The sequence below is a fragment of the Puma concolor genome, chromosome C2 (genome assembly GCF_028749965.1).
Source record: "Puma concolor isolate L17-30 chromosome C2, mPumCon1.1.hap2, whole genome shotgun sequence".
In the NCBI taxonomy this organism is placed as follows: Eukaryota; Metazoa; Chordata; class Mammalia; order Carnivora; family Felidae; genus Puma; species Puma concolor.
Genome location: NC_141675.1, coordinates 41519865 through 41591953, shown reverse-complemented (window position 1 = coordinate 41591953; position 72089 = coordinate 41519865). Strand labels below are relative to the sequence as shown.

Below are 72089 nucleotides of genomic sequence, written 5' to 3'. Positions count from 1 at the left end.
CACAATGGTATAAATTTACAAATCAATTACAAGCAGAAAACTGAAAAAATTATCAATATGTGGAGATCAAAAAAGCTACTGAAAACCAATGGGTCCAAAAAGAAATTAAAAAATATCATGAGACAAATGGAACATACCAAAGTGTATGGGATGCAGCAAACCAGTACAAGGAGCAAAGTGTATAGCAAGAAAAGCCTATCTCAAGAAACAAGAAAAATCTCACACAACCTAAGTTTACGCCTGAAGGAACCAGAGTAAGAATAAAAAACAAAGTCCCAAGTGAGTAGAAGGAAATAACAAAGATTAGAGCAGAAATAAATGAAATACTTTAGGAAGACAATAGACAAGATCAATGAGACTAAGACTGGTTATTTGAAAAGACAGACAAAATTGGTAAAACTTTAGCCAGACTTACGAAGAAAAAAGGAGAAAGGACCCAAGGAAATAAAATCAGAAATGAAAACTGAGAAGCTAGAACTGATGCCATAGAAATACAAAGAATCATAACAGACAGCTATGAACAATTATATGCCAACTAATTAGACAATCCGGAAGAAATGGTTAAATTCCTATGAACATCCAACTTACCAACACTGAATCATAAAGAAATAGAAGATCTAAACAAACCAATAAAGAATAAAGAGGTTGAATCAGTAATGAAACCCTTCCAATACAGAAAAGCCTAGGACCAAATAGTTTTCCTGGTAAATTCAACCAAACGTTTAAGAAAAATTAATGCCTATCTTTTTCAACTCTTGCAAAAAATTGAAGATAGAGGAACACTCCCAAACTCATTTTCTGAGGTCAGCATTAACTCGATACCCAAACCAATTAAGGACAGTACAAGAAAAGAAAAAAGAAAGAAAGAAAATTACAGGCTGGTATCCTTGATGAACACAGATACAGAACTCTTCAAGAAAATACTAGCAAACCAAATTCAACAATACATTTAATGTATTATACATCATGATCAAGTGGGATTTATTCCAGGGATGCTTGGATGGTTCAACATCTGCAAATCAATCAGTGTAACACATTGCATTAACAAAATGAAGGATAAAAATCATATGATCATCTCAATGGATATACAAAAAGCATTGGACGAAATCTGACATCCATTTATGATCTCAACAAAGTGAGTATGTATGGAATGTACCCCAACATAATAAAGGCCACATATGACAAGCCCACAGCTAACATCATACTTCTTGGCAAAAACCTAAAAGCTTTTCCCTTAAGATCAGGAACAAGACGAGGATGCCCACTCTCGTCACTTTTATTTAACAGAGTAGTGGAAGTCCTTGACAGAGCAATTATACAAGAACAAAAATAAATGTCATCCATATTAGAAAGAAGAAGCAAACTATCACTATTTGTGGATGAATGATCATATATAAAGGGAACCCTAAAAACTCCACCAAAAAAAAAACCCTGAGCTAAAAAAACAAATTCAGAAAAATTGCAGGGTATAAAATCAATAAACAAAAATCTATCGCATTTTTTAAAAAAATTTTAACGTTTATTTATTATTGAGAGACAGAGCATGAGCATGGGAGGAGAAGAGAGAGACACACACACACACAGAATCCGCCCCAGGGTCCAGGCTCCAGCCGTCACCACAGAGAGCCAGACGTGGGGCTTGAACTCGCAAACTGCGAGATCACGATGTGAGCTGAAGTCGGATGCTCAACCGACTGAGCCACCCAGGTGCCCCCAAATCTATTGCATTTTTATACACTAACAACAAACTATCGGAAAGAGAAATTAAGGAAACAATCCCACTTATAGTTGCATCAAAAGGAATAGAATATCTTGTTATAAATTTAACCAAGAAGGTGAAAGATCTATAATCTGAAAACTATAAGATATTGATGAAAGAAATTGAAGACTCAAATCAATGAAAACATATACAGTACTCATGGACTGGAAGAATTAATACTGCTAAAATGTCCATACAACTATAAGCAGTATACAGGTTCAGTGCAATCCCTATCAAAATTCCAGTGTCATTTTTCATAGAAATAGAACAAACAATAGTAAAATGTGTTTGGAACCAAAAAAAATTCCAAATAGCCAAAGCAATTTTGAGAAAGAAGACCACAGCTGGAGGCATCACATTTGCTGATGTAAATTATATTACAAAGCTATCTGTATTGACACAGACCAATACACCAGAAGAGAAAGTCCAGAAATCAACCCAAGTATAAATGGTCAATTAATTTAAAACAAAGAGGCAAGAATATACAATGGGAGAAGAGACAGTCTCTTCAAAAAATGATGTACAGAAAGCTGGGCATCCACATGCAAAAGAATGAAACTGGATCACTATCTTACACCATACACAAAAATTAACTCAAAATGGATTAAAGGATATAAAACCAGAAACCATGAAACTCCTGGAAGAAAATATCTCTTGACATCTCTCTTGGTGATTTATATATTTTGGCTCTGACATCAAAAGCAATGACAACAAAAGCAAAATAAACAAATGGGACTACATCAAACTCAAAAGCTTCTGCATAGCAAAGGAAACCATTGACAAATTTAAAAGGCAACTTACTAAATAGGAGAAGATATTTACAAATCATATAACTGTTAAGGTATTAATATCCAAAATATATAAAGAGCTTATACAACGCAGTAATAACAAAAACTCCAGTTAAAAAAAATGGGCAGAGGATGTAAACAGACATTTTCCCACCAAAGAGGCACATGAAAAGATGCTCATCACTAATTATCATGAAAATAGCAAATCAACACCACAATGTAATATCACCTCACACCTGTCCGAATGGTGGTTATCAAAAAACAAAAAATGACAAATGTTGACAAGGATATAGAGAAAAGGGAACCCTTGAGCACTGCTGGTGGGAATGTAAATTGGTGCAGCCACTATGAAAAATAGTAACGAGGTTCCTCAAAAAATTAAAAATAGAACTACCATACAACCCAGCGATTCCACTTCTAGGCATCAATCTGATGAAAGTGAAAACACTAATTTGAAAAGATATATGCACCCCATGTTCACTGCAGCATTACTTACAACCTAAGCATCCACTGATAGATGAACGGATAAAGATGTGGTCTATGTACACAATGGATTATTCAGTCACATAAAAAATGAATTTTTGCCATTTGTGACAACACGGATAGACCTTATGAGTATCATGCTAAATGAAATAGGTCAGAGAAAGACAAATACCACATGATTTCACTTATATGTGGAGTCTAAAGGCAGAAAACAAATGAACAAACAAAGCAAAGCAAAACATAGATACAAAAAAAATAGGCTGGTGTTTGCCAGAGGGGAAGGGGTTGAGGGGTAGGCCAAATGGTGGGAAGTGATCAAGAGGTATAAACTTCTAGTTATAAAATAAATGAGTCCTGCAGGTGTAATGTAAAGCATGGCAACTACAGTCAATCAAACCGTATTACAAATTTGGGGGAGAAAATGACCAAATAGAAATACCAGAACTAAAAAATATAACATCTGAAATGGAAAAACCATGGGACAGGCTTAATAGTAGATTGATTTAAAGGTCAATAACTTGAAGACAGAACCATAGAAATTATCCAATTCTAACAAAAGAATAAAAGAATGAAAACATAAGCAAACCTCAGCGATCTGTTGGGCAATACCGAGAGTTCTAGCATACATACAGTTGGATTCCTTAGAAAGAAGGGAAAAAATGGAGAAGAAATTTAAAAGAAAAACGGTTGAAATATAAACAAATCCATGAATCTCAGAGAACCCCAGGCTAGAAAAATACAAAGAAAACCAAATAATATAGACTAACTGCACAAAACCAAACAGAAAAAGATATCTTAAGGCAGTGATATCCTACTGCCATCAGATAAAAATGGAGATAAAACGTATGATGTCTTTAACGTGGTAGGAATTAAAACAAAATATTGCCAATCTACAGTTCTATATTCAGTAAAGATGACCTTTAAAAATGAAGGCAAGGGGCACCTGGGTGGCTCGGTCAGTTAAGCTCTGATTTTTGGCTTCGGCCCAAGGAATTGATCTCATGGCTCCTGGGATTGAGCCCTAGTTCCTGCTCTGTGCTGGCAGCAAGGAGCCTGCTCAGGATTCTCTTTCTGGCCCTTCCCTGCTCATACTCACCCTCTCTCTCAAAATAAATAAATAAACATGTAAAAAAAAAAAAAAGAAAAGAAAAATGAAGGCAAAATAAATATATTTTCAGATTAATAAAAGCTGAATCTATTGCCAGCAGACCTGCACTTTAAGATCTCCAAAAGGAAATTCTTCACCCCAAAGGGAGAGGACACTATATAAAACTCAAATGTCCAAGAAAGAATGAAGCGCACATGGAATTGTGCACATAGGGGTAAATATATTTTATTATTTTTATTTTTTAATTTTAATTTATATCCAAATTGGTTAGCATATAGTACAACAATGATTTCAGGAATAGATTCCTTAATGCCCCTTACCCATTTAGCCTATACCCCCTCCCACAACCCTGTTTGTTCTCTATTTTTTTTTAATTTTAAAAATCATTTTATTTATTTTTGAGAGAGCGTGTGAGCAGGGAAGGAGCAGAGAGAGACATACACAGAATGCGAAGCAGGCTCCAGGCTGTCAGCACAGAATCCTACTGGGGGTTCGAACCCACGAACTATGAGATCATGACCTGAGCCAAAGTAGGATACCCAACCCACTAAGCCACCCAGGTGCCCCTGTTTGTTCCCCATATTTAAGAGTCCCTTATGTTTTGTCCCCCTCCCTGTTTTTATATTATTTTTGTTTCCCTTCACCTAGGGGTAAATATAAAAGCTATCCTTTTTTCCCCTTCCCTTAATATCTGTAAAAGACTACTCACTCTGAAAGCCAAATTTTAACAATGTACGTGGAGTTTATATCTTACGTATAAATAAAATATGTGAACAGTGACACAAAGGATTGAAGAAATGAAATGCACTGTTGCAAATCTATTTTTTTTACTAAGTGATATTAACTTTACGTGGATTGTGGCAACATAAAAGCAACCAGTTAAAAATAACAAATATGAAAAGATGTACCTAAAAAGCATCAAGTAAAATAAAATAGTTTTTAAAAAGTAATGCAGTTGTTATCACCTGACTTATTCAAGTAGGAACATCATCGTATCATGTCCTTAAGACTTGACGTTGGCTCGCCAAAGCTTTGGTGCTTATTTTTTAGTTTTATACATTAACATGCCATCTCTACATTTGAGAAATGTCCTGTGCTAACGACATATACAACAGGATTTTAAAAATTTATTCTCACACGCATACTAACAAATAGCATACATACAAAGGAAAATTCCAGAACTCCACTCCCATATATGCCTTCCCCTTTCCAAATTTCTCCCGTAGTGGAGCACCGCCAAGTACGCCTCAGTGCCTAATCTAATTTACTTCTGTCCAGTTGATTTTTTGTATAATGTCAGGGGCCGTTAGACTCCTCTAGCTCCAATCGGTGGATTGTGCTCCTCCCCAATGACCACCACAGACCTGAAACCCAGGAGTTAGAAAAAAGCATTTGTGCTGAACGGTGGTAATTAACCAATGGCATTCCCCAATCCCCCCTCCACCCCAGTGTCAGGAAACACTGGCAACCCTACTTCTTCCTTTTTCACCCACGGAGTCCCTCCCTTCCTGCCTCTCAAATCAAGTTGGCCTCCTCCAACCCTTTGGGGGAAGAAAACAAAATGCCTGGGCCCGCGCCAAGGGTCTGGTGGTGGGAACAGAGGCAAATTAACAGGGCTCGGGCAAAGTGGGTTTTTTTTGTTTTTTTTTTCTTTTCCTTTCCGTGCTCTGTAATCTCGGTCAGCAAAACTCTTCCTCACAGGCTGTGGAACCTGCGTCTCTGATTAGATGCAACCGTCGACTTGCCCTTACCTTTCTCTTCCCCTCACTCTAGAGCTGCGACAACCTTTCTCCCCGGGTCCCCCTCCCGCTCCTTTCTCATTCGGAAGCCCACGCCTCCCGGGACCACCGACCCGAGGCGCCTGAGCGCGGAGCGCCGGGCGCGGGGGGCGGGGGGCGGGGTCGGAGGCCCGCGCGGCCGCGCGCCCCGGGGGAGGGTCCGGGCGAACCGGGACCACGCCCCCGAGGCCCGCACCGCCCCCTCCCCTCCAGGCTTTAGTTTGTTTTTAATTTGGAAAGCCCTCCTCTTCCTGCCCCCTTCCTCCGCTGCTCCTCTTTTCTCGGCTCCGCTAGGAAAGTTAGACCCCGGCCCGGCGTCGCGGGTGCCAAGCGGACGGCGGGCCCGGCGGTGAGTGGGCCTGCAGGGCGGGCGAAGAGCGGGGTCCCGGCGGTGGGCGCCGAGCTGCGTGGGGAGGGAGGCGGGGGCCTCGGCGGCCAGCTGCGCGGCGCGCTGCTCCTGCAGGTGGCGCGGGATTGCAAAGCGCGTCTTCCCCGAGAGGAGGCGGGACCGGCGGGGAGGTGTGCGCCCTGGGAGAACCGGTTGCGCTTCCCAGTGCTTTCGGCCCGGCTTTCTTGCGCCCCCAGTCGGAAGAAGTCGCGTGGCCAGGCTACTCTCGCCACCCCTGCCTCTCTGTCCCCTGGCAGGTTTCCACCTGACCGACTCCTCTTGCATGCAGTAATGAAAACTTAGCTCGATAGTTCTCATTCTTCAGGATGAGGGAACACGTGATAAGAACAAAAATACCTAAAATGTGACTGCATAAAATAAAAAAATGCATGGCAGATTCCAATAATAAAGGCCAATGAGACATTTCAAAAATATTTCAACATATAAAGTTCTCATAATCTTTCTATAAAGAACTCAAATCGAAAACAAGAAAAACTAAGATAAAAATGGACAAATGGCAGCTTGTAAAAAAGGAGATACAGATGACTTTCAAACAACAAAAATTAGTCAACCTCATTATTGTAAGAAACCGATCCAGCTATTCTGCTCCCAGGTATATGCCCAACAGAAATAAATACACATATATTGCACACTTTTTGAAATAGCAGAAATTTTGAAAGAACTTAAATTTCCATTAAGTAGCCAGTTAATTGCAGTCATTAAGAACAAGGTTTGTATGAATTGAAATGTGATCAATATGAAGACTTTAGTAAGTTTAAAAACAAATAAACACACAAGACTGTCATGTGTATTATAAGGTACTATAAATATTTGTGCCCCTTCAGAATTGGTATATTGAGTCCTAATACCCAGTGTGATAGTGTAGAACCTTTGGGAAATGCTGAGTTTACAAGGATGCCACCCTCATGAATGGCCTCTTATAAAAATATGAGGCAAGGAAAGATCTCTCTCCCTTCCACTTTGTGTGGTTACAGTAAGTCTGCATCTGGGAAGAGGGACTTCACCAAATCAGGCTGGCCCCCTGATCTTGGACTTCCAGCCTCCAGAACTGTGAAAAATAAACATTTGTGGTTTATAAGCCTCCCAGTTTATGGTATTTTTGTTATAGTAGCACAGATGGACTAAGACACAAGGTGTACATATTAGTTTGGTTCTTAGAATATCTCCCAAAAGACAAAGTATCTGGTATCTCTAAAGAGTAGCTTTAAAGATAAGAAATGGGGATTGGGGCAGAATGAATTTGTATTTTTCATGATATAAGTACTCCATGACTGCTTGAATTTCATGTTGTGTTTGTCTACAGATAACACCTATTCCAAAGAGTCTATTTTTAAATATTTATTTAGGGGCGCCTGGGTGGCGCAGTCGGTTAAGCGTCCGGCTTCAGCCAGGTCACGATCTCGCGGTCCGTGAGTTCGAGCCCCGCGTCAGGCTCTGGGCTGATGGCTCAGAGCCTGGAGCCTGTTTCCGATTCTATGTCTCCCTCTCTCTGCCCCTCCCCTGTTCATGCTCTGTCTCTCTCTGTCCCAAAAATAAATAAACGTTGAAATCTATAAAAAAAAAAAAATAATAAATAAATAAATAAATAAATAAATATTTATTTAAATTTATTTATTTAAATTCAAGTTAGTTGACATACTGGTTTCAGGAGTAGAGCCCAGTGATTCATCATTTGCATATAACACCCGGTGCTCATGCCAACAAGTGCCCTCCTTCATGCCCATCACCCCCCCACCCACCTCCCCTCCAGCAACCCTCAATTTTCTCTCTGTCTTTAAGAGTCTCTTATGGTTTGCCTCCGTTTTTATTTTTCCTTCCCTTCCCCTAAATTCATCTTTTGAGTTTCTCAAATGAGTTTCCACATATGAGTGAAATCATTTCTCTTTCTCAGACTGATTTTTCTTAATACACTCTAGTTCCATCCACATTGTTGCAGATGGCAAGATTTCATTCTTTTGATCGCCAAGTAATATTCCATTGTGTATGTGTGTGTATGTATATAAATAATACACACACATGCACACACACACACATATCTTTATCCATTCATTAGTTGATGGACTTTTGGGCTCTTTCTACAATTTGGCCAGAAGGAATCCTTATTTTTCATGATATGAGTACTCCATGACCGCTTGAATTTTTTGTTATTGTTTGTCTGCAGATAACACCTATTCAAAACGAGTCCATTTTTATAAATGTAAGATTTCTTGTCAAAGTGATTCAATCTCATAGGCCGCATGATCTCCTGCTTTGTTACAATTTTCGATACTAGAAGACTAGATGGGTAATAATACAATAAGATATTATCTGTTAATCCAGATATAATTAACATGGTAAGTCTATTATACATCTTATATAAACCTTGTGAGAACATTGTTCTTCCAATATTTTTATACTTCATAATGGCAAAAACTATTCCTTGAAAGCTAAGATTGAGAGAGACCTAATCGTCTCTAAAGCATTTAAACTACTTTAATATACTTAATAAAATTTATCCAGGAACTGTAGTTATAGGCTTGCTTCCATTCAGTCTCATGCTTTTATTTTAAAATAAAGCCACAAGCTGACCTTTACAATCCTTAACATTCACCAAAAAGAAAAGAAGGAAATATTCTATCATATACCGTTTGTTTGGACAGTCATAGCATGAATAAAATAAGGAATATATTCATGTAGATTACAAAAATGGTAATATAAAATTGATTAGATTTTGCCAAATGTCATTTAGTCATAGTGAAAAGCATTCACTTCTCAAGTTTTTTTTAATGATCGATTCCATGATAATACATAATTAAATGAATACATTACATTTACAGTTCTAATAATAAAAGATACTGTGAAATTACGGATATCTGTATATTTATGTTATCTCATAGTAATAGATGTTTATTTATCTTATTAGTGCAAAGCCTGTATAGTGACTTTTAGGTTAGTTTTTCTATTCCTAGCATATGTGACAGGAAACTAGTAAGGTGCCAACACCAACGTGCTGAATAGGAGTAACTGAATTCTTGATAGTCGTTGGATTTGACTTCTTATTGAGCCCACACAGCTATCTAGATCTTTCTCTTTTTTAATTTTTTTTTAACATTTATTTATTTTTTTTTGAGAGAGTATGAGCGGTAGAGGGGCAGAGAGAGAGGGCATCACAGATTTGGAAGCAAGCTCCAGGCTCTGAGCTGTCAGCACAGAGCCCGATGCAGGGCTCCAACTCAGGAACGTGAGATCATGACCTGAGCCAAAGTTGGATGCTTAACCAACTGAACCACCCAGGCGCCCCCCCCCTTTTTTTTTAATGTTTGATTTTTAATTTTTGTTTTTTTAACAACAGTTATCTAGATCTTAAGTAACCAAGAAACTGATGAAACTCATCAACACAGTATACTTCAAGAGCCAAGATTAAAAACCTATTAAGAGAATTGAACTTGAAAGAGTGTTCATAAACTATGCCTCTGGTGAACTCAGAAGGTCTTTTTACTTACAGATTCACTACAAGAGACTAGTTTGTCAGTTCTGGGGTTTTCAATAGATTAACTTTTATTTAATTTTTCAAGGTCATCACAACAAATACATGTTACTTTTATATTTTTAATTTAGTGGTATTGGGCGTTCTAAATGTAAATAGGCGTTTTTGCTGCTACTATAGATGACTTCAAATTACAGTGATTCTTGCCTTTTTTTCTTTGCTATAAAATATACATATAAAATTTGTTATAAAATATAAATACATATATAAAATGGACCATTTTAACCATTTTTAAGTGTATGGTGCAGTGGCAGTTCTATTTTTATTATTTTTTCCACTTATTCAGATTATTACAATCTATTATACATTGCTTACATTTTATTTCCTCTAGGTTTTTCAGACTTTTTAAAAACAAAATTATCCACATTATAATTACTCATATTATAAACATTTTATGATTTTTGCAAAAGGAACATACCTTTTATAGTTGGCAATAAGATTGTATCGGGGTTTCACTATAATTTATTTACTTAACCATTATGAAATATGTGCATTATTTTTCTTGAGTTTCAACATGATGAAAAATATGCAGTGTTTACACTGTCCAGAACAAATTAAAGTATAACTGTTTAAAAATATATTTGGGGTGCCTGGGTGGCTCAGTCAGTTAAGCATCCGACTTTGGCTTAGGTCATGATCTCATGGTTTGTGAGTTCAAGCCCTGCGTCAGGCTCTGTGGTGACAGCTCGGAGCCTGGAGCCTGCTTCGGATTCTCTGTCTCCATCTCTCTCTGCCCCTCCCCCACTTGTGCTGTCTCTCTCTATCAAAAATAAATAAAATATTAAAAAAATATATATTTAGCCATTTTCTTTTTCTGAAGCATTTTGGATAATATTTAAATGCTTGAGAAGGTAGGAAGATGACTAAACGTTTTGGAGATATTTTCATTAAATTGACAAAAAGTTTGGGAGATAAGCCAATTGTTTGTAGGAACAGTATATATCCTATTAATCATCCATTTTTAAAATATTTACTATTTTAGATACTCCAGAATAGTATTTTAACTGGTTTAATAAATGATTAATGTTACAATATAAGAATATATATTTACTTAAAAAAATCTTCAGCAACTTGACCTAATACAAAAATCACAACAAAATGCCTCTTTTAAAGTTTGCTATAGAAGGTTTCAATTTGTATTTCAATTTTATTCTCAATTATTTTTGTATTATTTTAATATCAAAGGTTTATATAGTTGCAAGTTTTTCAGAAAGTATCCAAGAGAAAAGAAATAATCTGTAAATTTGATCATGTCTTAGGTTCTTGGGATCATTCCCCTAGGTCACAATTACTTACCTTTAGTAATTCTATAATTCTGTAATTGAATAAGTACATGCATACAATAAAAAAGACACTAATTCCTTTTTTAAAAAGCAGAAGTTATTTTTCTTTTTTTTATCTTGGATTGGATTTTGGTAGCAGAGACAGACCGCTGTCCCAGGAATGAATAGTAATAGGTATGTTTGAACAAATGATGACTTGAGAGATGACAGAAGTGAAATCTGGGGTGCCCGCCATGGTTCATGACACAGTTTGTCATACCTGTGCACAGTCCTTCATTAAGACCCATCTATGTAGCGTTTTTTTTGCAGCGAATTTCATCATCTTGAGATTGGATGCCAATATGACCTAATAGATGATCATTGCCCATGGCTAAATTTTATCCCAGCTAGCTATTCAGTCTTGAATTCGATAAATTTACAGCGGTGTAATCACATTTTTAAGAAGAAAAGGAAAGCTTCTGTTTATATTTTAAGGGTTCTCTAAACGTACATGAGAAATGTAAATCAGTCAGGTTGCAGGTAGAGAATAGAGTGTTATCAGTAAATATTTCAGTGGTACCAGGAAGTTATGCTTATTTGTAGACAATCCCAAGTTGTATTTGGGAGTAAACCCAGTATAATATGAGGTCAGTTTCAGGGATACTGCTGCATGATCGCCTTTGAGTTGAGCAGATCCTTGAAAAATAAACAGTCCCAGAGAGTTCACCATAGTTAAGACCTATTATTTTTATTAATTTAAAAACATTTTCTAATTTCCCATGGATTATTGAGAAATATTTCATTTCTAAGTTTTGGAGGTTTTTCTCTTATCCATGAGTTAGTGGTCCCTAGTTTAATTCCATTATGGTCAGAGAACAAACTTCATGTAATATAACATATATATTTAGTAATTAATATTCAAAAATTAAAACCCCATAAACTGATATTTCTGATCATTGGGGTCTTCAATTATCGGTATATAAATGCCGCATCTTTATACATCTAACCACTCCTTATAAACATACTTTAAACTTCTGAAAAAAAAAATTTCAATCTTTCTCTTTAAAAAATTCTAATTTCTTTGTTCTTGTCATTGAAGTTAGTTTTAACTTTACATTTAACAAGAGTTATCTGTTGAGGAATTTTGAAATATGGCTATTTAACCTATCTTTTCCAGCCTTGTGGTTTGATATTGTAAATAGTTTAACATAATAATCCTAGAAGAAAACAAAGGTAGTAAGCTTTTTGACATTAGTCTTAGTGATACTTTTGCATCTGTCTCATCAAACAAGTACAGCAAAAGCTAAAATAAGCAAGTGGGACTAAATCAAACTGAAAAACTTTTGCATAGTTGCGGAAACCATCATCAAAATGAAAAGGCAAACTACTGAATGGGAGAAGATATTTATAATGATATATCTGATAAGGGATGAATGTCCAAAACATATAAAGAGCTCCTATAACTCAATATGAAAAAAAAAAAGTTCAGCTAAAAATGGGCAGAGAATATGAACAGTCATTTTTCTAAAGAAGACATACAGACTTCCAACCGGCCCACGAAAAGATGTACCGCCTCATTAACCATCAGGAAAATGCAAATCAAAACCACAATGAGATATCACACTGTCAGAATGGCTGTTACCAAAAGACAAGAAATAACAAGTGTTGGTGAGGATGTGACAAAAAGGGAACCCTTGTGCACTGTTGGAAATATAAATTATTTCAGTCACTATTAAGATAGTATGGAGTTCTCAAAAAATTAAAAAATTACCATACAATCCAGCAATCCCACTTCTAGGTAGGAGAATGGACTACATAGGTGAAGAGGATTAAGAAATACAGTTTTCCAGTTATAAAAAATAAATAAATATGATGGGGCTATAATGTACAACAAAGGGAACATAGTCAATGTTACAACTTTGTATGGTGACAAATGGGAACTAGACTTAATGTGACCTTTTAGCAATGTATGTAAATATTGAATAATTGTGCTATACACCTGAAACCAATACAATATTATATGCCAAATATTCTTCAAGAAAAAAGAAATTAACCAAATACCATCACTTCAAAATAGCTCAAAGACCAGGCCTACCTGATTATGAAATGAACTTCAAATTCAAAGAAACGTATGTTTGAACGGGTCATTTCCACTTTTGATTCTACCAAATCTGTCACCAGAACTGCTAGGTTTTGTAGAGACACTAAAAAGTGGCTCATTAAAATATATTTACTTTTCTAGTCGGTTTTCCCTCCCCGCCCTACCTCCGAGGCAAGTACCAAAGGGATCTGGTGTGGCTGAAAGGCAAGCATCTGCAGCCGTTGAGGCACATGCAGAGCTGTGGCTTTGAGGGAGCTAGGTTGCCTGTGCTTGGGTCCTGGAGAGATGCCTTTGAGCTTCTCTGTGCTACTGTTTCCCTCTCTGTTATGCTACCTGTTCTCTAGAACTTTTTACAAAATGAAATGGATTGATATTTCTAAACTGTCTTCGAAGGTGCGGGGGAAGTGACAGTTTAAAGATAGAGATGGTCAATAATGATGGGATCAAATTCTGATTCAATAGATTGGCCATAAAAATAATAATCAGTTTTGGATATCTCAGGTATCTTAGCCTTCCCCATACGCTGATGTAAGCTTAAGAAGTTTCAGAAATGTTCAGAAAAGAAGGTAAGCAAAAGAATGCTTATTAAGTTTAGGGAATTCACCACAAGAATCTAGTTACACCCTCAATGTGTAAGCTTGGGAAGGAGCAGAGTCCATATTTCTGGGTCTCCCTGCCAAATCTGTTTTGAATCATTCCTTATTAACAATTTCACTGTGCCTGTACTGGAAAATATGTGTTAATTTTGGTTTATTCACTTATAGAATGCTAGCAACTCAACTATGTTGATGTTCAATACAGAATCCACAGGCAAGCTAAATGGAGATACGTTGCATTTGTTATTTTATTTTATTATTATTATTATTATTATTTTGCATTTGTTATTTTAAACTTCCTGTTGGGGAGGCTGCTTGCCTAAGTACCCATTACATTTGTATTTGTCCTTATCTTGCTTCATTTGAAGAAATTAATAAATTATATAGTTTTGAACTAGCAATAGATGATTTGAAGTGTCTCTTACAAAAGGAGGAATCAGATCCTTTTGAATGTGAGGTTAAAACTGCATAACAGTACTGTATCTGCTATTCTGCACTATGTCTTGCATTTTTTAAAAATCTATTAAGCCAGTATAAGTTAAATTTTGTTTTGAGCAGTGCATTACTAGTATTTTCAAGTACTAGAAGGAATTAATTCTATTTAATGGTATTGTAAAACAATAGCCATAATTTTCATGTAGTAATTTGACAACGATTAAAGGAAATGAATATTCAGTGCCAAGATGTTCATTCATATCTGATATGGGCTTAAACAGAAGGACCCTTACTAGAAAGAAAATATCTGGGCATAATGTTCCCAAATTCACCTATAGACCCAAAATCTTAACATAAATTATTTTATACCAAGGCAATAGACAATAACCATATGTACATAAAAACATTTATGTGAAAGGCTATTTTATAGTATTAATCATAATACCAAGAAAAATTAAAGCAATAACAAAATAGTTTGAATGAGTTAAGGTAAAGCCATTAATAGATTGCTTTGTAGTTACTAAAGTTGTGGTTTGAGAAATATTTGTTACATCCAAAATATATTCATTAATGTATGACTATAATTATAGCCTAATTTTATTGTAAGATGTAACGCACTCTGCATGCATACACACAGAAATTCACATACACACAAATGGATTATGCCAACATTTTAGGGATGATTACTTTGGGAAGGTGAGAACAATGATGTAGCTCATTTCTTCTTTGACTTTTTGCGTTTCTTGATTTTCTGTAGATACTTGTTACTTTGATAATAAAAACAATGTTTTATTGTATGTGTATGTTATTGTAATAATTTTCTAAAATTTCCAGCATGCAGGGGTGCCTGGGTAGCTCAGTCCATTAAGCACCCGACTTTGGCTCAGGTCATGGTCTCACAGTTAGTGAGTTCAAGCCCCGCAACAGGCTCTGTGGTGACAGCTCGGAGCCTGGAGCCTGCTTTGGATTCTGTGTCTCCCTCACTCCCTGCCCCTCCCTCACTCACACTCTGTCTCTCTCAAAAATAAAAAAATAAATAAACATTAAAAAAAATTGAAATTTTCAGCATGCTAATGCTGGAGGAGGTCATCGAGAGGATGTGACCACCAATTGACCTGTGAGCTGGACCTGGACATTTGTGACTCATCCCCTCTCCTGTCCTTGGAATGTGTACTCTACGTGCTTTCACCAGCTGCCTCAGGACACAGCGTTGAGATAGTAATGTGGTGTTGAGACCTCGTGGATGGTGTACATGACAACCCAGGTGAGTCCTCCATATGAACTTATAAGATTCTGGTGGTGGGTGTAAAGATCTACTCACAGCCTGCAGCCACCCAAGACCAGCCTTGTGTGTAAGGTCCCTTGTTTATTAAACTTGCTACCTGCCAATCTGGAGTGGTCTGCCTTTTTGTCCCCCCCCTCCCCTCCCCAGCTGCCTGTGGAGACTGGTTTCAGTTTACATGCCAGAAGCTACCAAGGTTGTGAACTAAGCTTTAATCTACCTGTAACAATTAAATTGGAACAGCCGTCTATGGATATAGAAAAATAAATAATGTATTAACCTTTTACTGCAAAGACTACTAAATGATTCATTTTTAAGCACAGCATACTTACTTAGGATTATTGGCACATTAACATATATGAACCCAGCCTATATCCCTACTGTGAAATATGAGTTATGAAATTTGAACACTTTAAAAGTATTGTTCCTATTTACTAAGAGCTTTATCAAGGCTCTCACATAAACAAGCATAATTGTATAAATAGTCTCTCATTTTATATCGTAAAGCCTACTATAGTAACATAGAGTAAAAATACTCTATTTTTCATATTGCAGGGTTGCAAAAAAAGACCTCTGTGTTAAAGATTTAATGGATATTATATTTTCCTAATTTTCAGGTGTTTTTAACACTTTGTATCACCTGCTCTTTTAAGTCTATTGCTGTTGCTATCTAAATCCATTCATCTGAATGATACGACATGACGAAGCTATACTCAACTAACAGCAAACCCTGCAGACACTTAAGATGCACTCTCTTTTGTCTTCCAGTTAGCTAGGAATAGAAAAGACCCCTTCCATAATGTCTCCATTTTATTTTAGTCCATTCCAGTATTAATGCTTCGTGTAAAACAATGCTCCTGAAACTTTACCTGCTAGAATTATAAACAGTGGAGGTGAGGAAGAAGCTAGTGGAGACAGCAGGAAGCCCAGCATAAAATCTTCTGCATGGGTGCTCAATACTTGTTAAAAGGCTAAGCTTTTTTTATAGGCTATTCTTGAATATAGATATTTATTCTTGGTCTTTTCATTAGTTTATATATATTATCTATTGAAATAATAGTAATAATGAAACTTTATTGAGGGCTTGCCTGTGCCAGGCACCGTTTTAAATGCTTTCTACACAGGGTAGTTTTCATCTTTACAACAAGAGTTCTGTACATGGATCCAACTATGATCACACCGTGTTATATAGGATAACCCCACAACAAGGAGATTGCCTGATTCACCCCCCATTAAGGACATCTCTGGAACTTGAACCCACACTCTGGACCACTGTCCACGCCATCTGAAGTGTGCCAGCAGTGGCTGTTGGTCAGCCACCAGCTCCTCTGTCCTCCTCCATGTATCCCATCTTCTTTTCAAAGGATATCCTCTTCTAACAGTTCCATGTTAAACCCATAGAGGAAGATGGAGTGTAGTAGCTGCAGAAGATTTACAGAAACCATTTTCCCTGCTCCTGGTGAGTAAGAATCAGAAGGAATTGTCCAGACGGTGACCCCCTGGCTTTCTTTTCTCCCCACTCACAGTTGAAGGCACTGGAGACAGGCAGGACCCAGGATTTTAGATTGCATGTGCAGGTTCCCATGTCTCATGCCTCAAGAATTGCAAGATGACGTATCCAGCAGCTCCTTTGCCTAGTGGATAGGACACCTTCCAATACATACACGGCTGCAAAGGACTGACCGTTCTGGTTTTGTGACTGAGGTTTCAGATGTCCATGGTGTGGGCTTGAGAGTTTGTGTTTTCATTGAGCTTTGTTAGCCCATCACTGTTGACAAAGTTGGAATTGAAAAGCAAGATACTGAGCAGCTGCAGTGTTGGATGCAGCAAGGGGTCCATGTTGATGCTCTCTTGCTGTGGGATGCCTTCTATGCCATCAGGGCTGCCTTGCAAAAGCAGCAAACCATAACTTCACCAACCTCGTCCTATCCAGCTCCATGTCTCCTTCCTTCTTCCCTCCTGCTGTCACCACTAACTTCCTCCTCACCTCTGCTGTTTATAATTCTAGCAGGTAAAGTTTCAGGAGCATTGTTTTACACTAAACATAATACTGGAATGGGCTACAATAAAATGGAGACATTGTAGAAGGGGTCTTTGCTATTACTAACCCAGCTCGTATCCTTATGATTGTTACTTTAAATTCTGATTCAGGCATATTACTTATGTCTGTTTCAGTTAGATTCCCAGCTGTGACCTCTTCCTGTTTTTTCTTTTGGAATCAATACCTCCTTCTTGGCATTTTCTCTAGCTCTCTTTTTCTATGTATTAGGAAAGCCTTTTATATTTCCTGCTACTGAGAGTAATGGCTTTATGAAGCAGAGGTCATACACTGTCCAGGGCCCGGTGCCTTCAGGAAGTGTCTCCAGTGTATGCAGTGTGCACTCTGCTGCTGTGTTTTGGCTTCTCTTTCCCTTAGGTCACTCCTCTCCAGAATTTCCCCTTGCCTGCAGTGGGGAGTGTTTGGACCTTGGCCAGAGTGTGGCAGGTTTTAATTAAGTGTTCTCTGGTCCGCTTGCTCTTTCCACTAAAGCTGAAGCTTTGCAGCACTCTGTGGTCAGTGGACATGGTGCATGCAAGGGCTTGTATTGGTCTTCCGGGGGAGGGGCCCACTGCTCTGTTTGTCAGACACATCTGCCAGAGAAAAGCAGCACGAGCAGAGCATAGGGGGCAGGGCTTGGTGTAGGTAGTTCAGACCACCATTGTTGGCACTGTGCTGCTTACTGACGTTAGTTTATGCTAAGGGGCGGCAAGGAAAATGGCTCCAGCCACCTCTCTAGTCCGCACAGAGGGGAGTGCACACCTGCTGTTGCCTGGGAAGCCTTCCCAAAAGAGCTAATAATCTCCCCTGTTTGTGTCCCAGGCGTTTCGTAGATCACTGCCTTCACCATGTCTGTGTCTGGGCCATCTGCCGGCCTGGTAGCCCAGTGCACCTGTGTTCTATCCCAGGCAAGCCGACTGAGTTTTAAAATTCCAAACTTTAGAGATTTGGCATGGCAGGGACCCTCGCTTCGTTCTTGGTTCTTTGGGGGAGGGTCTCATTACTCTGGGACTGATGCAGGTTTGTCCCAGAAGGCAGTCCCACCAAAGCACAGGGGCATGGAGTTTGGAGTGAAGCACAGCAAAGAGCCAGTGTCCCGGCTAGCTGCCCTTAGCAGGTGTCTCTGCACCTGTGCCGAGGGGTAAGGGTGTGAAATGGCAATACCGCCTCTCCCAGATGTGCCCCAGATGTGTTTGTTCTGTTAGTCCTTAGATTGGTTTCTTGGGTATTCAGAATGATTTGATATTTATCTAGCTGTGCTTGAGGTCTGGGGCGAGTCTAGGGTCCTCCTGCTACTCTGCCATCTTAGCTCCCCCCCCACCCCCTTTTCAACCTATGGCACTTTTTGCTCTTGCTGAGAGATGGAGAAGGCTGAAAACAATCCGCTGAATGTTAAGGAACAATTATGTTGACAATACGTATGCTTATATCAACTGGAAATTATTCTGCCTCATGTAACATGCTAACTAGAGACGTGTTGTTATAATAACAGATAGTATGCAAATTCTGAGATTGTAAAAGAAAGAAATATTGTATAAGAAGGAATTGAGAACACTAGGTGGTGGGGAAAAACCGGCATCTCGAAGGAGAGGGAAGGTTAAACCATGAGCATTTGCAGCATACGAGGCAGTGTGCAGGTATATTTTATTGTGTTTAAATTCATTGATACTATTTGATTTTTAGAACATCTTTATAGATTGGTTTAGTTTTTACTTGAATCGGGTTTAAATTCTAATTTCTGACTGATTTAATTGAGAGCTGTTAATTTATGAGAACTATTAAATTTATCAATTTCAGGCATGCTTGATTATAAGAACTACATGCTGTCTCTTGATAAAAATACAGATTTTTACCTAAGAGAGTACAGAATTCTGCATTTTTTCTCAATAATACTTATTTTTTTAAAAAATTCAAATCTGTACTTTTATCTAGATTCATTGGTCATTAAAATTATGGTAAGTTACTGGATATATGAAGGGATGGATGGATAGATAGAAATAGGCCCCTTAAAATCTATTCTAATAAATTTCATTATGAATCCCTAGAAGTTGGAAATTCCTAAACTTAACCTCGAAGGTAACAACAAACCTTTAGTTAGAAAAACATTACTCTCAACATGTAGCTGTCAAATGGTTCTTGTTTAATGTGAAGTAAAGTCATACATCTGAAAACATGTATTTAACCATATATGTATCTTTTACAGAATAACAACCCATCTTCCCTGTCCTTAAGAATGTGAACAATTCTGGGGGCGCCTGGGTGGCGCAGTCGGTTAAGCATCTGACTTTAGCCAGGTCACGATCTCGCGGTCCGTGAGTTCGAGCCCCGCATCAGGCTCTGGGCTGATGGCTCAGAGCCTGGAACCTGTTTCCGATTCTGTGTCTCCCTCTGTCTCTGCTCCTCCCCTGTTCATGCTCTGTCTCTCTCTGTCCCAAAAATAAACGTTGAAAAAAAAAAAAAAAAAAAAGAATGTGAACAATTCTTTTAATGTACTGTTGGATTCGATTTGCTAATATCTTGCTAAGAATTTTTGCATTCTTACTCATCCGGGATATTGGTCTGTAATTCTCCTTTTTAATAGGGTCTTTGTCTAGTTTGTCTAGTTTTGGAATCAAAGTAATGCTGGCCTCATAGAAGGATTTGTAAGTTTTCCTTCCCTTTCTATTTTTTGGAACAGTTTTAGAAGAGTAGGTATTAACTCTTCTATAAATGTTCAGTAGAATTCCCCTGGGAAGCCTTCTGGCCCTGGACTGTTACTTGTTTGGAGATTTTGATTACTGATTCAATTTCTTGGGTGATTATGGGTCTATTCAATTTTCTATTTTTTCCTGGTTCAGTTTTCGTAGTTTATGTGTTTCTAGGAATTTATCCATTTCTTCCATATTGCCCAATTTGGTGGTATATTGTTGCTCATAATGTTCTCTTATAATGATTTGTATTTCTGTGGTATTGGTTGTGAACTCGCTTCTTGCATTCTTGATTTTATTTATTTGGGTCCTTTCTCTTTTCTTTTTGGTAAGTCTGGCTAGGGGTTTATCAATTTTGTTACTTCTCTCAAAGATACAGCTCCTAGTTTCATTGATCTGTAATTTTTGGTTTCTGTATCATTTATTTCTGCTCTATATTATTTCCCTTCTGTGGATGGAACTACAGTGTATTATGCTAAGTGAAAAAAGTCAGTCAGAGAAAGACAAATACCGTATGATTTCACTCACATGTGGAATTTAAGAAACAAAACAGATGAACATATGGGAAGGGAAGGAAAAATAAACTAAGATAAAAACAGAGAGGGAGGCAAGCCATAAGAGACTCTTAACTAGAGAGAACAAACTGAGGATTTCTGGAAGGGAGGGAGGTGGGGGATGTGCTAAATGGGTGATGGGCATTAAGGAGGGCACTTGTTGGGATGAGTCCTGGGTGTTATATGTAAGTGATGAATCACTAAATTCTCCTGAAATCAATACTACACTATATGCTATATGTTAACTAACTTTAATTTAAATAAAATCTTGGAAGAAAAAAAAGTTTTTTAAAAACCAGTGTGTCCAAAAAAAAAAAAAAAAAAGATTTAGTACATTAGCAGGAAACTAGAGTCCCTTTTTCCTCATCACTCCCCCACAGGTAAGCATTGACTGGTTATTGTGTTATGTCACTAGCTTTTCTTTATAAAGTTTTACCTTCATGTATATATCTGGAAAACATATTTAGTTTTCTGCCTTTAGACATAAAAGTAAAATCATACATGCTCTTTAGTGCCTTACTTTTTTTGCTCAATGTTATATTTTTGAGATTCATCCATGATGATGGGTGTGGTTCTAATTTGTTTCCACTGCAGTGTAGTATTTACATGATAAGACTAAAATTTATTTAGTCTGTCATTGATGGACAATAAAAATGTTTTCAGTTTATCTTCATATGCACAGTGGTGTCAAGAACACTCTTATGTATATCCTCTGTGTACCACATACAAGAGTTGCTCAAAAGTACGTACCTAGGGATGTCCAGGAATGAAGGTTCTAGAAGGATATGATTGTTTTTCTAAGTCCCAGGGATTCCTATCATTGGAGGGTAGGACCAGTGTCCTGAATTCCTTTGGCTGGCCAACAGTTGCACACTTCATCTTTTTGGTGTGCTGCAGAATCCTTTTATACCTCTTGAGACACCGTATTAGTAACTTAGGCTTAAGGGACAGAGTGGCGATGGTCCATGCCTAGTGGGTCTCTTTGTTCCATACTTAGGGGACAACATCGGGACTGAGAATCTGTATACTAGCTTACCTCATGACAACATTCTTGAGTCAACTCAGTGTTCATAATGATCACTCACATGCTCTTCCTTGACCTGTTCTACATCAGTGACTTTCCACTTTGCTTGAACAGCACAAATGACCACATTCTAAATTCTGATCCACAAGATGGCATAGTGGAAAGAACATAGGCTTTGGATTCAGGAGGAATTGACTTTAGTGAGCTTGATCACTTAATAATCACATTGTTAATTTGTTTCATTGCTCTGAGTCTGTTTTGTCATCTATAAAACTGGGATAAAAGTTTGTACCTTACAGACATGTTATAATTAGAGATAATATGCAAATTGCTTGGCCATTTACCTGACCCTTGCTGCGCATTCACTAAACTATAGCCTTGGTTAGTATTGTTCTAGTTATTTGTCATCATCTTCAGAAATCTGGAAATACTATTAATTCATTTTTTTGATGATAACCTCACTTTCCTTGCCTGATTGAATTAACTAAATCTGCACACTCCCCCTCTTAAAAATTTCATCTCAACTTCTAGTTTCCTACCCTGAGTTATTCTCATAATGTTCACTTATAAATATGTTTTGTGCTTTGGTCTTAATTTTTTTTGGAGAACAGGATTATATATAGGCATACTTCATTTTATTGTGTTTGCAGATACTGTTTTTCCCCCCAACAAATTAAAGGTTTGTGGCAACCCTGTATTGCTGAGCAAGTTTATTTGTGCCATTTCCCCAACAGTATTTGCTCATTTTATGTCTCTGTGTCACATTTTGGTAATTCTCATAATGTTTCATTTTTTAAATCATTATTATATTTGAATTACATTCAAATAAATTATTATATTTGCGTTAACATTCAAATAAATTATTGTATTTGAATTACATTATTATATTTGAATTTAAATTATTACTATATTTGAATTAAAATTTTAACACATGAGTTAACTTCTTATGAATGAGCTTCTTTGCTTTTTTGCTTGAGAAGGAATCTACTCCTGGTGAAGATGCCATGAAACTGCCGAAATGACAGAGGATTTAAAATATTACGTTGGGGGGCGCCTGGGTGGCTCAGTCGGTTAAGCGGCCGACTTCGGCTCAGGTCATGATCTCACGGTCCGTGAGTTCAAGCCCCGCGTTGGGCTCTGTGCTGACAGCTCAGAGCCTGGAGCCTGTTTTAGATTCTGTATCTCTCTCTCTGACCCTCCCCCATTCATGCTCTGTCTCTCTTTGTCTCAAAAATAAATAAACGTTAACAAATTAAAAAAAAAATATATTATGTAGGGGTGCCTGGCTGGCTCAGTGGACCATACAGTGTTTGGTTGCAGGGTCGTGAGTTTGAGCCCCATATTGGATTTTTTTAGATTTTTAGATTACTAAAAAAAAAATAAATGAACTTAAAAAAGTATATTACATAAACTTAGTTGGTAAAGCAGTGGCAGGATTTGAGAGGAATGACTTATTTATTTATTTATTTATTTATTTATTTATTGATGTTTGTTTATTGTTGAGACAGAGAGAGACAGAGCATGAACAGGGGAGGGTCAGAGAGAGAGAGGGAGACACAGAATCTGAAACAGGCTCCAGGTTCTGAGCTGTCATCACAGAGCCCGACGCAGGGTTGAATTCACGAACCGCGAGATCATGACCTGAGCTGAAGCCAGACACTTAACCGACCGAGCCACCCAGGTGCCCCGAGGAATGACTAATTTTGAAAGAAGTTCTGCTGTGGGTAAAATGCTATCAAACAGCATCACATGTTGCAGAGAAATCATTCGTGAAAGAAAAAGTCAGTTGATGGGTCACACTTGATGATCTTAAGAAATTGCCACAGCCACCCCAACTTCAGCAGTGGCCACCCTGATCAGTCAGCAGCCATCAACAGTGACACAAATGCTCCACCAGCAAAAAGATTATGTTCATCTTAATTTATAAAGATGACTGACAACATAGGTTAATGCCTTTGAAAGAAAAGTAGTGGTTCAGTTTCCCTAGAAATGAGAGGCATGGGACACAATGCAGAGCCACAGAAGGAACACCACTTGTGATCAGGAAGAAGCAGAAGAAGCTAGAAGAGCCAGCCCTTAGATTATGGCCTTTATTGGGGTTTGGCAGGACCATGGTGGAGGGGTGAGGGCAAGGCAATGCAGGGCAAACAACTGAGGAATGGCTGGTTTGAATAATTCTGGCAAACTCTAAGCCAAAGAATAGCTTCTAGTTACCTGGTCCTGGCCCCGGGAAGATTAAAGTGAGAGAATGTTATCTCTTGGGGTGGACAGGCCAGATAAAGGAAGCAGGTAGAGCTCTGAGGCAGTTAGCTTGTATCAAAGGCATGTTCCTGTCAGAGCCCTTTGCTATTTCTAAGAATTGGCTAGCCCTGAGAGGGTCAGTCTCTCCCCAGCCAAAACATTTATATTTTTAAGATGTAAAAACATCTTTCATAATAGAAAAATAAGTACACTTGCAAACATACACAACATTTTCTGTTACTTATTTTCTTTTGGCCTTTTCTTAAGCATGTCTTAATTTAAACTTTTGATTCCTACCCTCCCCAGTCCCCGCCATTTTCCTTACCATCTTCCTCTCTAGTTCACTTAATGGCATTGTCATCAACTCAGGTACCCTGGCCTCAACACTGACACCCAGTCTTGACTCCTCTTAGTGCATCAGAAACTCCTGCAGGTTCTGCTTCTGACCACATTTCACCCTTTCCGTGTTACCTGCTTGTCTAAGCCAGCATCGGGCTCACCTGGATTACTGCTGCCATCCCGTCTTCACTGCGTACTTCCACTCTTGCCCCGTCAAGATAAAGTGTAATCAGATCTCATCACTCCAGGGATATAAGTCCTCTGAAGATTTCCCAGCTGCAGTTACAACAAATCACAAATGTTTTGCCTCAGCCTTCAGGTGTGATCAGGCTTGTCTCCATCTCTTCCCTCCATTCTCCTCATTCCTTGTGTCCCAGTCATACCTGACCTCTTTGTCACCCTTGAGTATTCCGAACTCAGTGCCACCTCAGGGCCTTTGCACATATTTCCTGTTGTCCTACAACTCTCTTCCTACATTTTTAGTGTAATACCTCATTTTGTAGTTCAAATAGTTCAAAGTTACCTCCTGGGAGAGGCTTTCCCTGAACCTCCTGGGACTGCCATCCATGTTTTTCTTAAACTGTTTACTTTGTTTCTTTATAATTGTGCTACCTGAACTGAAATATTTGTTAATGTGTTTTTAATCTCATGGCACTAAATTAGAATCTCCAGCATGATGGGCAACTGTTTCTCTGGTTTATTACTGTATTTTCAACGTCTGTAGTAGTGCCTACACAATAGGTGCCCAGTAAATATTTGTTGGATTAATGAAAAAATGTATGAAATGTAACTGGAGACAAAAAAAAAATCATAAAACTTGTTACATGTATCATGAAATAATAGTAGTATATACACAATATTATAAATTTGTATAAATATCTTACAGCATTAAAGCATTTTATTTTTTTAGTATTCATTAGAATTCTTCAAAAATATCAGCATGTCTTTTGTGAACAAACTTTATTATGCCTTGTTAAAAACTCTTTTTTGAATGCTTATTTTTCAGAGACAGAGACAGAGCAGGAACCAGGGAGGACAGAGAGAGAGGGAGACACAGAATCCAAAGCAGGCTCCAGGCTCTGAGCTGTCAGCACAGAGCCTGACGTGGGGCTCGAACCCATGAACTGCGAGATCATGAGCCGTAGTCAGGCACTTGACAAACTGAGCCACCCAGGCACCCCAATTATGCCTTGTTTTAAATGTGAATTATAGGACTGTTTTCCTTAATAGCACTTTCAGTTTGTTTCATTTGGAAATTGCTTTTATTGTTTAACATTTGGATAATGTAAATATGTCCATTCATTTATAAATATGAACATTCCTATCTTCCTATATTTGGCATAGAAAGGACTAAAGGAGACTTATATTGGTTGCGTCTAAAGAAAGATACTTAAAATACTTGAGAAAAATGAGGTAGGAAAATTAAGGGTAGGGAAAAAAGTCTAACACAAGAGGTGATAGTAATAAAAAGCTTTCCTTGATGGAAGAGGTCTGAAAAGTGGGCCCTGAGTTTTCTAGCAAATGATGTAAGGTGAGAAATATTACATTTATGGGACTTATGTTTTCTAGGAGTTAAAAGTCAACCAGTTCTTTCAGAGAAACTAAGCCATTCCTCACACTGAGGTCAGGGAGCAATGTCTCCAATCTCAATGAAAGGACAGGGTGTAACATGAAACGTGACCTCAACACCTTCCTTTCAGTAATTACAGTGACATAGGTTGTTTTAGGAAGAATAAGTCAAAATAGGAGTCACTGGGGAAGTGATCTAAATCACCTCTAAGTGAGTTATGAATGGCAAACCGCTTTTAAAACCATTAAGTATTTATGTTGTTTTGTTTTGGATTTACTCTGACACAGCCACTTTTCAAAGAGGACGTGGGGAAAAAATCAGATTCACTCCACATATGGCATGCTCTCAATACTACATCATAGGACAACAATTTCTGCTATGTTGGAAGGAATTTGTCTATGTAAATAAAAGTCAGTATCAGGGCAGCCGAACCGCCAGCCTGAGAGTTCATTGCTTTAATCACAAGCACAGTATAATTACTCAGCCATAGTTTTTTACTCTGTGTTCAGCCTAACAATTTACCTTATATGTGAATTCATGCCTAGTATATCATATGCATGTATCGTGTATGTTGTAAGAAATAGAGTAGTATATTTAACAATGATCACGTACACTGATGTTTTAGCAAACCAATAAGAAAAAAATAGTATTTTCAATAATACATCATTCCATTTCTCAGTTGGGCATGACCTCTTCCTCCAAGGCTGGTCTTCACAAACACTGATCAACCGATGGATGACATTGACAATAAAACAAAGTCCTTGGATCCAGTACCTCATGCTGCTCCTAACCACAGATGCCGTTTGAATTCACCAGTTACAATACCTGATGACCCTCCAGAATAGAATTCCCATTTTATACCTGGTAAGTTAAATCTCCAGAAAGAATCTCTTCACCCCTGTAGAAAATGACACTAAGAGTTAAGTTGCTCATTTAGCTAATTACTTTATTGTTTCAATAAATAAATATTGAGTACCTACTGGATACCAAATACTTTACTAGATGTCAGGTAGAACATTCCTGCCTTTACATCGCTTGGAGTAGGAAGTTGTACAAACATTAATGGTATTCTGCATGCCGTTATGGAAATGTGAAGAGAATGTTGTAGGGACCCAGAAGACAGAGTAACTGACTGTGGGGTTAAAGGGAAGGTCTAACTGAGGAAGTCAAGTTTCATTGGCATGGTAGGGAGTTTCTTGATCAAAAAATAGGTGGGGAAGGGAGAATGTCTGGGAGAAAGAAAAACCTGTCCAAAAACACCAGGTCATGAAGGCCTAGTGGTGTGGTTGGGGCTTGAGGAAGGCCGGCTGGATCAAAAGGCAGAAGTGTGCAGGTGGGGGTGACCGGTTTCCAGTGCTGATTAAGTAGTTTGGATCTTATCCTGGAGCCTTTGAGAGCCTGTAGATGCTTTTTAACAGGACATCAAGACTTTTTTTTTTTTTGGTGGGGAGAGAGGGCACAAGTGAGTGAGGGGCAGAGAGAGAAAGAGAATCCCCCAAGGAGCAGAGAGAGAGGGAGAAGCAGAGCTCACCTGAAGTGGGGCTTGTGTTCACCCAAAACGGGGCTTGAACTCACCCAATGTGGGACTCAAACTCAGGAACCGTGAAATCACAACCTGAGCTGAAGTAGGTGCTTAACTGAGCCACCGAGGCGGGACATCAAGATTTTAGGGGCGCCTGGGTGGTTCAGTCAGTGAAGTGTTGGACTTCTGCTCAGGTCATGATCTCTTGGTTTGTGGGTTCGAGCCCTGCATCAGGCTTCTGTGCTGACAGTGCAGAGCCTACTTGGGATGCGCTCTCTCTCGCGCGCTCTCTCTCCCTCTCTCTCTCTGCCCCTTCTGTGCGCACACACTCTCTCAAAATAAATAAATAGACTTTTAAAAGAAGACTTTAAAGCAGATACTTGAGTTTGTTTTTTCATCATTTTCTTCCCAGCTTCTGGCACATGGTCTGGTGCCTAAAGGGCACTCAATAAATGTCCAGTGAGTAAGTGATTGGATGTTTGATAAGATAGCTCTTGGGGCCAGTGTGAAGGAAACACTGGAACAGAGAGAAAGCAAGAAAAGGGAAACTAGTTAAGTTACTACAGTAAACCCAACTGGATGAGGCTTCGTACCAGTAAGTATAAAGAAGAGGCAAAAGTTCACAGTTTGAAAAAAAAAAAAAAACTACGAGATGATTGCAGAGATTTATTTCATTCTAGAAATAAGATCCTTGTCACTGCTGGGCAGGAGATCAGCCTCCTTACTAGGCCTGCACTGATCCATCCTGGCTGAGGGAGGGGTGTGGTGTTATTGCTTCTTTTAAGAGACATTTGATAAAAGAAGCAAAATCTAAAGTCCTACCTTGATGGTACCCTCCTGCCAATTCATGATTCCGAGTGCTTCTCTTCTTAAGTATTGTGACTCTTTAAAGAAATCTGGTTTCCTTGACTGTGACCTTACTTACATTGACCAAGTTAGAATTTAACAGACCCCCCGTTGGGAGGAAATCAGTGTGAGAACCAGATGGTGAGGATATAAAGAAGTGACGGGGTCAGCAGCAATGTAGCATAGTCTTCAGATCACCATTTTGAAGTCAAGATGTGATTTCAAATCGCAGTGTTACCACTTGCTTTATCTATGTAAACTTAACAATAGTATGAAGAGTATAAAAATAGAACTTTGTGCAGAGCTCACTTTAAGCCACGTCCTGTGCTAACCCTGCAGCAGCCTTATGAGATGGGCCTAGAGAGGCTATCAAATTACCTCCTCTCTTCAACCTTAGTTTTTGCACTTGTGAAGTGAACTTGACTATCTCATAAAGCTTAAGAGGATTCAATGAGTTAGTAATCTGGAAATCCCCCTACTACGTTTTTGGGATGTGGTATTCCTTTCCCTCAGAAAATAGAAGCTCTGACTCTTTCTAGGAAGCCTCCATGTGACCCATGTAACATCCGTGTAAAAATTTATGCTAAGTTCCAATATATTGTAGTTACAGTCATGTAATTTTTTCATTTGTTTTTGAACACAGCGCCCCCAGCACCTACTGTCCCTCCTCTCGCATACTACCCAGGAGGCTTGCTAATGGGATACTGCTGTCTACATCAGCGCAGTGCCTTCCCCTTGTACCAGCCAACTGGTGGCATCCATTCTATACAGCACCAGCCTGGCAGATGTCCAGTGTGAAATGAGCCTGCTCCAACAGCATGGATGCCAGAGCCAGTTCCTGTGCCAAACTGCCCTCCTGGTCTGGAAGACTTAGTAGCTCAGGTACTCCACACAAATCCAAAATATCTTCCTGTGAAATATGACCTTGAGGATCCAACAGAAAAGAGACACAAGGCCGGATAGAGTGGACAAAGGTGGTGGGTCAGTGATGACAGAGGCCCAGTTTGTGAGGCTGTAGGAGCAGTGGTCCTGATTTCAGATTTGTGAAGGGGAAGCGTAAGTATAGGAATATTTTTCGTGGGAAGACTGTGTATGGTTTTCATAAAGGATTAATGTTGAGTGGTAAGATATTTGAGATGTCCTCTTGAAGGAAATTAGAAAAGTAGGAATAGAAAAAGTCGACATAGATCCTAACTGGAGTGTCATTTAATTGGAAGAGTAAACATCAAGAAAGGCAACATGAAGGAACAGAACATTTAGTGACAAACTCATCAGGTGCCTTCACCCCTTGCTTTCCCTCACCACCCATAATTTTATCACCTGCTCTAGCCCTCATAAAAATCTATTATTACCAAGTAAACATAAGGTGCGTACCAAGCATACAGAGCTTCAAGCCAAGTCTATGAGGCCCTCTACTGTAAAGTGGTGATCCCCTAAACTCTGTTTAAAAATTGTGAACCCACTCTGAAACCCAGGTCCTAAAGTCAAGGGATAAGTAGATTTGGTTATAAACTCAAATTGCATAAGCTCAAAAAATGTATCTAGTGAAACGGAGATACAGCTAGTATTGGAAACTCTTCTGTTATCCTGGCTCTTTTTGTTTTGGAAACAGGAGGTATTGAAGTTCATTATAAGCAAGGAACTCTAATTCAATGCTTCTCTTCCCACGTGATCAATAAAATATTTCTTGAGGTTGACAAGTTCCTCTTTGCAGTTCTATATATTTAATCTTGTGCACTGAAAACTATTGATACAGTGCTATGGAGATGATGTGCGAAATGCAGTAAAATTGGATCGAGCAATTGGAATTTGTAGGAGCCAAGAATTTTATTAAACTTTCCCTTTATAAAATAGCTATAAAATATACATGAAGTCATTAAAGTGCTAGAGTAAACCCCTTAACTATGTTAGGAGCTTATTGGATGCCTATAGTTAATAAATTTTAGAAAATCTTTTTTATGCTTGTACAATAATATAAGAATTTGACCTTGTAAGTCTGTGGTCTCCTAGACCATTTCTCCTTCTTTTAAAATTGCACAGCGTTAAAATTGTTTATTAAAGTTAAAAAAAGGTGTTCAGCTTCTTCCATTACCCTCACAAAGGTTAAATGATAGATATGATGGATTCACTTATCCCTTTCAGAAATGCGTGAGTTAAAAAACAAAACCAGAAACAAATAAAAAAGAAAACAAGGTTTAGGGCCAGATAATGTAGTGTTTGATTCTGTAGTTTTATCACCTCCTAGTTCTATAAACTTGAACAAATTTCATAACTAGGTGATGTTTCAGTTTCTTCTACAAAATACTACTAATTCTCCCTACTCTATTGGGTGGTTCTGGGAACTGTTAATGTGTGACAGAGTTCCTGGAACCACTGAATGGATGAGGCAGTAATGATGCTATTTAGGTGAAATACCTCCTTGGGTACGAATGCAAGGTACATACCCAGTCATTTTGCTCTATTTTCCCTAGACTCTCAAGATCTCATGAAATTACCAGGACTCCTCACAGAAATTCTGTCTAACACAGCAGGATTACATGGTTTCTGAGCCTGGAATTTGCCAGTGACTCCACTAGCTCCTAAAAGAATGGATCCTTAATAGCCACATTGTTTTATTAGTAAACTTCTCCCATGTTAAAGGGCTTCATTTCTTTAGGCTTTTTTGCCTACCAGTGGACATTTTATTAAAGAGTGAATATTTTTTATCTTTTAGCCCTAGATTTTAAGATCCTGGAGTTTTTTTAAATAGGACTATAAATCATTTTGGTGGCCACTGTTGAAAAATCATGAGACATGTTTGGATCCCCTCACCTGGCTATGCTTTCATACAGGAAAAGTCTTGAATGAAAAATAGATTATTTACTCTCTTGTAATTAAGTATACTATTAAACATTTATGTCCAGTTAAGTCACTTTCAATTTTGTTCATTTCAAAACCATTCATAACTCATTCAAAAAATATTTAAGGCAATAGGGCATTTCAGTCCATGTCCTGTGCCCAGAAGTTAGGAATGACAGAAAATTGTGTAAGATAGGATCAGTCTGTCCTCAAGGAGATTTCTTCTGCCAGAAGGATTCAAGAATCTTGGGAGTAATCCCTAAGTAAGACTAAGGTGAGAAATCTGTCTAACGATAGTCTGAATTTCCCTTTTCAGGAGAACACATTCCAGAAAGTTTCTTGTCCTGTCCTCTCATCCTGTTTATAAGCCTCTTGCCCTCCTGGACCCTCCTCTTATTACAAGGGAACACGTAGGGAAGAGCTTGGTGTGTAGTAACTCAAGTGAACAGAAAAATCAGAATGTTAATCTGTCAGAGGCACCTTGAAAATTTGGTACTCCTGTGTGAGGTTCACCCTGGCTGATTCCTCTCCCTAAGCCACTGAGAAAATAGCCTCGTATGTGGCTGGTCCATGTTAAACCATCCTGAGCTTCCTGAGCAACTTGTCTGTAGGTGACATGTTAATGAGACCAGTGAATAGGGACTGAGCTAGATACAATCTGCGTAAACACAGCTTTTTCTAGATGCTGTTAGTGTAGCAGGAAGATGATTTTCTGAAATTTTATTAGAAACATTATTAAATATTTTAGTCTTCTAGAGTAGAACTGGAAGAAAGCGCCTTTCCTATCTAGACAGCTCTCCTTATATGTGATCAGGTGCAAATAGGCTAATTTCACTTGACAAAATATATTTGTAAGTAATTAACATTGAAGATATGTTAAAAATTGATTGCTACGTTGTAATATATCATCAGTTTTTTCTCTAAGCCTAATTGTTTTAATGCTATTGTTTCTAACTTTCCTAATTAACTTTTTTCTATCACATTAGTTGACAACATACCCATTCTTCCGCATTTTGAACACCTGGAAAATATGTATACTTCAGTGGTGATCAGCAATATTTGAATCAGCATTATTGAATATCCAGTTAGTTCTTCATATTGGCCATTTCTTAGTGGTTCAAAGAGAAAAGACTGTCCTAGAAACTAAAAAAGGGAATTTTTGTGTATAATTTTATTTATTTATAAATCATTTATTATTAGATCTAGATTGAAAAAGATCTTACATATTATCTGGTCACCCCCACTACACTTGTTCCCTCTTTCTGCCCCCATCATAGATATTATAGACAAGGGGGGAAAAGAATAGAGAAACTAAGGAACTTAGTGAGGGACAAGTGAATCTAGATTCACTGGAAGGGGGAAGAAATGAGCACAATAAACATGAAATCTGTCCTCTATTCATCAGTAAAGTGTTCCTGACCCTTAAAGCAACAACTTTACACATTCATTTGGCTATGACATAAGGCCTTCTTGGTTCTTTTTTCTATCTGCAGTTTGTGATGACCTTGATCATCTTACCACATTTCATGTGCTGAATGATTTGTGATGCAATGTATAATTTTATTAAAATATTTTTAAATTTTATTTATTTAAATTCAAGTTAGTTGACATACAGGGTAGTAATAGTGGTTCATCACTTATTATTATAACAACCACTGCTCATCCCAACAAGTGCCTAATACCCATCAACCCATTTAGCCCATCCCTCCCATCTCTCCTCCAGCAAACCCCAGTACGTTCTTTGTATTTAAGAGGCTGTTATGGTTTGCCTCTCACTCTGTTTTGATCTTAGTTTTTCCCTTACCCTATGTTCATCTATTTTGTTTCTTAAATTCCACATATGAGCGAAATCATTTGATATTTGTCTTTCTCTGCCTGACTTATTTCGCTTAGCATAATATACTCTAGTTCCATCCAGGTGGTTGCAAATGGCAAGATTTCATTCTTTTTGATCACCAAGTAACGTTCCAGTGTGTGTGTGTGTGTGTGTGTGTGTGTGTGTAACATATCATCTTTATCCACTCATCAGTTGATAGACACTTGGGCTCTTTCCATACTTCGGCTATAGTTGATAGTGCTGCTATAAAAACATTCAGGTGCATGTGCCCCTTCGAATCAGCACTCCTGTATCCTTTGCATAAATACCTGGCAGTACATTTGCTGGGTCATAGCATAGTTCTATTTTTAACTTTTGAGGAACCTCCATACTGTTTTCCAGAGTTTGCATTGCCACCAACAGTGCAAAAGTGTTCTCCTTTCTTTGCATCTTTGCCAACATCTGTTGTTTCCTGAGGTGTTAATTTTAGCCATTCTGACAGGGGTGAGGTGGTATCTCATTGTAGTTTTGATTTGTATTTCCTGATGGTGAATGATAGGGAGCATCTTTTTGTGTGTCTGTTAGCCATCCAGATGTCTTCTTTGGAAAGTGTCTATCATGTCTTTTGTCTATTTCTTTATTAGGTTATTTATTTTTTGGGTGTTGAGTTTGATAAGTTCTTTATAGATTTTGGATACTAACCCATTATAAGATATGTCATTTGCAAATATCTTCTTCCATTCATTCAGTTGCCTTTTAGTTTTGCTGATTGTTTCCTTTGCTGTGCAGAAGGCGTTTATCTTGAAGAGATCCTAATAGTTCATTTTTGCTTTTGTTTCCCTTGCCTCCAGAGATGTGTCAAGTAAGAAGTTGCTGTGGCCAAGGTCAAAGAGGTTGTTGTCTGTTTTCTCCTCTAGGATTTTGATGGCTTCCTGACTTACATTTAAGTCCTGTATCCATTTTGAATTTATTTTTGTGAATGGTATGGGAAAGTTTATTCTCCTGCATGTCTCTGTCCAGTTTTCCCAGCACAATTTACTAAAGAGATTGTCTTTATTCCATTAGATACTCTTTCCTGCTTTGTCAAAGATTAGTTGGCTATACATTTGTGAGTCCATTTCTGGGTTCTTTGTTCTGTTCCATTGATCTATGTGTCTGTTTTTGTGCCTGTATCATACTCTCTTGATTACAGCTTTGTAATACAGCTTACGGTCCAGATTTATGAAGCCTCTGTCTTTGCCTCTCTTTTTCTCATTACATTGACTATTAGGGGTCTTTTCTTGTTCTATACAAATTTCAGGATTGTTTGTTCTAGCTCTGTGAAGGATGCTGGTGTTATTTTGATAGGGATGGCTTTGAATGTATAGATTGTTTTGGGTAGTATCGACATTTTAACAATATTTTGTTCTTCCAATGTAGGAGCATGAAATGTTTTTCCATTTCTTTGTGTCTTCTTAGTTTTCAACACACAGATATTTTACCTCTTTGGTTAGGTTTATTCCTGGGTATCTTACGGGTTTTGGTGCAGTTGTAAATGGGATTGATTCCTTGATTTCTCTTTCTGCTGCTTCATTATTGGTGTATAGAAATGCAACTGATATCTGTACATTGATGTTATATTTTATAACTTCGCTGAATTCAGGTATCAGCAATAGCAATTTTTTGGTGGAGTCTCTTGGGTTTTCCATGTAGAGTACCATGTCACCTGCAAAGAGTAAAAGTTTGACTTATTTGTCAATTTGTGTGCCTTTTATTTCTTTTTGCTGTCTGATTGCTGAGGATAGGACTTTTAGTACTATGTTGAACAACAGTGGTGACTGTGGACATCTCTGTCATATTCCTGACCTTATAGAGAAGCTCTCAGTTTTTCCCCATTGAGGATTAGCTGTGGGCCTTTCATTTATGGCTTTTATGATGCTGAGGTATGTTTCTTCTATTCCTACTTTCTTCAGGATTTTTATCAAGGAAGGATGCTCTATTTTGTCAAATGCTTTTTCTGTATCTATTGAGAGGATCCTATGGTTCTTATCCTTTCTTTCATTAATGTAGTGTATCACATTGATTGATTTGCAAATATTGAACCAGGAATAAATCCCACTTGATCACGGTGAATAATTCTTTTAATGTGCTTTTGTATTAAATTTGCTAATATCTTGTTGAGAATTTTTTCATCCAGGTTCATCAGGGAAATTGACCTGTAATTCTCCTTTTAATGGAGTCTCTGGCTTTGGAATCAAGGTAATGCTGGCTTCATAGAATGAGTTTGGAAGCTTTCCTTCCATTTCTATTTTTTTGCAACAGTTTGAAAAGAAGAGGTATTAATTCTTCTTTAAATGTCTAGTAGAATTCCCCTGGGAAGCTGTCTGGCCTAGGACTCTTATTTGTTGGAAGATTTTTGACAACTGATTCAATTTCTTTGCTGGTTATGAGTCTGTTCAATTTTTTCTTTTCTTCCTGGTTCAGTTTTGGTAGTAGGTGAGTGTCTAGGAATTTGTCCATTTCTTCCAGATTGCCCAGTTTGTTGGCATATAATTTTTCGTAGTATTATCTTAGAATTGTTTGTATTTCTGTGGTATTGGTTGTGATCTCTTCTCTTTCATTCGTGATTTTATCTATTTGGGTCCTGTCTTCTTGTTGATAAGTCTGGCTAGGGGGTTATCAATTTTGTTTATTCCTTCAAAGAACCAGCTTTTAGTTTCATTGATCTGTTCTACTGTTTCTTTGTTTGTTTCTGTATTGTTTATTTCTGCTCTAATCTTTATCATTTCCCTTCTTCTGGCATTGGGCTTTATTTGCTTCTCCTTTTCTAGCTCCTTTAGGTGTAAGGTTAGGTTGAATATTTGGGACCTTTCTTAAAAGCTTCTTGAGATTAGGCCTGAACTGCAGTGTACTTTCCTCTTAGGACTGCCTTTGCTGCATCCCAAAAGGTTTGGACTGTCGTATTTTCATTTTCATTTGTGTCCATGTATTTTTTTATTGCTTCTTTAATTTCCTGGTTAACCATTCATTCTTTACTAGGATGTCCAAATATTTTCATGTGGCTGAATTCAAGTTTCATAGCGTTGTGAGCTGAAAATATGCATGGTATGATTTCAGTCATTTTGTACCTATTGAGGGCTGACTTGTGACCCAGGTTGTGATCAGTTTTGGAAAATGTTCCATGTGCACTTGAGAAGAATATTATTCTGCTGCTTTAAGGTGAATGTTCTGAATAGATCTGTTAAGTCCATCCAGTCCAGTGAGTCATTAAGAGCTGTTGTTTCCTTTTTTTATTTTCTGCTTAGATGATCTGTCCATTGTTGTAAGTGGAATATTAAATCTCTTACTATTATGGTATTATTACCACTGAGTCTCTTTATGTTTGTGATTAATTGCTTTATATATTTGGGTGCTTTCAAGTTGGGGGCATAAATATTTACAATTGTTGGATCTTCTTGATGGATAGATCCCTTAATTATGATAATGTCCTTCCTCATCTCTTAGTACAGTCTTTGTTTTAAAATCTAGTTTGTCTGATATAAATATGGCTAGTCTGGCTTTCCTTTGGCCTCCTTTAGCATGATAAATGGTTCTCCATCTAGATAGATAGATAGATAGATAGATAGATAGATAGATAGAGGTTCTCCATCCCCCTACTTTCAATCTGCAGGTGTTCTTAGGTCTACAGTGAGTCTCTTGTATGCAGCGTATGGATGGATCTTGTTTTTTTAATCCATTCTGCTACCCTGTGTATTTTGATTGGAGCCTTTTGTCTGTTTGCATTCAGATTGATTGTTGAAAGATAGGAATTTAGTGTCATTCTGTTATCTGTAGATCTGATGTCTATCCTTGTTAGTTAAGGATCCTTTGTCCCTAGATACTTTGAGAAATCTCCCTTTTTCCTTGTATTTTGTGAGTTTCATTATGATATGCTATGGTATTGACCTGTTTTTGTTGATTTTAAGGGAGTTTTCTGTGCCTCTTGTACTTGGATGTCTGTTTCCTTCCCCAGATTAGGGATGTTCTCAGCTATAATTTGTTCAAATAAACCTTCTGGTCCTTTCCCCACTCTTCCTCTTCTAGTACTCCTATGATATGGACATTATTTCATTTCATGCAATTGCTTAGTTCTCTAAGTCTCCCCTCATGATTTGGTAACTTCCTTTCCCTCTTTTTTTCAGCTTCATTATTTTCCATAATTTTATCTTCTGTTTCACCTATTCCCTCCTCTGCTTCTTCATTTCATGCTGTCACTATATCTAGTTTATTTTGTATCTCAGTTACATTTTAAATTCATCCTGACATTAAAATATTTTTAAAACTAAAGTTTTCTGAATGCAAGTATTATAGAAAACATGAATATCTTATAAAAAATGATTTCAGTCTTTCCTGTTATGTGAATAAACATTTTAAAATGATCGTGCTCTGAGCTTAAATATTTTAAATCCCAAAGGATTTATTTTATTTTTTTTTTCTCAACGTTTATTTATTTTTGGGACAGAGAGAGACAGAGCATGAACGGGCGCGGGGCAGAGAGAGAGGGAGACACAGAATCGGAAACAGGCTCCAGGCTCTGAGCCATCAGCCCAGAGCCCGATGCAGGGCTCGAACTCACGGACCGCGAGATTGTGACCTGGCTGAAGTCGGACGCTTAACCGACTGCGCCACCCAGGCGCCCCGGATTTATTTTTTAATTTGTATTTATTTACGTAATCCTTTATCCAATGTGGGACTTGAACTCATGACCCTGAGATCAAGAGTCACATGCTCCTCTAACTGAGCCAGCTAGATGTCCCTAAATCCCAAAGGATTTAAATTCTTACAAGGGTTATAAGATATTTTGATGTTCTGATGAATTGCATATGCTTCAATGAAATTTTGAAAAAGCTGTTTTTCTTTATACACTAAGAAATGCTAGACAAATACTTGAAGACCATTTTAACTGCTTCTAAGTTAAAAGTGGCTTTCTTGGGCACCTTGGTGGCTTAGTCGGTTAAGTGTCTGACTTTGGCACAGGTCCTGATCTCGCAGTTTGCAAGTTTGAGTCTCTCTTTGGGTTCTATGCTGACAGCCCAGAGTTTGGAGCCTGCTTCAGATTCTGTGTCTCCCTCTCTATCTGCCCTTCCCCGCCCCCACACACATACATACATACACACACACTTTCTTTCTCTCAAAAAACGAATAAACATTAAAAAAAATTTTTTTAAATAAAGTGGCTTTCTCATTTTATTTTTTAGTGATGACATCTTTTAAAACTAATAATAGATACAATATTAAAAACAATCTGGGCCAGATTATTCACATCATAACTGAAAACACAGAAGACTTTACCAAAACTGTGTATCAGACACTAAGGCCCTTTATCCTGCAGGTCATTGACTATATCGGGCAAGAAATCATGACCATGCAGAGGCCTTTCCGATGTATCTGCTGTTATTTCTGTTGTCCCTTCACTAGGCAAGAGGTCAGAGAACACAAGTCTAATTCCTTGTTTCTTTGTGATCTGACTCTTCACAGCATCGTTTTGCTCCTTCCAGAATGACACACAAGGGTGTTTTCACTGGCTCTGCTGGTCAGAATGAAAGAAGAGAGCAGGAAGGGGTGGGGGGGGGAGATGTCAAATTGTGTCACCTGAAGAAAATCACAGAGGGTTTTTTCTTGTGGCTTTTGTCTTCTGGTGCTAGTTGGAGGGTCAGACTCAGATAAGGGTTGTTTACTTGGTGACCAATTCTGTTGGTTGTGTCTACTGAATTAGAAATGTGTCTGTTACCCAGAACAGAAGTCACACACATTTGTCTAAATGTACCAACATAACCCCAGATAAGGTGTCCCTAGACATAATTGTATACTTTCAGAATTGGAAGAGACTTAAAAACTTCTTTTTTTAATGTTTATTTTTGAGAGAGAGAGAGAGACTGAGTGTGAGCAGGGGTGGGCAGAGAGAAAGGGAGACACAGAATCCAAAGCAGGCTCCAGGCTCTGAGCTGTCAGCACAGAGCCCGATGAGAGGCTCACACTCACGAACCACGAGAACATGACCTGAGCTGAAGACTGACGCTTAACCGACTGAACCACCCAGGCACCCCTAGAACTGGAAGAGACTTTAGATAACTGTACACTGTCCATCCCAATCCACACCTTGCCACAGGTAAAGAAAGGGTGGCTCAGAAAATTAAGCACCTGATGAGCGTGTTACACTCCACCAAGCACTGGAACTGGAAAGCAGATGTTCTGAGTTACAGCTGGGTTCCTCTTCTACAACCTGTGAGGCTCTAGGAAGGTTGTTTGCTTCAGGGAAAAGAAGCAGCTTTAGACAGAGGTCAACCAGGATTTTGAATTCTAGATATGCCTTCTATTTATGTTGGTATAATTTATTTAACTTCTTTGGGCCTCAGTACTTCCGTACATAACTATGCATAATATCCCATGGGATTACTGGGATATATAAAGACAGATTATGTTCAGTATCAGCACTTCCTGAATGTTAGTTTATTTACAAGCCTTTCTGTGTTTTGATGTCCTATAACATGGAGATAATAATGGTACCGTCACGTAGGATTGCTTTGAGGATTAAATAGTAAATGAATATTAACTGTCGTTACAGTACCTGGCAGGTAGTACAGCGCTCAGAGAATATTAGTTGTTGTTCCCAGGTATCTTCTCTCTCTACTATGTTTGTAATAACAGCCTTAATTTTTTTTTTAATGTTTATTTATTTTTGAGACAGAGAGAGACAGAGCATGAACAGGGGAGGGTCAGAGAGAGGGAGACACAGAATCTGAAACAGGCTCCAGGCTCTGAGCTGTCAGCACAGAGCCCGATGCAGAGCTTGAACTCACGGACTGCAAGATCATGACCTGAGCCGAAGTCGGCCGCTTAACCGACTGAGCCACCCAGGCGCCCTGTAATAACAGCCTTAAATTTGAGATGAATCTTCACCTTTAATCCTCAGTCCTTTTGAAGATACAAGCAATTCTTCATATTTATGACTTTTTTCCTCAAATCCTATAATGCAGCCTTCCAAGATTACAGTAAGCCATGATGTGGCAAAGCTCATCAAAATTAGAAAATACTCAATTTATGGAACATTTATCCAATGATAGATTTGTTTTTTCTCATTTCTCCAGTTGTACTTGTATTCGTGTGTGTGTGTGTGTGTGTGTGTGTGTGTGTGTGTGCGCGTTTTTAGTCCTGGGAGGTTTGATCACCTGTGTAGATTCCTTTTTCTACCGCCAAGATACAGATACCTCTCAGTTCCTTCACCACAAAAATCCTCTTCATAACCACACCCACCATAGAATTAGAGAAGGAACTTTAGTCCTCCTCTGTGTCCTGAAGGAAGGTGTGACCTCATCCCTTAAGGTTGCATCCCTTAAGGTTGCTCCTGCAAAGTCAACCCTGACAAATGGCCAGGGGAAAGAGTGGTCAAGGCCTTGCGTTGTTGGCACGCACAGTGAGAAGGGGAGGAGTACGAGAGGCCCACGGAGGACTATCTTGTCCAGCAGTAATTTCCCTAGTCCTTGAAGGGCTTAGAGCACATCTAGGTGGTGTGTACATGAGTACATGTCTGTCGTTTCCTCCCCTCTGCCCATTTGCAGCTGGAAATGCAGTGGCCTCCTGGTGTCACCGCTGGCTTTGCTCTGGAGCACTGGAACCCGTGCAGGACGCTTTATAGCATCCAAAGCAAGAAGAAAGAAAAAGTGATGGGAGTGCGTGGGCCGCGTTCAACCCATGGCTGGGGTTCAGATTCTGCTTTTGAGGTAACCTAATATTAAAATGTTTTCAGAGTGTTTTCTACATGGACTAACCAACCTCAGAATGATCTTGTTTCAGTACACTCTTCCATGTAAGTGAAATGAGGTTTGCAAAATCACGTATAAATACAGCAGTATGAAATATTTAAAATACTATTTAAGGAGACTCGAAGGTATACAGCATAGTACTCTGTCCCAAATGTAAAATAAGCAAATACAGAATTAAAGTGTGAAACTCAAAAAGCATTGATACAAAATAATTACAGATTCATCATGTTGCACATATATACCACATCATGAGACAGGTATTTGCTAATCTCATTTTTCAGAGACAAAGCTGAAATTTATCAGGAGTTAATAGGAAGGGGATTGGGTGCTGAGGAATTTCTTCCCTCTGATGTAATTGCAATGCAGGGAGTCAGAAAGAAAGAGACTTGAGAGCTCCTGGAAGAGGGAAGCAGAGCAGGTGGAATTAGCTGACACGAGAGCTGTTGAGCTAATGAGTCTCAAAAGTCCCCAACAGAAGCCTGGTGAGGCAGCCTGCTGTCCTATCCATGTTCTCCCAGTTTCCCGAGTAGTCTGGTGGTGAGTGGCCACTGGTGTGTGTGGTGGGGGCAGGAGACGGTGCTGGGTCTGGGATGACCTCGATGCATCCACTCTTGAGGTGAACACTACCTCCAATGTACTCAACCATGTGTATATCTTAGAGGATTTTTCCGTGTAACGTTTTCTGGATTCTAAGGAACCAAAATGCATGTACGTTAATAGAATACACTTACAACGCAAATGAGTTGCACTGGAAATCTATATACAAGTATAGCTTAAAAAAGAAACAACAGATAAATAGCAAGTTCTAAATACATGTTCTGTAATTAGCTAGCTTCATGGTAGTCCCTTACATTTTCTTGCAGTTCTTAGTTCTGTTGCTTCTCAACAAAGGAGCCAGTCGCGTGAAGGCATATCATCTTGATATGTGTAGTTGCTAGGTTTACCTCAAGATTTAATTCCAGGCTGGAAGGATATGCATCTGGGCAAATTTAGAGAAGAAACATCCTAATCATGGAATAGTTGGAATAATGTAACCAGTGACCTATAGCAGCAGTGATGACTGAGGTGATGCTAACGATGATAAGAGCAGCTGTCCTTTCCAGTGATCCTACCTTCTAGGCATGGTTCTGGTCCTAACTACTTTCCACATGTTAACTCATTTAATTCGTATAACAAACCCATTAGATAGATACTATGATAATACCCCTTTTAGGGGTGGCTGGGTGGCTCAGTTAGTTAATCGTCCGACTCTTAATTTTGGCTCTGTGCTCACAGTGCTTGGTGTATTCTCTCTCTCTCTCTCTCTCTCTCTCTCTTTTTCTTTCTCTTTCTCTCAAAATAAATAAATGCATATTTAAAAAATATAATTCCCCTTTTAGAGATGAGAAAACTGAGGTTAGATATCTCGTGCAAAGTCACTCACAAAACCATTATGTGAAAGTGTCTCCAGAGGCTACACCCTAAAACACTATGCCTTGTGTCGTCTTTCATCTGTGGGGTATTTAGTTTCTTTCTGTGTAAACACAGGAGATCAGAAATGGAGTAAAATGGTGGCAGGTTACTTCACGCACCCTCAAGTTTAGAACCATGAGGCTGAGCCCATGAGGCTCCGAGGACGGCTTGTCTGCGGGTGTGCTCTCTCTGACAGGCTTGCTCTTGCTTCTGCTGGTGTCCCATGATGTAACCAATGGAAGACCATGTGTTATATTATTCTTCCAATTTGGAGATTCCCAAGTCATGTGTGTGTTTTGAATATAAACCCCTAAATGATGAGTGCACATCTTGATATATGAGTTCTCAGTGATCAAATTTTCCCTGCCAAAATCTCTAAGTATTGAAATCTCTATGTAAGCTTGGAAAAGAAATAAAAAAATATAATTGTTAAAAAGGTGCACAGATTTTAGTGTCAAGAACATAAGACAGAATGTTCAAACACCAGTGTAACAGTTAAAATAATTTTCTTTATGTGAATTATTAACGGCTGGCAATAGCTAAAAAGACACTTCCTCGTTTTCTATTTGAGATGACATATGTGATGTTTCTGCCCTGTGGAATTCGTATGGAATTCCGATCCTCTGGAGATGTTTGTTTCCGTTAATGTTTGATTAGATAAAACCTCATTCAATTAATGTTATGGTAACTGTTTTACATTCCGAGGCACAGAAAAATTTATCTTGGAAAAAATGCTGAAACCATGTTTTTCCTGAAAGTTTCAAGAGTGTGTTTGCTAAGTTTGCTAAGTTGTCGTAGCTAACACTCATTGAACACTGTTTCTGTTTGGTTAAAAATAAAACAGATTTAGAAAATAAACAATGTTAGAGACTCTTATTTGTGCAAGGATAGGGAGATGAGGGATGCCATAGAGAATAATTAAAATGACAAAATACTTACATAGTTTTATAAATTTATTGCTGCTAGCTGCCTTTTGCCCTCCTCACCATAAAACTAAAACAAGCCTTAAAAGGGACAGAACTAGCTTATAGCTTCTTTATTAAAAAATAGTTTTATTAAAATATATTCATTTTGATATATATCTGTATCTATGTATCTATTCTCATGAATGTTACTGTGACCCTAAACTGCTCTGAAAAATAGTCTATTAAAAACAAAATTCCTAAAGGCCTCATAAGGGATATAAATGAGCGAGGAAGAAATACCAGGAACTGCTGCAAACTGGAGACTACAGATGGTATTTAAAGAGGGACCCAGATATTTAGCATAAGCAAATTGACTTACCCAGAGTGAGGTTTACATAGACAGACTGCCTTTCTGGGGAGGCTAGGTTATGCTGTGATGACAAACAACACTGAAGTCTTAGTGACTTATAAGAAAACAAAAAGTTCTCTTCTTTTTTTAAACTTTTTCTTTCAATATTTACTTTAGAGAGAGAGAGAGAGAGAACGCATGTCCGCGTGAGTGGGGGAGGGGCAGAGAGAGAGGGAGACACAGAATCTGAACAGGCTCCGGGCTCTGAGCTGTCAGCCCAGAGCCCGATGCGGGGCTGGAACTCACGGACCGGGAGATCATGACCTGAGCCGAAGTCAGCACTTAACCGACTGAGCCACTCAGGCGTCCCTGTTTGTTCCTTTCTTACCCTGTGTGTCCAAGTGCAAGTTATCAGAACACCTCTGCTCATCACAGTCTCTCAAGGACTTGTGCTAGTACAGATTCTATCTTGACCTAATCTTACGTAAGTGCTAAGAAGACATGGGGAAGTGCACATGGCAACTTGCACCCTCGTTCTTAAGTTTTCTGCCCGAAAGTGGAACATCTCACTTGGAGTCACAGTTCATTGGTCAGTGCAAGCCATGTAGAAACAACCAACTTCAAATGAGCAGAAAGATGCAATCTTAGAATATTTTTGGAAGGAAAGAAAAGAGTTTGTAAATAGCACTAATGACGACTTGGCAAATGTCCTGGTTTTTAATTTTTGTTTTATTTTTCTTCAAAACAACCTGCAATACAGAATGTTATGTGAAATTGATATATTAATGTGGGCAACTAGTTACATTTTTAAGACAGCATCTTCAGGGGCGCCTGGGTGGCTTGGTCAGTTGAGAGACTGACCTCGGCTCAGGTCATGATCTCACAGTTGGTGAGTTCGAGCTTCATGTCAGGCTCTGTGTTTACAGCTCGGAGCCTGGAGCCTGCTTCAGATTCTGTGTCTCCCTCTCTCTCTGCCCTTCCGTGCTCACACTCTGTCTCTCTCAAAAATAAATAAACATTAAAAAAATTAAAAAAAGAAACAGCATCTTTACATTAATGATGCTTGCTGGCTTCTAATTTGTCATTTTTATCAACCAACATCTTAAGTAGAAATTAGGGTAAATCTACCAGCTTCATAAAGGCAGTGGAAGGCCCTAGGGATAAGGGAAATGGAAGACATACAGTGGAGTTGCTTAGTTGAACATAGGCAGGGGTATCAAAAATATATTTTTACTTACTTCACAATTTGCCTGCCCTGAATGGTTAAAATTAAAAAGACTGAAAAAACCAAGTGTTAGTGAAAGTGTGGAGCAGCTGGAACTCTCACAAATTGTTTCAACCACTTTGGAAAGTCATTTGTAAGTATCTAATAAAACCAGATATATAAGTACTCTGTGATTCAGCTACTTAACTTTTAGATAGATGCTTAAGAAAAATAAGTACAAATGTTTACCAAAGGTTATATTCAGTGTTTCTAGCAACTGTATTCATAGCCCCAAATGCAGAGATCCCAAAATGTGCATCAATAGGAGAATAGATTTAAAAAAACATTTTTTTTAATGTTTATTCAGTTTTGAGAGACAGAGAGCAAGCAGGGGTGGGGCAGAGAGAGAGGGAGACACAGAATCCGAAGCAGGCTCTAGGCTCCAAGCTGTCAGCACAGAGCCCGACTTGGAGCTCGAACTCACAAGCTATGAGATCATGACCTGAGCCGAAGTCAGACACCTAACTGACTGAGCCACCCAGGCGCCCCTAGGAGAATAGATTTTTTAAAAAAGTGTATTCTCAGAATGAAATGCCATGCAGTGACAAAAAGGAGAAAGTACTGATATACAGTACAACCTGGATGATGGATAATGGATAAATCTCAGAAATTATCTTTATTAGGGTTCTCCAGAGAGACAAATACATGGAATTGGCTCACATGCTTATGAAGACAGAGAAGTCCCACAATCTGCAGTTGGCAAACTAGAGACCCAGAGGAGCTGATGGTACAGTCCAGTTCAAGTCCAAGTCTGACTGCAGCAGAGGACTGGTGTCCCAGCTCAGAGAAGCGGACAGAGAAAATTTCCCCCTAACCTACCTTTTTTTTTTTTTTTTTTCTATTCAGACATCCAGCAGATTGGATGAAGACCAACCACATTGAGAAGGGCAATACTCTGCTTTCCTCAGTCTATCAATTCGAATATTAATCTCATCCAGAAACACCCTCACAGACACACGCAGAATGTGTATCCAAATATCTGGGCATCCCGTGGCCCTGTCAAGTTGACACATAAAATTAACCATCACAAGTCCACTCCTTGTCAACTTAACACCCATACACATCTCCTTAAACCATACTTAATTTCCAAATATAGACAATAACGAGGTCATGTCACCTAACATGATACAACTATACTACCTACCATTGAAAATGCACTAACCCATTCCAGAAGAAAAGGTGAAGTCCTTAAGTGATGTTTACTTTTGCCCCGATATCCTGTAACTTAAATACCATGATATAAAATTAATAATATTTAAATATCATGGTAATAAGTCAATGCCTGTTACAGTATAAGGGAACAAATATATTTCCTATTCACATACACATAACTTATAACAAAGTAAGAAGGAACTCTCATAACAATTCTTGTCTCTTCTGTGGTCATAGCTGACATCTGTAATTACCTTCTACTACCTATTCTGTATTACTTTTGCCTTCGGCAAGCACCTCAGTTGGTCGTGGTTCTTTACCTAGTGGAATTACACAAACATTCATTCCTAAAAGATGTGGGATGTTAGTAGTCATGTCTGGATTGGGTCATTTTAGTTTTCCATTGACTTTATTTTTTTTTTATTTTTATTTTTTTTTCAACGTTTATTTATTTTTGGGACAGAGAGAGACAGAGCATGAACGGGCGAGGGGCAGAGAGAGAGGGAGACACAGAATCGGAAACAGGCTCCAGGCTCTGAGCCATCAGCCCAGAGCCCGACGCGGGGCTCGAACTCACGGACCGTGAGATCGTGACCTGGTTGAAGTCGGACGCTTAACCGACTGTGCCACCCAGGCACCCCATCCATTGACTTTAATATACAGCCACAGTAGTACGAAGAGATGCCCTAACGGATCTTCTGTATTACAGAGATACTCTTCCTTCCCTCCATTGTTGAATATCAGTCCAATTTCCCCTAGGTAGCCAGGATTATTCACTTCAACTGACACACTAATTCCTTTCTTTGCCTGTTGATTTAAAGGCATGAAGAGTCCAAATGCCAGAGTGGCAGTCTTAACTTTTAGTTCAATTGAATCATTACTTTGTTTCCTGGTATAACCATTCCTCATTCTGGTACTAAGGCTTCTAGGCCAGCAGAGCATAAGGTTGCAAAACCGAAGTAGAAATTCTGCTAATGGGTCACTGTGGGTAATAGTGAGTGGTGCCATTCCCATTTCCACCCCTTGATTCCTGGACTTAAGAATCCTGATGATAGGAAAAACAGAACCATATGTTAGATGCTGATTCTAAGTATATACAGCCTCCTGGAGAAGCCTACCCTAGAGTTGCAGGGCATTGCCACTTAGTTAGTGCTATAACCAAGTATTCAAAAGGCCACTCCATCATTTGATCAAGCTAGCTGCTTCAGGATGGTGAGGAACATGGCAATGGTGGTGAATTCCATGCGCATGGGCCCACTGCATATACTACTTCCATTTGATGATAGTGTGCTGCAGGGCACATCCAACTTTATGGCTTGGTAAGTCAGGTGACATCCAATTCATGATGGGTAGTTTACGTCCCATGGTGACTGGGTGCCTCTACTAAATCTCATAGCAAGCCAAGAGCTATTTTTCAAAAGGAGAGTATTTCTCTGCAAGGGATGGCAGGATTCTAAGGGCCTGCAGAGAAATTCACTTATAGGTGAATTCTGCCAGTGATTCCAACAGCATTCCTATCTACCACTGACAGTTCAAGTTCCATTGGATGTGCTGGATCATATATGACCCAAGTGGCAGAGTAACTTTTATAGCAGCCTGGACCTGTTGCAGAGCCTTCTCTTGTTCCGGGTCCTCCTCAAAACTAGCAGCCTTCCAGGTCACTCAGTAAATGGACTGCAGTAACACTTCCAAATAAGGAATATGTTGCCTCTAAAATCCCGAGTCCCATTAGGCATTGTGCACGTATTTTGTTGTTGTAGGAGGGGCCAGATGCGACAGGTTATCCTTCACCTTTGAAAGGATATCTCAATATGCCCTATAGCACTGACCCACTAGAAATTTCATTGAGGTAAAAGACCCAATTTTTGTTGGATTTATTTCCTATCCTCTGATAAGCAAATGTCTTACTAGTAAGTCTAGAATAGTTGCTACTTCTTGCTTACTAGGTCCAATCAGCATGATGTCCTCAATGTAATGGACTGGTGTGATGTCTTATGGAAGGAAAGAGTTTAGATAAAGATCCCTGTAAATTCAATTATGACACAGGGCTAGAAAGTTGATATACCCCTGAGGTAGTACAGTGAAGGTGTATTGCTGGCCTTGCCAACTGAAAGCAAACTGCTTTTCTGGTGGACCTTATGGACAGGGATAGAGAAAAAGACATTTGCCATATCAATAGCTGCATCCCAGGTACCCAAAGATGGGTTGATTTCCTCAGGAATGAAACCATATCTGGTACAGCGACTGCAATTGGAGTCAGCATCTGGTTAAAGTTATGATAATCCGCTGACCTTCTCCAAGATCCATCTGTCTTCTACACAGGCCACATAGGTGAGTCGAATGGAGATGTGGTGGGAATCACCACTCTTACTCTTTTTCAAGTCCTTGATAGTGGCACTAATCTCTGTGATACCTCCAGGAATGGAATAATGCTTTTGGCTTACTATTTTGCTGAGTAGAGGAGGCCATAGTAGCTTCAACTTGGCTTTTTCCACCATAGTAGCCTTCGTTCCACATGTCAGGGAACCAATTTGGAAATTGTGCCAGCTGCTGAATATATCTTCCAACTGTGCGTTCTGGAGCTGGGGAATAACCACAGGATGGGCTCCCATTGAGAGACAGAGTTAAAAACTCCATTGACCACCTGACCTTTTAAGCCTCTGCTCTGACTGATGGCCACAGTGATGTTTTGGGTCTTGTGGAATTAGTTCAGAGGCAGTGACAAGTAGTCCCCAAATGGTTGGATTATTTCCTTTTCCTCAATGCACACAGTTAGTTATGCTGGTAAAAGGCCATAGGTCCCTTTGGGGAAGTCTGAAAGAAATATTAACAGTAAGACAAAAAAAACCTCTTTTTTTTTGAGAGAGAGAGAGAGACAGTGCACATACGAGCAGGAGAGGGGCAGAGAGAGAGAGGGAGAGAGAGAATCTGAGGCAGGCTCCAAGCTCAGTGTGGAGCCCAGTGCAGAGGCCTGATCTTATGACCTTGACATCATGACCTGAGCTGATACCAAGAGTCAGCCGCTTAACGAACCGAGGCACCCAGCACCCCTAATAGTAAATATTTTTAGTAATATCTCAGGGTCCTTCCTCAACAGGACCTGGTCCCCCCTTCACTCATGGGGTTTTGAGTATATAAACTGGCTTAAGTCTGGCAGTTGATTGAGGGGCTATGACCATCCTTATGATTCAGATTTGGCTTTTGTTTGCTTGAACCAGAATTTTTTGTGCTGCAAATATAGGACATCAGAGACGGAGGGAGGGAGTGCAGCCCAATCTAATGCCTCAAATACAAATAAATAAGCAAACTACTTTGCTGGCCAAATCCTAACAGTTGGATTGTTCTGATTAGGCCCAAAGTTCTCCATTTTCACTCATCTACAAATAGTATTTTACTTTTCAGAAACAAACAAATGGTCTATTAATAAAAATTAAGTACTTAAAATAATTTTTTATAAGCTTATAATAAATTTCCTCATAATTAAGATTAGGGACTATGGAAATATCCAATTAGAATTAGCATCCCAGAGGTGCCTGGGTGGTCCAGTCGGTTAAGGGTCTGCCTTCGACTCAGGTCGTGATCTCACGGTTCGTGAGTTTGAGCCCCATATTGGACTGTCTCCTGTCAGCACAGAGCCTGCTTCAGATACTCTGTCCCCTTCTCTCTCTGCCCCTTCCCTGTGCCTGCACTCTCTCTCTCTCAAAAATAAATAAACATTAAAAAAATAGAATTAGCATCCCAGCTCTGCCACTTGTTACTCTGTGCCTCACTTTTCCTCTTACCAAGTGCATGCTTTGGACAGTCACAGCGAACCTCTCCATGCCTTAGTTTCCCCATCTGTAAAATGAGCAGGATAACAGTACAAAGCTATATGAGTTGTTTTGAAGATTAAATATCTTATAAATAAAGTGCTTAGGACCATGTCTGGCACCCAGACAGCAAACAATGCGAAGGCATTAGCTCTTATTATGTTTCTTTTACTTTTGAAAGGATACTCTATATTATTAGCCTGATATCTGAGATTTCTATCACACCTGCATAGTTCAGTTTGTTAGCTTATTTAATTGCTATCCCATTCTAAAAAATACTTAAAAATATTTTTTTCTATTCAATTTTGGATCAACAGAAGAAATGCTTTCATTACAACTAACCCTTAAGCTAAAGATCTCTTAGAGCAGTGGTTCTCCACCTCAACAGCACCTCAGAATCACCTGGAGGCCTTGATAAATTACAGAGTGCTGGGCCCATCTCCACAGTTTCTCATTCAGTAGGTTTAGAGGAGAGTCTGAGGTTGTGCACATCTAAATATTTTCAATGTAATGCTGATACTGCTGGTCTGGGGACCACACTTGAGAACTGTTGTCTTAGTGAACAAAATCTAATGATTGTTGGAAAAAGAATTTTGAAAATTTAAGTAGTAAATTTATTTTCTTTCTATGTGTGTATATATGCATATGTGACTATAAATATAGTAATTATGTAAAAGATGGATGAAATTGTTAATGTGCCATTTTCTATATAATTAAAAAGGTAAGTCTTACCAAAAAAAAGTCATGTAAGTACAAGTACTTGGGAAGTTTATGTAACATTTCTTTTGTTTTTTGTTTTAAGTTTATGTAACATTGATAATGTCAACTTAATAGTTGACATTATTTGGAATATTTTCTTGCATTTCATAACAACGGCATTTTTCTTGATAAGAATTCATGTTTTTCAAAATAACTAGTTAACTAATCCTTTTATTGTCTAAGAAATTTCTGTAGGATTACTGCTTATTTAAGGCAAAGAGACTTCTTGCATGTTCTTTATGCCACCAACCTCAAGGTAAAGCTCTGCTAAAAAAGAAGCAAACAGATCTTTTCTTGCATCTGATTTGTGTATGTGTGTGTGTATGTATGTATGGGATTACTTTGATGAGATGTAGTCATTTTGCAAAAGTATTATTATGAAGTTATTTAAAAGCTATGTAGTATTGAATTTGTAGTAAGCATTAGTTGCCCAATACTGGGAAATAATTTAAAGATGAGGAAGGCCAATCCAAACAGTAGTGAGCTTATATTTTGTATTTTGAGTTTTTCTAAGTTGTGCATACATGAAATTGCAGGACAATATACACCAGATTCCTTTGTTCTTTGCTGTGTTATAAAATTGCTACTCATATCCAGGGACTGACTCTCTAGTTTTACCATACGTGGCATTTTTATGAGCAATATTTAACACATGTTTAAGAATGTAGGAAGGAACTAGGATTGGCAGAATGAAAAAATGTGAACTTCATGCAATGGAAACACAGATTTGAACTAATAATAATTTATTACATTTTCTTACTGAAAATGTGGTTGAGTAATAGTTAAGCAAGCACTTCCTTAAGAGAAAGAATTGACTTTTCATACTCCTCATTAATGTGTATAGTATCCCAGAACTTCTCATTTCGTCAAATTGTGGAAAAAATCTTCTAGAATTCTGCCAAGTGATCAGGCAGATAGTGTTCCAGTACAGGTGAGTGAGACACCTGAATGTTGATAACATGTGAGACCACAGGGTCTCTGGCTTCAAGGAACATAGATCCATGAAACCAATTTATCAACGGGTAGGTCCATTTTTGTTTCTTGGTTTCTAGCATTGTCCTGTTTTATTGTACAGTTCACATACTGCCACATGTGAAGTATGGAACTGATGTGTCTTTTTCAACTGAAGAAAGAAGTGCAAAGTTTATGTTCATGCCCCAATGCGTTATGGGAATCAGTATTTTGAGAATTAACAGCAAAATCTCTCTTCTAGTAGTGGTTTGATTTCATCCATTCTTTGGGAATTAGGAATAAATGTAAATAGTTGAATTCAATCATATTATTATATGTAAGAAATATGTAAAATGATACTATTTTTGCTTCAGAAATCCCAATATGACCTGGGTTTGATAATCTGGCACTGTCCTTTTGGTACAAAACCCTTAATGAAGCCTCCCTCAGCATTGGTGAGTAAGGGTAATAATTCCCTCTCTTTAGGGTTTTCATAATGATTAAATAAATATGTTTTACTATTATTACTGTTATTTATATTATTAATGTATCCGTGATTCTCAACTCTATTTAGATAAATGACACTACACTATAAACATTGTTTACAGCTTTCAGATAATGCATAAGTGCTCTAAGTGGGAAATAAATGTTTTAGAAAAATAATGAGAAAGTAAAGTTTTATTACTTCTGGATATTGGGTATATATCTAATCTAGCATTTTCCATACTGAGCAAATAGATGCTGTCCTACAGTACTGGTGAATATTTGTGATGTATTTCTAGTTGTCAATATTTAATTCAAATAATAACTATAATTCTTTCTGTGGGTACTTACGTAAACAAACCGCATATTCTTCAGGTTAATTTTCCAACATTATTTTCCCCAATATTAGTTTTCTTGAGGACTTGTTCTAAGTTGAAAGTCCATAATTCAGTTTTTTCTACATCTCAAATATGTGACAAACTTTCTTCAGAGTACAATAAGGAATATTTGAGAGCATTTACACAATCATAGAATTTGACCATTAGGAGAAACTTTTGTATTACTTCATAGATAAAATATTGTTTACAGATAATAATATTTTATTTATTTTGTACATAAGAAAACTGAAGTTCCAGTGTTAGGTAATGTTTATTAACATGATGGACAGGTATGACATTCTCTTTTTTATACCCACAGTCTTCCACAGGATTCCCTGGTCATTTCCCTTCATTCAGGGGGACTTAAAAATATTCAGGAATGCTGTGTTATTCATAGGCCCGTGCGTGAAGTTGGCAGAGGGCTTCCGCATGAGGGCAGCTCATCCATGGAATCCTTACCTCTTGTGTATTCATGGTTTCTCTGTCTCTTTTATATTTTCATATCATTTTCACTCCTGTTTTGAATCACTACAGTCTTTCTTTTTCTTTTACCCAAAGCCTGGCACAAAATAGGATGCTCTGGTTCACGTTCCAGGTAGTTTGAGTCTCTCTCATATATATGCTTCAGGCTGATACCTCTCAATAACTTGCCCTCACACAAAGAGCAAACAAGTACAGCAGACAAGAGCATACAAGGTTCTCATTGGGCCACGATGTGATGTCTAATACATAATCTTGCCATTAACCTAGGTAATTGCATAATTTTACTGAATAATTTCCAGCACATTGCAATTACATCAGTTTATGACACCACTTATCACAGCTTGGAAGTAGGCAGGGCCCAAGACTTGCTCTAAAACAATAGGATGTTAAAATGAGATGGGGTATCTCCTTCTTCATTAGGTTACAGTATAGAACAAAGGTATGGGATGTCATTCTTACCTTAGCTGAAAAGTCTTAGAGAAAGATTTTTCTCTGTTGTTGACCTGAAGAAGTAAGCTACCACACTGTACGTGAACCTAGGGAGAGGTCCAGGTGGCAAAGAACTGCAGATAGCCTTCAGCTGACAGCAAGCAATCGGACACCTCAGTCACACAGCAGCCAAGAAGTGAATTATGCCAACAAACCGAAAAGGCTTGTGTACACATTCACCCAGTCCAGCCTCCAGAGGATAATGCAGCCTAACACCTTAATTGTAGCCTTGTAAGACCCTAAGCAAGGGCCCCAGCTAGGCTGTGCCCAGACTCCTGACTCACAGAAATTATGAGATAATAACTGTATGTTGTTTTAAGCTGTTATATTTGCAATAATGAATTACATAGTAATGGAAAAGTTATAAAATCAGCCAAGTCAAGTTGCAATCATTTGAGCTGCTTTACCTTTTTCTATGTTGCTTGTTCATAAACAGTTGCAATTTGATTTGTGAATTTTGTAATGAATAAAAATATTTCTGGATTGGAGGATGATTGTGGCATTCGTCAGGTTTTTTTAATTTTCAATTTGTAAAATTTGTGATTTCTTTTATAAATCTAAAGCAATACTCACTTTCACACATAATTCTGTAGTATGTTTCTTAACGAGGGCCTGCAAAATTTTATCTGCTTTGGCCCTTCAAATTTTAGATTCACTCCAAAACAGTAGTCACACTTTCTGGTTCTTGAACAGTTTTATACAGTGGACTGTGAGGTCCTTGAGCATCTGATCAAACCCAAAACCTAGCAGCATTGAGTTCAGGGCCATGCACAGAAATGTCAGGACTGTTTGTTAACATGGTCTAGCCCATAGTTTGTAACCATTTCTGCGAGAGGGAATCGCCTATGGTACTTTTCTGGAAACAGCTTTATTGAGATTTTATTTCTATATAATAAGTTTCACCCATTTAAAGTATACAATTCAGTGGTATTTAGTATCTTTTCAGAGTTGTGCAACTGTTATAGTTTGCTAGGGCTCCCATAAAAGAATACCTCAGACTGGGTGGCCTTAACAATAAAAATGTAATTCGTCACAATTCTGGAAGCTAGAGGTTCAAGGTCAACGGTTGGCAGGTTTGGTTTCTTCTGAGGCCTTTCCCCTTGGCTTACAGGTGGCCGCCACCTTGTCACTGTGTTCACATGGTCATCTGTGCAGGCGTGAATCTGGTGTCTGTATGTCCTAATCTCCTCTTCTTGGTGTTCACAAGAACACCATGTGAATTTTGTTACTGTTTTTCCCATTTCCCTGTTGACTGCCTTCCTTCCCTTATCTCTCATGGATCTTCCTCACATAAGCTTTCCACTGAGCTCTTTGCTATTTTTTTAGGCCTCCAACTTACTTCCTGCCTATCTTCTTCCTCTGACTTTTTTTTTTTCTCCTTCACCTCCTTGTCTCATCTTCTTTCCTTTTTCTTTCTCCTTAACCTCAGTTCAGAGTATCTTCCAAAGAAATGATGAACTGTTGGACTACAGAAGTTAGAAGACCTTTAAATTTTCTGTGTAACTCAAATATAACACATGCTTCATAAAAGTCTGGCTCCTCGTTGATAAAAAGCACATTATTTTTGAAGTGCTCTTGGAATTGAAAATATGTTTTCTTTGAATGCAACCCTGTTCAAAGATAGGATACATCAAGACTTCACTTTATGTGTTAATTGCATATCTTTATAATTTAGTACTATGCAGTCATAAAAATGATGCTAGAAAAGTTAAATGTAACTTGTGGTCTGTACAGGATGGCATAGATTTGTCTCCTCATGCTCTTCCCTACTACATACCATTATAAACTCTGGAGGAAACTGAAGAGACAGCAAACGATAACTGAAAGTTGGTAAAGAATGGGGAACTTGTTTGGGACCCCAGCATGGGCGTAGGGGGGAACAATACAGCAGCCGGTATCTTACAATCCCCACCCAATATAAGAAGATTTCCAGCTCTGGCATTTCTTGATGGCAGCCTAGAACAGAGTGTGGCCCAGGTAGGGAAACTTCTCTTCCTGACTGATCAGGAGTCCCATCCGCAGTGCCGGGGGACACTGATTGAATCACAAGGGACAGATTGGGAAGAGCCCCTGACTTTAAATAGCCAGAGGAAGTGCTCTTCTTCCCTCTCAGGCCTGAGACTGTGCTCTTCCTCCCGGAGACATCAGGTAGTTATAGGACGTCAACCAGGGGGATCCCACCACACGTGTCTAGACCATGAAGTGCTCTTATCTCCCACAGGGCATGAGACTCTTCTCCCGAGCCCGGAAACGTCATTTAGCTGGCAACACTGGCAAAAGGTATCATAATAAGACAAACACCCAACCTGGGAAATGTTCACTGTCCCATGTGCTAGAGCATCTCTTCTCTATAGGCAAGAGGCACTCAGCCTGGGGAAGCTCCTTCAACTTCTTGAAACAGCTACAGCTGGGACCAGTGACGACTGCAGGTCACAAACTAAGACAAGCAGCAGATAGCAAAACAGCACTGTATTGGTTCTGAAAATAATAGGGTTATTGGAACCATGGCCCATAGAATTAGGCCAAAGATAGACAGGGGACTGCCTCCTAAAACAAAAAAATTAAAATGAACCCAGGGCCTCCTTATAAAGAAGCCAAAATGTCCAGGATACAGTTTTTTAAAAGTCACTCATTACAGGAAAATCACAACTTGAATGAGGATAGAAAATTAACTGATAACTAACACCAAGATGAATCATATATTGGAATGATCTCACAAAGATGTCAAAACAATCATCATAAAAATTATTCCATAAACAATTACAAATTCTCTTCAAGGAGATGGAAAAATAGAAAATCTCAGCACAGAAACAGAAGGACCAAAATGGAAATGGTAGAGCTGAATATAGTAACAGAAATTTAAAAACAAACAAAAAACATGCGACATGGGTTCAGTAGTAGAGTGGAAATGAGAGAGGATAGAATCTATGAACTTTATGTAACTGACCCAATCCAAACAACAAAGAGGAAATTGATGAAAAGAAAATGAACAGAACCTCAAGGACCCATGGGACAATAACAAAGAACCCAAAATATTTGTTATCAGAGAGGACAAAGGGATAGAGATTGAAAGAGTATTAAAAAAAAAATGACTAAAAACTTCCCAAGTTTTGACAAAATATGTAAATCCACAGTTTCAAGAAGCTGGCATGTGTGTCTGCAAGAAAAATCCCAATATAAGTCTACATACCAATTAAACAAAACTCCTAGGACTAATGAATGAGTTCAGAAAGGTCACAGGACACAGATCAAGCTATAGAAATCAATAGCATTTGTATGTACTAAGAACGAGCATGTAGGAAACAAAATTAGAAATGTGATACCATTTACAATGACTCCAAGGAAGATAAGACTTAGGTAGTCTTTTCTAGGCCTTGATTTTAGGCAGAATGATAACTCACAGTTTATTCATAAATTTCATAAACATGCACAAGATCTGTATGCTGAAAGTTACCAAAGATATAAATAAAGAGATGGGTATACTGTTACATTGTATTGGAAGAGTCAACATAGTAAAGGCATTCTCCCCATATTGATGTATAATTTTAATATAATGCCTCTTAAGTTTCCAAAAAACTTGTTTTGTAGACAGGCTTATTCTAAAATTTGTATATAAAGGCAGAGGTCCTAGAAGAGCTAAGAAAAGAAAATTACGAAAAAGAACAAAGAGGTAGAACTCCCTCTACCCAGTGTTAAGGCCTAATATGTGGCTATACTAATGAGGACTGTGTGGTATTGGTGGAGGCAGTCACATAGATGAATGGAACAGAATATGCAATCCCAAAATAGATCCACACAAATTTATTCAACTGATTTTTTTACAAAGGTTAAAAAAAAAAGTTCAATTGAGGAAGGATAGCTTTTTTTTTTTTAATATTTATTTTTGAGACAGAGAGTGTGAGCAGGGGAGAGGCAGAAAGAGAGGGAGACACAGAATCTGAAGCAGGCTCCAGGTTCTGAGCTGTCAGCACAGGGCCCGACGTGGGGCTCAGACTCATGGACTGTGAGATCATGACCTGAGCCAAAGTTAGATGCTTAACCGACTGAGCCACCCAGGCACCCCTAGCTTTTTCAATAAATGTTGCTGGAGCAGTTGGACATCCACAGACAAAAATATAAATCTCAGCATAAACCTCATACTTTGCACAAAAATACCTCAAAATGCATCAGATATTTTAATGTAAAAATGTAAAACTATAAAATTTTTAGGAAAATGGAGAAAGTTTTTAAGATCTAGGACTAGGCAAAGAGTTCTTAGACTTGACAACAATATCACAATACATATAGAAAAAATTGATAAATTGGACCTCATCAAAACTGAAACATACTGGTTTGCAAAAGTGTCTGTAAAGAAAGTAAGAAGATAAGCTAAGATTGGGAGAAAAATTTGCTAATTACATATCCCAAAACGGGCAACTATCTAGAACAAATAAAGAACTCACAAAACTCAGTAGTGAAGGATAAACTGTTGTCTAGTATTCTATGTTGAGTGAAAATATGCTTTAGAAATAAAGATGGCATTAAGATATTTTAAGGTAAAGTGGAAATCGTCACTACTATACCTGGACTACGAGAAATGCTAAGGAAAGTCTTTCAGGCTGAAGGGAAATTATGCCACCTGAAAACTTGTATATCCATGAGGAATAAAGATCATTGAAATGGCACATGGAAAGACCTTTTTCTCTTAAGTCCTTTAAATTCTTATGAATAATTACACCAAAAATTATAACCCCAGAGGAATTTGTAACATATAGAAGAGATTCTACATATGACAATTGTCACAAAAATGATTAAATGGACCCACATATTTTTAGTGTTTCTACATTAATATGAAGTACTATAATATTAGCTCTAATAGGCTGTGAAAAGTTAAGGATATGTACTGTTATCCCAGAAAAAAAAACACTAAAAATTAGATATGAATATAACTAAACATTCGATAGATTTATTAAAAGCCAGAAATTTTCAGTATGGATAAAAAAAAAAAGAACTGACTATATACTACGTATAGATGTTACACTTTAAAACAAAGATACAAGGGCCTCCTGGGTGGTTCCGTTGGTTAAGCGTCCAACTTCAGTTCAAATCATGATCTCATGGCACCTGGGTTCGATCCCCATGTCAGTCTCTGTGCCGACAGCTTGGAGCCTGGAAGCTGCTTTGGATTCTGTTGTCTCCCCCTCTCTCTGCTCCTCCCCACACACTCTCTATCTCTGTCTTTCTAAAAAATAAATAAACGTTAAAAAAAATTTTTTTTAATTCCTTCTAAAAAAATAAAGATACAAAAACCACCAAAAACCTTGAATAGCCAAAGCAACCTTGAAAAAGCAAAGCAAAGCTAGAGTCATCACAATTCCAGATTTCAAGTTATATTACAAAGCTGTAGTAATCAAAATATTATGGTACTGTCACATAAATAGACACATAGATCAATGGAACAGAATAGAAAACCCCAAATGAACCCACAACTATATGGTTCATTGATCTTCAACAAGGCAAGGAAGAACATCCAACGGGAAAAAGAATGTCTCTTCAACAAATGTTGGGTGTTGGGAAAACTGGACACCAACATGCAAAAGAAAGAAACTGGAGCACTTTCTTACACCACAAACAAAAATAAATTTAAAATGGATTGAAGACCTAAATTTGAGACCTGAAACCATAAAAATCCTAGAAGAGAACGTGGGCAATAACTTCTTTGACATCGACCATAGCAACTTCCTTCTGGATATGTCTCCTGAGGCAAGGGAAACAAAAGCAAAAATAAGCTGTTGGAACTTCATCAAAATAAAACCTTCTGCACAGTGAAGGAAACAATCAATAAAACTAAAGGGCAACCTATGGAATCAGAGAAAAGATTTGCAAATGACATATCTGATAAAGAGTATCCAAAATATATAAAGAACTTATAACAACACCCAAAAAATGAATAATCCAATTAAAACATGAGCAGACGGGGGGCGCCTGGGTGGCGCAGTCGGTTAAGCGTCCGACTTCAGCCAGGTCACGATCTCGCGGTCCGGGAGTTCGAGCCCCGCGTCAGGCTCTGGGCTGATGGCTCAGAGCCTGGAGCCTGTTTCCGATTCTGTGTCTCCCTCTCTCTCTGCCCCTCCCCCGTTCATGCTCTGTCTCTCTCTGTCCCAAAAATAAATAAACGTTGAAAAAAAAAATTTAAAAAAAAAAAAACAAAAAAACAAACAAAAAAAACATGAGCAGACGACATAAACAGACATTTTTTCCAAAGAAGACATCCAGATGGCCAACAGACACATGAAAAGATGCTCAGCATCACTGATCATCAGGATCATGCAAGTCATGCAAGTCAAAACCACAATGATATATCACCTCACACCTGTCAGAATGGCTAACATCAACAACAAAGGAAACAGTAGGTTTTGGCAAGGATGTGAAGAAAGGGGAACCTTCCTGCACGGCTGGTGGGAATGCAAACTAGTACAGCCATGCTGAAAAACAATATGGAGGTTCCTCAAAAAGTTAGAAATACCCTAGGATCCAGCAATTGCAGTACTAGGTATTTACCCAAAGAATACAAAAAGTCAGAGGGATACATGCACCCTGGTGTTTACAGCAGCATTATCTACAATTGCCAAATTATGAAGCCAGCCTAAATGTTTATTAATGGATGAGTGGATAAGGAAGATGTGGTGTAAATATACAATGGAATATTACTCAGCCATAAAAAGAACGAAATCTTGCCATTTGCAGCAACAAGGATGGAGCCAGAGAGTATTATGCTAAGTGAAATAAGTCAAAGAAAGGCAAATACCATATGATTTCACTCCTGTATGGAATTTAATAAAACAAATGAGCAAAGGGGAAAAACAGAGGCAAGCCAAGAAACAGACTCTTAATTACAGTGAACAAACTGATGGTTACCAGAAGGGAGGTTAGTGGGGGGATGGGTCAAATAGTTGATGAGTATTAAGGAGTGCACTTGTGATCAGTACTGGTTGTTGTATGGAAGTGTTGAATCACTATATTGTGCACCTGAAACTAACATTGCACTATATGTTAACTGTAATTTAAATAAAAATTTAAAGATACAGAAAGACTGAAATTTATGAATGGAAAAATGTACCAAGCAAACAGTAAGCATAAGAAGGCTGGAGAAATGATATCAATATCACAAAAAGTTGTATTTAAGTAAAAGATATTATCAAAGATAAATAAGAGCATGTCATAATAATAAAATACTCTATATCTTGAATAAAGATATAATATAGAAAGATACAGCAATCTTCAGCATACCTGAAAACAGCCTTATGATTCAGGAAAAAATTTGAAAGAATTAAAAGAAGAAATGGACATTTCCACAATCATAGTTGGAGATTAAAAAACCTCTCTCTCAGTAATTGATAGAACAATGAGAACGATAGATAGATAGATAATGAAGATCTGAATAGCACTATTAACTAACTTAGCCTAATTGATATTTCCCAAGAACTACAGAATACATGTTCTTTTCAATTATAAATGACATATTCACTATGATATATCGTATGCAGGGCTATAAAACAAGTCTCAGTAAACCTAAAAGAATTGAAATCCCAGAGTATACCCTCTGGCCATTATTGGATTAAAGTATAAATTACTAATAAAATATCTTTAAACTGGCAATATTTGAAAATTTAAACACCATATTTTTAATCTATGGAAGAAAGAAGAAATCAAAAGAGGAAGGATAATGAATTATAATAATACAACATATCAAAATTTGTGTGGTACAGCTGAAATAGTACTTTCAGGAAAATTTGTATCTTAAACTATTTATATTAGAAAAATTTCTTTAGAGGGAACCATTTAAGACCCCACCTAAAGAAGTAAAAACTCAAAGTACACATAACGAAAATAAATATATCCGAACTCAATGAAATTTAAATATAAATGGAAAACCTCAACAAAATAAACCTACCTAGACTTACCATGAAGAAAAAGAAATTACGATTATCAGTAATTGAATAAACAAGATAAAGTATACAAATATCTTGAAAATATAACTATGCAACTTCACAAAACTAATGCAGGATATAGTAGAAAATGTATATGGCCTGTGTCTAATACTGGAATTGAATTTCTTTTTTTTAATTTTTTTTTTTTTTTTTTTTTTTTTTTTTCTTCCAACGTTTATTTATTTTTGGGACAGAGAGAGACAGAGCATGAACGGGGGAGGGGCAGAGAGAGAGGGAGACACAGAATCGGAAACAGGCTCCAGGCTCCGAGCCATCAGCCCAGAGCCCGACGCGGGGCTCGAACTCACGGACCGTGAGATCGTGACCTGGCTGAAGTCGGACGCCTAACCGACTGCGCCACCCAGGCGCCCCTGGAATTGAATTTCTTATTGAAATCTTTCCACAAGGAAATCTCCAGGTTAAGATGGTTCGCTGATTAATTCTATCAAATACTTAAGAAATAATACCAATATTACAAAACTCTTTGAGAAAATACAGAGAAGAGAAACACTTTACAATTGGTTTTATAAAGCCAGTATAACTTTAGATTTGAAACCTGACAAAAATATTACCAAAAAAGGAACACTCTAAACCAATATCTCTCATAAACTAAGTCACAAAAGATTTTTAACAAGATACTAAGAAATCAAGTCGAGTGATTTAGAGAGCAGAAGAATACATCTTGATCAGAGAAGTTCATTCTAAGAAGGCAGGGCTGGTTTGACATTCATAAGTCAACCAATGTAATTCACCATATTAACAATAAAAGACAAAGTCACTATGATCATTTCAATAGATTGAAAAAAGCATTTGACAAAATTCAAAGTTTATTCATGATAACTCTCAGCAAATTAGGAATAGTAAAACTTTCTCAACCTGACAAGTGGCATCAAAGAAGCTACTTAATGCTGAAATATTTAGTGCTTTTCCACCATGATCTGTAAAAAGCCAGGATGCCCACTCCCACCATTTCTACTGAACCTTATGCTGGAGGTCCTAACTGATTGCTCTAAGGCAATAAAATATTTAAAAGGCCTAAAACTCAAAAACAAATAAGCTTGTCTCTATCTGTATATGACATAATTTTTAACATAGAAAAAACTTAGGAAAATACAATTAAGATACCAAAAATAATAAATGAGCTAGCAAGGTCACAGTATACAACTAAAAGTCAATTGCATTTATATATACTAATAACAAAAAAAAAAGTTGGAAAATAAAATTAAAGAAATAATTCTATTATGTTGGCATCAAAAATCATAAAATATTTGGAAATAATCTCTCAAAAGATATAAAGGGCATTTGCACTGAAAACTGTAATACAATGATGAAAGTTGATAAAGGAGACCTAAATAATTAGAGTCCACATAATGAAGTTTATTGATTTTGAAGACCTAAGGTCATTAAGATATCAGTTCACTCCAAATTGGTCTATAGATTGAGTTCAATTCCAACACAATCCCAGCAGGTGCTTTGGTAGAAATTGATTCTAATGTTTATGCAGGAGCACAAATGGCCTAGAATATCTAAAGTGATCTTTATAAAGAACAAATCTGGAGGGCTTACATTTGCTAACCTCAAGACTTACTATAAAGCTATGGTAAACAAGACAACATGGAACTAGCATAGGGCTGATACACAGATCAGTCCAACAGAATAGAGAATCAAGAAATACAGTCATGTATTGGTAGTAAATTAAGTTTTGACAAGGTGCCAAACGAATCCAAAGAGGATAGAAAAATCTTTTCAGCAAATGGCTGGAACAACTGCATATCCATATGGGAATAATTGACCTCAACGACTAATACCAAACACAAAAATTAACTCAAGCTAAAATGTATTAGCTAAATCTATGAAGCCTAAAACCTAAGCATAGTTTAGTATCTTTGTAATTTTGACCTAAGTAAAGATTTTGCAGCAATAACTGTAAAAGCAAGAGAGTAAATTAGACTTCATGAAAAACAAAAACTTTTGTCATTAAAAGACATTTTTAAAAATGTATAGGTTACTCAGAGAGAAAAAAATATTAACAAACATGTATCTGATAGAAGACTGGTAGTCACGATATATTTTAAAAAGCTCTTAAAACTTAATAATTAAATGACAAAAAATGGATCAAAGTAAGCAAAATATTTCAACAGACATTTGGCCAAGAAGTACAAGTGTCCAATAAGCACATAAAAATGTTCAGTATTGCTTATGGCAGGAAAATGTCAATTAAAATCATGAAAAGATACCCAGACATCTCATCAGAATGGTTAAAACAAAAAAGAATGGGTTAACTAATGACCTAACTGTTGGAGAGAATGTAGAGTAGTTATGCCTCTCATACATTATTGATGGGAATATAATACGATACAACCACACTGGAAAAAGCTCTGGCAATTTTTTTATGAAACTAAACATATGTTTATTTTTTGACACAGTAATTCAATTCCTAAGAGAAATGAAAACATATGTCTGCGAAAACACCTGTACAAAAATGTTTAGAGAGTTTTATTCATAACAGCTAAAGCCTGGAAAGAGCTTGAGTTTCCGTGAGAAGACAATGGATAAAGAATTGTACTGTATTCAAACAATGAAACACTTCATAGTAATAAAAAGAATGAACTATTGGTACATACAACAGCATGGACTAATCTCGAAAATACTCTGCTGAATGAAAGAAAAAAAGCTCCATATCTAGAGTCCATACTGTATGATTCCATGTATAGAATCAATAATTTGATAGGCAACAAATTTCTATGGTAAGAAAAAAATCAAAAACAGTTGTTGCCAGTAAAGGGTGGGGCAGGACTCTACTTGGAAGGAGCATGAGGAAGCTTTCAGTGCCGAGGCTAATATTCAGTATCTTGATAACGGTGTAGGTTACGCAAGTGAATATATTTGTAAGAACTCAACATGTGGTACACTTAAGATTTATACATTTTACCATATAGAAATTTTACATTTCAAGAAAAAAAGGAACCCAATACAAATATTGGATAATAGTTAATCACAGGCATGCTGCAGTATCTAGTAGAAGTGTATTGGTGTTTTCAACTTACTGTGATATACATAAAAAAAAAAATTAAGCTTTAATTGATGGGTGAAGGAATAGATGGATGATGAAGCAACTATAGTAAAATGATCATTGTAAAATCCAGATCATGGATATACGCGTGTTTGATGTAATGTATTTCAACTTTTCTGTGTATTTGAAAATTTTTACAATTAAATATTGGGAAAAACCAATGCATCTGTTGTTTTATTAATAAAATCCATTTCATTAGTCAAGTGGAACACAATACTCAAAGTAAATTTAGTCAGAGAGAATGCATATAAGATTTTACTTGTTTTGCAATTTCCAAATGTTTAGTGTTTCGCTAATACGTATACCTGCAACGCTTGTTGGCATTATTATTTAGTTTTGTTGTTATACAACGGTGATTGTTATATATGATTATGCATTCAGTGATAATGTATCTTAAATGATGTTGAATGGTAGTGGTTGATGGTTTTGATAGTGTCAATACTCCTACTTAAGCAGATTTTAAGTCACTGAGTGCAGAGTTAGGAAGAGATGCTCACAGTTGGTTCTTGTGAGCCTGTGCAAGCTGACCCCAACCTACCTCTGTTCTGACTTCATCAAACCAGTTAGGGATTGTTATGGACCAAACTGTGCCCCTGCAAAATTCATATGTTGAAGTCCTAACCCCCTGTGTGACTGTATTTGAGAAAGGGTCTTTATTTTTTTTATTTTTTTAACATTTATTTATCTATTTTGAGAGAGAGCTTGTGTGCACATGGGGGAGAGGCAGAGAGCGAAGGAGAGAGAATACCTAGCAGGCTCTGCACTAACAGCACATGGGGCTTGTTCTTAGGAACTATGAGGTCATGACCTGAGCCAATATCAAGAGTTGGACACCTAACTTAACAACAGCCACCCAGGTGCCCCAGAGATAGGGCCTTTAGAGAGGTAATTATGGTTAATGAGGTTATAAGGGTGGAGCCCTAATCCAATAGGACTGGTGTGTTATAAAAAGAAAGAGATACATGAGATTTCTTTCTCTCCATGTGCACAGAAGAAAACCCAGGTGAGGACACAGAGAGAAGGCAGCCATATGTAAGCCAGGAAGAAAGTTCTCATCAGAAACCAACTTTGATGGGGGAGCCTGAGTGGCTCAGTCGGTTAAGTGTCCAACTGCTCAGGTCATGATCTCACCATTCCCAAGTTCAAGCACCATGTCAGGCCCTATGCTGACAACTCAGAGCCTGGAGCCTGTTTCAGATTCTCTGCCTTCCTCTGTATCTCTGCCCCATCCCCATTCATGCTCTGCCTCCTCAAAAACAAATAAACATTAAAAAATAATAACAAGGGGGGGGGGAGAAACCAACTCTGAGGACACCTTGATCTTGAAACCTGAGCTTCCAGAGCTATAAGAAAATGAGTTTCTGTTGCTTAAACCATCCAGTCTGTGGTATTTTATTATGGCAGCCCTAGCAGAGCAGTATGCTAATCATGCTTTATTTCCTGAAAGAACACTGTCAGATTAGCATTGCTATTTCCTCTTAAATTTTTTAAAGATTCACAGGATTTTGATTGGCGAGTTTGGACCCTGATCCTATCAATTTTGAAAATTACGTGTTGTGATGCACAAAAATCTTCCTCTTCTACAAGAAAGGTGACCTCAACCACACTGTCTTTCAAAAGATACTCTTGTTTAATGTGAGTGCCATATTCCAACTCTAGTTGGAATATGTCTTTATTTAGCATTGGCTAGATAACTAGCAGTACTTTTTGTCAAATGCTGTTGAAGAAGGATTTATGCTAATAGTAATTCACTTTGTCTTATGATAAGACATTAATTTAATCAGTGGCTCATTTTTCTCTTCAGCTAAAGCTTTAGGTAAATCATGTTGGGAAAATAAAACCCGGAGGCAGCAGAGGCAGAAACTAATTGGAAACATTGCTTTTAGGTAATGAAGCACTTACACATCAACTTTGGGGATTCATTACGTTTTTGGAGGGGACAATTTTTCACGTAAACTCATATGAAAAACAAACAATTGGGATTGAAATATGTAATTGCCAAAGTCATGAAATATGAGGAGAAATTTGGCAATTCATTTAATTTCACCAAACACTTCACTAAAATATTGTTAAATATTGGTGCTCCAAAGATTTAAAAAATGAACAAAAATATGTTCTACTTAAAGTAGTCTCCTAGAGGAGAAACACATTTAAACCTGTCCCAGGTGATAAAGGCGATTAACAAGGTATATATCAGGTGCTGTAGGAACACAATGAGAGATTAATACACTCTTTCTAGGTAGAAGACAGTCCAGAAACAGTGTTATAGTTTCTCTCTCTTCCTATCTCTCAGCTTTTGTATTTTGAAGATAACTGCTGAGAAGGGTCAACATATCCCTTCAGGAAACTAGAGGAAGTTACATTTGTCTCAAGTCCTGTGGTTTGCTCAAGCCAAAAGACCATTCTAGATAACTATAGAAAAAAACGGTGGGGTGCCTTTCTTTGGAGAATTCAGAAAAGAAAAAGAGAAAACTGATGTCTGAGAGGTGAAGCTGTTTTACCAAAATGAAAAGAAATGAGTCACTCCCAAAGATGTTCAGGAACAATTATGCTAGTTGATACGTCTAGATTTTGTGACACTCATTGCAAACATGAAGACTCTTTAAAAAGCTGTGCAGGACTTTTCCAGAAGCAGGACCAGCTACATAATTCTGGGCCCAGGGCAAACTGAAAGTGCTAGGTCCCTTGATTAAAATTATTAAGAATTTCAAGGAGGCAACAGTAGGCTTTAAACCACATGTGGTGCCCTGGGCAATTGCACTTGCTCTGGGGTCCTGGAAGCCAGTCCTGGCCAGAGGACAGTATCACTCTAAATATTGAAGCAAGCGAAGTATTCCCCATTTCTGTCTGGTGTAGGCAATTACAGGCTTCGGAATGTAATAAATGTAGATCTGAGTCCTGGCTCCATCACTTATCAGCTCCTGGGTTTGGGGCAAGTTATTTTCAGTTTCCTCACTGAAGTGTAGTCCTGCAAATTAAGCTTCTATTGCAAGTTCCAGCATCACGTAAATTACACATGTGAATTTTATTCTGGTAACTCTACAAATAACTACGTGTGTTACTAAATAAGAATTATGAAAATTAATGATTTAGAAATCTTGCTATTAGTTTCAGAACAAGAATTACACTAATTGAAACACTTTTTTTTTACTCTTCTTTATTTTTCCCCTCTTGGCCATCAGTTTCATTCCTCATCTCAGTTGTGAGCTGCCAAGCACAAGTTTGATTAACCGTAAAAATCATTTCAAGATCAGAAATATTTCTTGTTTAAACAAAAGTTATGTATTTGGGATTAAAGAACATAATGTCATGGACATTATATATTCCACATATTGTATTCTTCATGGTAATCTTTCACCATTACTTTTTGATATTCATAGATACATTTAACATACATAGTGCTTAACAGTTGTAAAAATCTATCTACGTTTTATCTGTCACTGCTGTACAGAAAAATAGGAGTACTGGTTCCTGCCTGTGGACCTCTCTCTCTGGGTAGTATGGCAACTTCCTTCACTGTCTCCAGGTCCTAGAAAGCTGGATTTTCTGGTACATCATTAAAAAACTGGCACCAAGGTTCAAGGTATCTATTCCCTGAGCAAGATCACTGTTATGTTCTCTCCATTAAAAAGAGACAGCAGCAAAGGGCGGGTACTTCTGCCAGTACCCAGCCCCGCTGTCCAAGCACACTCCTCTAGGAAATTGCAAAAACAGAAGACTCATGCTCCTGCTGACACTCTGAGTTCCCATGTGCATTATGCGATGCTTGCTGCTGTGTGCCCCCAGCCTTTACAAGATAGACCTTAAGTCATTGTTGGATGACAGGGGCATGAATTATTCATCTCGTTTTACCAATGAGAAACACAAAGTCAGATGGCTGAAATGAAATGCCCAAAGTCACAAATCTAATGATGAGAATTGATGTGGCATTTGACCTTCCTATTCCAGGATAATTCATCAGTGATATAGGTTCCTGAATAACAATAGTTGACATACCACTTTGTACTAGATGCTCTCACAGGCAGTTTATATTTACTGACATCCTGCAACACACCTCTAGAACAGGTACCAATATTGCCTATTCTTTACAGAGAAAGCAACTGAGGAAAGGGGAAGTTTTGTGATTTCCTCAAGGTCTGTTTGTAAGTTGCAAAGCTGGAGTTCAAAAGTAGCTGATCTGGGTCCAGAGTCCCTGCTCCTACTCTCTAGCTGTACTTAAACTCACTTGCTAGCTCAGGAGGTGCTGGGACAACTGTCTGACCATAGCTCTTCCTGGGCCACATAACCAGTTTATTCTGAGGGAAAGGTAAAGAGGGATCTCCCCATCAGGACTCAGGTTGATGTTCAGGGCATTGCCCGGAGGGGAGGGCAGGGCAGGGTTTGTGACCGAAGTCACTTGTTAGTGCAGGTTGTAAGGCCAAAGGTAGTAGAACTGCAGACAGTTAATGGTTTAAGTCTGTAGTCTTCAACCTATCAGACTGATGAAATACTTGATACACTCGATAATTAAACACATATTGTTTTCATGCCCCCCACTAGGCATTCAAAGTCATTCAGGATACCAACAAACATTCTTTGTGCAGGATTGTCCTATGCATTGCAGGAGGTCTAGCATCTCTGGCCCCTGTCCTTTCAATATCAGCAATGTCCCTGTGAAAGTGACAACTACAAGGGCTCCCTAAAGACCCCCTCTCATCTCCAATATGAACTCTGAGATATGATTCATTCCGTGCTAAGAATCAGCAGTATATATCCATGCAAAGCCTTGAGGGGTAATCTAGAATTAGGATCCACAGGCAATTCATCTGTGCCTCACCGGGTTGTACCTCATATCTTTATGTGCCTGGTTTTGAAGCAATTCCCAGTTTCTGAAGGCATGTCCTAAATTTCTCCTAAACAAGATCCCTATTTTCTTTCAGCTCTTGATTCACAAGCCATATGAGAGATTCTGAGTTCATTCATGTTGCTATAGCTTCATCAAGAGCTGAGTCCCAAGAACAAAACTTGGAAGCAAAATGTTTGAATGACCCTCTTCTGGGAAACAGCTAACTGGCTGGAGTGGTTGGGGTGGGTTGTATGCATGGATAGATTTGTAAAGAACAGCTAAAGCAAGAGAAGTCCCAGAAGTAACTGGTGAGAGAGAGCTGGCGAGCGATTCTAAGTCAAAGTCCTTAATGACTGTCAGAAATCAGAGACAAAATACAAATGCCAGGTCTCCAGGGTAGAAGCAAGTGTTAAATGAGAAAAAGGATCAAAGGTCAGGAAACAGATGGAGATGGAATTTAAGAGTTAGCTGTCCAGGAACATAAGAGTAGGGATGGGCTGGGATGACAGCCAGAATGTTGTATGTTATTATCTCTGCTCAGTGGTGATGGTTGCACAACTCTCTGAATATACCAAAAACCACCGAACAGCACACTTTGAAAGAGTGGCTTTCATGGTATGAAAAATCTACCGAAATAAGTCTTTTAAAAAGAATATGTTGGGCCAGATAGAAAATCAAAGAGAAAGAACGTGACAGGAATCTGTGTACCTAGTAATCCTAAGATCTTTAGTGGTAACACAAAATTTTTGTGGATATACAGAACTAAAAGTGAAATTGCATCTCTCAGCTATGGCATCCAGCATTATCATCCAGTTATTATTAAGACATCGTAGATCTAAGAGAGCAGCAGAGGGATTACACCGGTTTTCTTGATCCGAAAAGCATGATGATGTTAGCACCCACCCGCTGGTATGAGAAAGTGAAGAGTTTCTTTTCCAGTCCGGGGTATTCAGAGTCATCAAATATCAAAAGCATATCCCCCCAGATCATATTTTTCTGAATTTAATGATATGATTCATATAAAAATGTTTTCTTTAAATCATTACCTAAACTAATTTTTTGTTCTACAATTATTTTTAAAGACATATGAAATGTAGTTGTTAATACATCTCCTTTTTTTTTTTTTTTTTCTTGACCAGTATGAAGCTCAGGCATGACTCAATTTACTCAAGCCAATCATTTAAGCAGATTATTTAAGACTTGGCTCAGGTCTGGCAGAACACAAATAAATATTACAATGTAAAATAAACATATAATGGATATTATTAGATCATGTCCAGCCATGGCTAATTTTGTGGTAGATTGTATCATAGTTGCTCCTATGTCCAAGAACGTTCTAAGTTTGTTGAAAACTTCTACAAGGTAAAGGAACAGGAATGTGTAAACGTGGTTAAATAAAACAATGGTTTTAACCTCCTCTTTGGATGTGTACCAAAGTAATGGAGGAAGCAATTACCACACCAGCTGACACACAAACATTGTTTAACAAATATGTACTCAGTGGATCGTTAATTAGTTTTCAGTGTATTGTTAATTCACTTTCAAAACATTTTCAAATGATCTTGGATCTTAATCAAAAAGGGGTGAAAATTAGAAAAATGGAACAAACAGTATGTCCTTGGTGACGATAATGCCTGTGATAACTTTCCATTTAGTTGGCACTCACTAAGTGACTATTCAAGAAATCTAGTGAAAGATACCATACATCTGTCCATCCAAGATATGTATTGAATCCAACCATGTGCCCGCCACTGTGCTAAGAACTGGGATTACACAGGTACCACCTTGGACACAGTCTACCCATGAGCCCACAAAGCTAATTGTAACATACGGTGTGAGGATGATGATAGGGAGAGGTGCCGGAGGATCCATAAAAAGAGGATTTAACCCAATGGGATGAAGGAAGAATAGCAGAGAGGAGTTGGAAAGGTTTGGGGAGTAAGGCCTGAGCCAAGATTTGTATAGGAGTTACCCAGGTAAAGGGCAGAAATAGAAGAGGGATGGAAGTAGAAGAAGATTCCAAAATAAGGGGATGATATGAAAAGAGGAACAGTCTGTTCAGTCTGGCTCAGTCTGTTAAACGTCCGACTTTGTTTCAGGTCATCATGAGCTCACGGTTCATGGGTTCGAGCCCCGCGTTGGGTTCTGTGCTGACAGCTCAGAGCCTGGAGCCTGATTCAGATTCTGTGTGTCCCTCTCTCTCTGCCCCTCCCCCACTCACGCTCTGTGTGTGTGTCTCTCTCTTTCTCAAAAATAAATAAGAAAGAAAGAAAGAAAGAAAGAAAGAAAGAAAGAAAGAAAGAAAGAAAAAAAGAGTCTGAAGCTCAACTGACTGAGTCACCCAGGTGCCCCAAGGCAATGAAGGATTTAAACAGGGGACTAATGTGGTTTGAATTGTATTTTGGTTACATCATTAGGACAATGATTAAGACAATCATTAAGACAGTTTGCATACCTTTGTGGTATTAAAGAAGGAAAAGAGGACAATTATTTGAGAGGCAAGATCTATACACATACAGCAATTGATTAGATGTTAGTTAGTGGAAGGTGAGTTTCAAGGAAAACTCCTGATTTCTAGCTAAGTGCATTATAGTACCACCAATCAAAACAGGAAACATAGAAAAATATGCCTGGGATAAAATCAATTTTATTTTGAATCTGTTGAATTTGGGATGCCATTGCCAGGCCCCGATGGGAATGTCTAGTAAGCAATTGGATATATGAGTCTATAGCTGAGGACGAGCTCTCTGTGGAATCAAGAGGTTTGGGAATTTCAAATTTTTTTTTCAATGTTTATTTATTTTTGGGACAGAGAGAGACAGAGCATGAACGGGGAAGGGGCAGAGAGAGAGGGAGACACAGAATCGGAAACAGGCTCCAGGCTCTGAGCCATCAGCCCAGAGCCTGACGCGGGGCTCGAACTCACAGACTGTGAGATCGTGACCTGGCTGAAGTCGGACGCTTA

The 72089-nt window shown here is 38.1% G+C and overlaps 1 protein-coding gene across 1 annotated transcript; it reads left to right on the top strand.

The window, feature by feature from the left end:
- Window positions 1-16924: 16924 nt before the first annotated feature.
- Window positions 16925-58534, top strand: LOC112850001 (uncharacterized). Its single transcript, XM_086674487.1, has 4 exons — window positions 16925-16986; window positions 40580-40741; window positions 51799-51879; window positions 55478-58534. Exons 2-4 carry the CDS (start codon window positions 40586-40588, stop codon window positions 55736-55738), a joined length of 498 nt encoding a protein of 165 aa, XP_086530613.1. The 5' UTR covers window positions 16925-16986; window positions 40580-40585; the 3' UTR covers window positions 55739-58534.
- Window positions 58535-72089: the final 13555 nt, after the last annotated feature.

What these genes read in the sequence shown, in the direction of transcription:
- LOC112850001 (XM_086674487.1), top strand. Translation starts at nt 40,586, where the DNA reads ATGCAGTGGCCTCCTGGTGTCACCGCTGGCTTTGCTCTGGAGCACTGG. An exon ending in GTTCAGATTCTGCTTTTGAG is followed by an intron (nt 40,742 to 51,798) that starts GTAACCTAATAT and finishes TTTTTGCTTCAG; the next exon opens with AAATCCCAATATGACCTGGG. An exon ending in TGAAGCCTCCCTCAGCATTG is followed by an intron (nt 51,880 to 55,477) that starts GTGAGTAAGGGT and finishes TATCTCCCACAG; the next exon opens with GGCATGAGACTCTTCTCCCG.